The 72,089-nt window shown below is 41.1% G+C and overlaps 1 long non-coding RNA gene across 1 annotated transcript; it reads left to right on the top strand.

Moving 5' to 3' along the window:
- The first annotated feature begins 47,632 nt into the window (after positions 1-47,632).
- LOC121609732 lies at positions 47,633-50,160 on the top strand. Its single transcript, XR_006007008.1, has 3 exons — positions 47,633-47,700; positions 48,790-48,879; positions 49,136-50,160. It is a non-coding gene; the product is annotated as an uncharacterized LOC121609732 (long non-coding RNA).
- The last annotated feature ends 21,929 nt before the right edge of the window (positions 50,161-72,089 follow it).

Below are 72,089 nucleotides of genomic sequence, written 5' to 3'. Positions count from 1 at the left end.
CCGAAATTGGCTTACAACCACTACATTGTAACAACAACACAACAGATCCGACGAGAAACCAGTGCTTGCAAAAGGTTCCTAGGTGTGTGTTGAATTGTTGTGGATTAAAGCGATATGATGCGAATTTGCAACAATCAGCGTTAAGGGGTTAAATGTTACTCAGCATCATGAGATAACGATTTTATACCTTAAAGATCTAGAAATACAAAAACATAGTCCATACCTTCGTCAAACATATAATTTTTAATTGTTTTTGATTCTATCACAGATGGGTTCATTCAACTTTATGTTGTCTGTACAATATACATTAGAACAGTTATTTTCTTGTTTCAACTGTCAAAAGTTGTGGATGATACCAATAGAACTACTGTAGATTTTTTACCAACACATGAAACAAGAAAACGCAAGAAACATTGCAGTCTGCTGATTGGTCAGAGAGAATCGGAGCAATCAGAGTTGCCTCGCCGTCTGCGCTCCAATGTATGATTTCCCAACTAACCAGTTTTGCTCAGCCTTTTGTTTCATTTGTCTTGCTGTTTGCAGCCTCAAACAGCGCTCACCTCCTTGTTGTAATAAACCAACATATGCCGATAAAAAACAGCACAAAACGTCTGGAGGTAGAGCGGTCGTCCACTTATCAGAAGGTTGGTGGTTCGATCCCTCTGCAGTCTACGTGTCGAAGTATCCTTTAGCAAGATACCGAACCCCAAGTTGCATCGGTGTGTGAATGTGTTAATGCTCGTAATGAGCAGGTGGCTGCCATGTGTGAATGGGTGCTGTAAAGCGCTTTGAGTGGTCGGAAGAGAGTGCTATAAATATAAATAAATACAGTCCATGAGTAGATTTCTAAAGAAACCAGACAGGACTAATGTTAAGAATGTGTGTCTTTTACTGAAATTCATGCTATTGGGGGTGCTGCTTTTGATTGGGCCAAGCTCTACATCTCTTGGCATTTTTAAAAATGTCTTTCAATTCAAGCGCTTGGCCAGTTACCTTTAGGATTTTGATTGGTTCAGCTTACAGCAATCACCAGTCCTTCTAAAGAGATTCTTGAAATCACCATCCCTGTATGCAGTAGCTCTGTACACTGCTATTCTGTGCCTCTCTACAGGGTTCGGTGTCAGCACTGAGAGTATGCCTACAGTACGTCAACCGGTGTTCAACATGTTCATTTTGTGCGCATTTGTGTCACTTCTCCGTGAAAAAAACAGAGGAAGTAGTTAATGACTTGAAAAAAAAAAAGTTACAGAATGTAGTGAGCTGACATACATGCACTGTGAAACAGCAAAACGAGTAAAGGTCAAAATAATGTCTGCTGAATGTGACAAACTTAAAGAAATGATCTGACCATAAAGGCTTCAGCCCAGTCCTAAGATAAATATTAATTAACACATTATTAACACAGAATGCTGTACGGACGCTTGCTGAGAACCCCGGTGCATCTCTTTTGAACACGTTGGCTACCCCTGTAGCTTCATTTTTTAATGCGCCGGGCAAGTCACAGTCAAGTTAGCAATAATACAAATGCAATGTCTGGTTAGACTTTCAAAATAATAGTAATAATAAAGTATGCTGAAAATAAAAATAAACAAGTGGTTAACATTGTGAAATGATTGCACGTTTGTTAGGTTTAGGAAAAGAACATCAGTTACATATGTTATTATATGTTTTGATCAACTGACATGTTATATCTGGGCAAAGGCCTTTTATGCAGTTAACTGTTAATATGAGTGAGAACTTTATTAAAGTGTCAAAACTTATATATATATATATATATGTACATTTGAAGTGCTTTGAGAGCTATACATCAAAGCAAAACTGCACTGGAAAGTTTTCCCTCCTCTTTTTACAACGTACCTGCACTTTTACTGTATAGGCGACAGCACATTTCACGGCACGTACGTCACGTTGCCACCTCTGGCCTTGGGAGCACTGTGGATGTCACCTTATTCAGCGTGTCAGACTTGCCCTCACCTATGCTTCAAACAGAATACACTGTGCTCATTACACATAGTGTAAATTTAGAGAGGTAGCCTCATCTCTCAGGTACGTGTGTGTTAAGAGGTCTTAACTGGGCAAGTCATTTGATCAATGCAGGCTTTAAGGCTTATTCAGTTCATTGCAACGCCTGCTCCGTGCTCCTCTGCGACTCAAGAGATTAGGCTGGTGTGCACATACAGAACACTGCACCTACTATAAAGGAGCCCACTGTTCAGGCTCAGCACATACAGACCTTTCAGAGGCTCCCTACTCGAGCTTGCAGTGTGCAATTGAAGCAAAAAATAGCGCAGTGTGAAATATTATTCAGTCAAGATGAGAGAGAACGTATTGGTTGTCCTTTGCTACCACTGACAACTCCTCATCCCTGGAAATCCTTCCCGGCTCTGACAATTTCTGAGTGGTGAGCCGTGGTTGTCAATACACTGTCATTCGTGCCCACACCCTCTCCTTAAACCAGCGGCTTAAAATGGAACCTCAATATTTGCATTCCAATTAGCATAAATGTAAGAAAGTGGAACAAGTAGCTTTTGAAAGTCATCCAGCAAAGCGCATATTCAACCAGCAGTGAAAAAAGGAGAATAAAAAAAAAAAAAGAACGAGAAGGAGTGAGGGCGCAGGAAAGTGAGAGCAGGGGAGAGGAAGAGAAGGGGATAGAGAGCGTTCTGTATTATAATAGTGGGCTTGGGCTACATATTTTGAATCACTGGTGTATGTCTTTTATGAGCTTACGACTTCACACTGCGTGGAAAATCCGCCCTGCTGCCAGGGCTCTTCGGCATTCAGAATGTCACTTTTAATCACGTTCCCCTCTGAGATCTGATCCCGCTGATCAAAGACGCTCTGACTTTAAGTTAACACGTCAACAAAGACGGGGGTCTCGCGTGTTCTCGCCCGGCGTGCGGGCCACATGCGGGACGCTGGTGAAGTTGCTTCATTGTCTGCGTTTTGGGGCGAGGGAGGGCTCAGGCTCGGTGGCGGGGGGTGGCTTAAGGGGATGTTTGAATGGGTGAGCATGTGTGTTCCGGTGGGGGCTCCGTATGTGGCTGTGGAGGTGGTGCAGATCTGAAAGGTCTCGCTCCTCCCCAGGGATGGTGACAATTTCAGTTAAATGGCAGCTACTATGAGTTTTTATTTTGACACCTGACTTGAATGTAGTTTGAATCTGATTCTTTTGACAAAAACGTGTCTTAATGTGAGCCAAACTTTAGCAAAGATGAAAAGATACTTCTGTCCTTGTACATATTTCATTTGTATGTTCTCCTCTCATTCTTGTCATGACACACGCAGCGTCCATCTCTCTGCAATAATGCTCGCTCCTCTTTGAAATGCATTGTCATTCCCAAACTGGGTCTTTTAACAGCACCGTTCACTGAGCCCTGGAACTACATATCCCCTCCACGGGGAAGCAGGATCTCTCACAAGTATGTTTTGGTAGCTGACATCCTCGATTAATCCTGCACCAATAGCCTAAAAGCCACAAAAGATAGCCAAGTGGAAATAGCTTCAGTGTTCCAGTCATATCCTCATAGCCGGTGACGGTGTTACATCAATGCTAGCTTACGGTTGGCCTGCCTGTTCTCATGGTTTGCTCGAGCTTTCTGTTGCTGCTTCTTCTTTAAGAATATTTTTACCTTTTTCTGATTCCTGGCAGAGACAGAACAGTACTGTAATGCAATCTTAACAGACAAAGCTGCTGAATCACTGGCTTAAACAAAGAGACCGTGTTTTGGTTGGAGGGAATATTTCGCCTGTCAGGACGGTGCAGTGTGCGATCCCGCGGGTGCATGCAAGTCGTTGAACAAGGCCGCATTCCAACAGCAACCACTTCACTTGTCCTTTCATCCGTCTTTGACATCATCGTTTAGTTTTATTAACTGACTAAAATTATAATACCTTTTGTCTTAGTTCTTATCAGAGGCAGAAGGGGGTAATGGGGTGATAAATAGCTAAATTAATTAAAAACAAGGTAGGTAAAGAAAGATAGTTTGGGAAGTCTAGGATCTCCAAGTATATAATTCATTTAATGGGCGAGAGAGCAGCATTCAGTTCCCAAGGACACAGAGACTTAAAATATAAATTTATTACAAAACTTTAAATATGGCCAAGGTTGATGAGCACTAAAATTGTAAAACCCAACTTTAAAATACTAAAAAAGATGGGACGTAGGAAAAAACAGATATAATGGCTGTGTAGAATAAATACTTAAGAGCTAAAATGAATGAAAGTTTGGTCAGGTACAGCTTTCCACCCTGCCAGGTGTCCCTCTGTCTCGCTGTCAGACGGTCCCTCTCTCGGCTGGCTGGCGTCAGGTCGCGATCCAGCTCACTCTTTCTTCCCTTGACTTGCTGTGGTCAGCGTGCTCAGTGCCGTGTCACCCCCCCCCCCCCCCCCCCCCCCCCCCCCCCTCCGTCACCGGATTATCTTCTGTTTCCCAGAGGGACAATCCTCCACACCGGTCACACACTCGGCCCGTCGATGCCGTGCGTTCTGCAGGGATTGGCTCAAACACACTGCCTATCAATACAAAGTAACCTCATGCAGGTGTAGACGGTGACATTTATCAGTGTTATCCTGTAGCCCACGGGTTCAAAGGAGCACCCAAATACATGCCTGACTGAAAATACGAACGCAAACATAAAAGAAAAGATCTGCAATAAAAACAGGTATGGCAAAGAAGCTAAATCTAATTCTGACAGCAAAGAGACAGAAACACACCGGCACGCATTAATAATCTGCCCTAATATCTGCAAAGTGATATTCTTACTGTGAAATCTTCTTTTTATTCAGTTGGTCTTGTTATTTTCATGGAAGAAGGTGCCACAGCTGTTTTGTTTGCAGTTCGAATTGACGAAATGAAAACTAGACACTAACAGACATTTAAAGAGCTGATGTGCTTTGGATCTGCTGCAGTCGTGTACAAAGTTACTGTGACACAGTTTGTACAAATAAGTCACCGAATATTCCACAAAGCAATTGAATGTTTTGGGCTTGTGGCATATGGATATAACATCAAAACTAAGGTGCTGCTCTCCAATGCAGGCAACAGACAAGACATTGCATGAATGAGTGAATCTTGTGTTTTATTAAAGCTCAAAATAAATGTGAAAAAAATGAAATAATAATATTTGACAGGATATGGAAAAAAATAACACTTGAACTCGTGTGACTTGCTGCATTTCTCAGCTCAGTGTTCACTCATGTTGTGTTCTTTGCTGAACACAGGGTCTTTGTCTCATATAGACACAGTGCATGTTATTGTGAATGCGTGTGTGTGAAGTAGTTAACGATTAGCGCATTTGATGGATCCACAAACAACACTTGAAAAATGAAATAAATAAAATCCTGCCACTTTTGCTCGGCTGTGTACAAACGAGGTGTGAACGAAGATGTGCACTTTCGTTGATGCAATCTGGTAAAGAGCTTTTCACAATCCGTGGCAAGGACATGTTAAACACAGGCAAAGCTAAACCCAACACGATGTCTAATGTATGCTAAATGTGCACGTGTCACTGTGTCGGAGACGATTAAAAAACAGCCACCTGGAGAGCTGGCTGAACACATTAGCGGAGAGGAAAACAAATATGAAGCCGCTTCTCGTCTTTTCAGCCCCAGGACCTTAAGTATACCACTCATGGTAAGATGTGATGTACACTTTTACATGTTGGTAATTAGCAGACCCCAAGTAACACGGTGTACAACAGCATCATCGTCACATGCAGTACACGGGACAATATGAGGGAAATTGGAGTTTTAATTCAGCAAACATTTCTCAGAGGCAGAGCTGCACTGGAGGCGACTGTCTCATAGTTTGAGTTAAATCTCTCCGGGCAGAGCTAAAGAACCAGATTTTTCTGGTTTAGTAACTTTGGTTTAAGCCTGTGAAAAAAAAAAGGAAAAGAGAGAGGGAGCTAATAGGGAGTAGCCTTTGTCTAGAAAACCACAATCCATAATCAAGTCTTACCGAGTTATTTCAGGTTATTCAGTTCATTTACGTGACCTTTATTAGTTTGCGGTGCCTCTGCTTCATGCGATTGACCATGGTGTTTTTACAGTACCTCCACTGTGTTTGCAGTTAAACAGCAGATGGAAACTGATCGCAGCACCGCTGGATGACATTTGTTGTTATTTCATTTGCCAGTGTTGTCTGCTGGCATTTGTGCTGTGCACCCTTCTCCTTTAACCATGCCCACCCACCCCCCATCCCTCCATAATGACCTCCATCTAAGCTTTGGCTAGCAACCCTGCCTGTCCCTGGGGAGCTGACCCTGGAGGAGCCTCCTCTTTGCCAGGAAGCCCTGAGCAGCAGGGGACCGGGGGGAAATGCCACTCTGTAGACAGTGTACTGCATATATGATGGTGTCAATGTTCGTCCGATTGAGGGAGGAACATTTGAGTGCGTGTCGTGGAGGCAGGTGGCGGAGGTGGGCCGTGCTTCTTTGTCTGTGCTCACGAAAGCGCCTGCATGTGTGTATGCGTGCGTGCGTGCGTGTGCAAAGCGTGTACACTCGCTCAAGTTGGTCCTCAAGTGTGCCTTCAATTTTAATCTGTAAATGCATTATAGATGGCCCGGAAATGTGTGAGAATGTGCAGCTGCTCAAGAATCTGCGTCATTTCACTCAGCTGTGGCTTCCCAGAGGAAGAACGGGAACCTCGCAGAGTATATACCTGAATATCCAGCTCTCCCCTGGCACGGCATCTTCTGCACAATCAAGAAACCACACTTACTGCAGTCATTCGTTCAACTCATACTCACGAGTCGCCTCATTCTTCATCCGTAGACTCTCAAAGGAGATAGGAGCTCCTTTCAGACAAGCAAAATAGCCAAATAATACAGGCCAGTTTTGTACAGCAGAGTGTAAACTGATATCTCCCTGAATCAGACTGAAAAGCTAAAGAAAACTACACATTTCATTTCTGCTTGTGTTCTTTGATGATGCGGCTTTGTAACTGCCTTCAAAAATGTATGAAATCTTATCTAGGTTAAAATTAGGCAACTGAAACTGCTGGGTCAAGGTCAGCACTGATCATTGGTAGGAGACGGGATGCGTGCAGTGGTCTTCCAGCTTTCCAAAGAATGCATATTCACAACCCATGTTGTACACCTCAAGATATAGATACAGTGCCAATCTCATCAGAGCATCATGCAGGAGAGACGTTCATGTCCCGTCACAGAGTCGCAATTAAGCTTTGCTTTTTTTTATTAACCAGCCTTCCTCTAAACTTAATCATACCTTAGATGCCATGTACAGATATTATGCAGAGCAAGAATCGGGAAAAACGTTTGCATTGAATGCAAAAAAAACTTTGGCACTGAGCAAACTCCAGGGCCCGCGTTGTGCATGAAGGTGCTAAAAGTGTGCGTTCACTGAACGTGCTCATGTTTTGATGTGCGCTGAACGGATCGGACCAGTTTGTAACTACCCAACTTGAGGACATGAGCATCATTACCTCCTGCAAGAGTTAACACACCGTGTTTTACAGCATCCTGCATGCCGGCATGACTAGTACAACTGGCAATTCAGACGCAGCCATGAATATCTGAAGGAGTTTTATGAATAAATCAGTACAGATTCCAGTGGAAAAAAAAAAATCTCACATTTTTATGCAAACTGTTCCCGCCGGGTCTGAAAAACAAGTCTGAACGTCAGCCACATCGACTACGAATTTAAAACGACACATTGACTTGAAGCATCAGACCATTCTTTGGAAATATCTACGAGTAAATGATGATCACAAGAAATCACGAACAAAAAGGTAAGACCTCCACCCAAGTCAGACTCCAGTGGTGGAGGGAGAATTCATGTCCTTTAAGTACTACATCCTGAAGTACTGCTATCACATGTTGCAAGTACTCCACTACAGGTAAGATTCCTGCATTTAAGGCCTTACTTAAGTAAAAGTATGTATTAGGAAAGTGTGCTTCATCAAAAGTTTCAAAGGGAAAAGTGTGCAGTAAAATGGTCCTCGTCAGTGTTGTTGGATTGATATTCCTGCTGCATTAATGTGTATGCTGCATTTTACTGCTGTAGATGTTTATGATTGGGCACATGTTAACCACTTTATATAGACTTTATATGCATCACATTCTATAAGATCATCATAGGCTTGTAGCGTTGCTGTCATGTCAGAACCACATATCTCTATAAAGTTTTCATGCGCTCAGACAAACAGCTGTATTTTCAGCTGTGTGACGATAATCCAAAAGGGGAATTAAATAGTTTATTTAGCTTAACCCCTTGACGCCTGAATTTATTTAGAATTATATTAAAAAAATAATTCTTTGTGTTTTTGCTTTCAAATTGATCCTAAATTAAGAGGAGTTTGCTAATTTTTCTGTAGCACATACAATAGATGTAATTTAGGTAGGTTCACCATCTGGAATAGGGTTCAAACAAACAGTATATGTCCACTTTTTTCAATGCTTAAATGCAGTAAAAACATATTTTTGTGTATTCAAATTTCATTTATTTCATCAAACAGCCACAAAATTGGCTTACAACCATTACATTGTAACAACAACACAACAGATGTAGTTTTCACTTTGACCGGTCCTATGAGAAACCAGTGCTTGCAAAAGGTTCCTAGGTGTGTATTGAATATGCACAAACCGGCATTAGAGGAATGTATGCGCAATTCGGCTGCAATGTGGATTAAAGCGGTTTGATGCGAATTCGCGACAATCAGTGTTAAGGGGTTAGGAATTAGGAGACTTACGTGGCTTTTACTGGAAGTCTCATCTTGCACAACACCGTCTCGGCTTTTGCAGAATTGTCCAATGACGTCCTATACGAAACCTCCAAAAAACAGTCAGTAGGGGCATCAGACATATCTAGAAAAAAGACATTTGTGTTTCTAACCTTGCTGAACAAAATATTGTGACGTTCTCAGCACAAGGTCATTAATTAAAATAGTACATTGGAAAAATCTGCTTTTCTTTTTCCACGCTGACGTACCATTTAGCTTCGGCATCAAGTGGGAAAATGCCAGATCTCAGCTGGGCGCGTGGTGTATTTACAAACAAATGTTGATCTTTTCATTGTTAAAAACCTCTGCACATACATTTCTATGGTCCCTAAGCATGACCAAATGTAAAAGCACTTAGTGGGCTTAGTACAGCAGCATAGTACATGACATGCGTACATATACCACTGCATGAACATGCCATTATATCCTCCTGTTGTCCTGTAATACTCTATTCACACTGGTCAAAAAGCAGCAAGGTTGTTACTCTAAGTGCTAATGCACTTAAAAATGTTCTTACATGGAAGATTCTGAGGTCTCCTTTGAGATGAGAATAGCCCTTATTATTGCCAGGTTGATAGTGAAGAAACATATGCACAAATTCTAGCCCAGCTAATTATCAGCTCCCAGCATAATTAAGGCTTATAGATGAGTAAACATAATTAGTAGGCATTATGCAGACCTAATAGGGGGAGTGAACAGGTGAACATGTATTCAGTCCTTTGTTTATGAGCTAAGGGTATACTATAATGAGGCAGGAGAATAAAAGTTGATTAGTTATGACCTAAATGTGTCCTTCTATTGCTCTGATAGAGAATATGGTGCATTGTAGCTGCAGCTGATATGTTAATAACTAATCAAAATCTACATGTTTCATGAATGGCTGAGAGAGCTGCTGCTATGGCGGGATCAGAGCTGAGAATTCTCATACAGTACATGTCACCGCAGTCGATATACAGCACGTACTGCATGTTAGATGATATACAGTACATGACACGGAGTCAGTACACACACTACAGTACAGTGCCGCAGTTATCAGAATGTAACTAACAATGTGGTGCTTTATTGGTCTTTAGGGAAAAATCATTGATCATCCTGTAAGTATTGGTGCAGTAGCTTGTTTATGATGAGACATGGGTGGGCTGGGAATCATTTGAGGTTGTGTGGAGGACCTAATAATTGGGCGCATGTCATCACTGAATGAAATAGTACTCCCAACGGCAGGACCAATCCTGTCCTACATGACACGCTCTAAAATACTACAGGAGTAAATCTGGCGCAGTGTAAAAAACTGCTCTCTGTGAGGGTGTGTGTGTGTGTTGTGTTTGTGTAAATGGAGTTGAATGCCTGGAAACCACTATATAGAGAGAACATAATAACATCCCTCCCAAAGAAAGTTGGGTACTTTGAACACAAGGCCTAATTAAAGCAGTTTACCAGTTATCTTTAAATAATAGCGTTTGTGTCCTTGCTCATTTCCCTCAAGAGTATAAGATGCGGGGTTGTGGGCGGGGACGGAGGGGGGCTTAATTTGCCAAGAGGAATCCACTCCGCTTGGCGTGGCCTAATGAAACTGAGATCAAAAGATTAGTTAATATTCAGCCACATTTATTAAACACAATACTGATTGTGAGCAAACAGCAGTATTACACAGGATCCTTGTAGGGCACTGACTATAGCTGATAAGCTTCCATTAAAAGGTTGCAGTATCTCATAGGCACCAATCAGGGCCTTGCTGGGAACAGAATAATATTTATTCCCACTCTGTTTGAAATCTAATTCTGTCTTAACAAGTCAGCCAGAGCTCACTTAGAAGATGATACACTGCCATAGCATGAGTCTAATGGGCAAGTTCTGAGCCTCCCACCATGATTCGACAGGGGTTTGATCGTCACAGTGTGTAGAATCAATGGTGGAGGTTTGTTGTGAGCAGTTGAGTAGACCTTGCAGCACCACTGAAATAGAATGCCCTTTTCCACACATACTGTTGGAACTATTTCGGGAAGGACAATGCGAACATCCCAGGTCGATGCCGCACGACCAGAGATACAGTTCATCACTGTGGGGTTGATTTGCTTTGAAGGTCAAAGAATCCATCTGTTTTCTGGTCACATATTCAATAAAACAACTGTAGATTTTCTAGCCTAAGCAGCTTGAAAGAGCGCACAGCCATGCCCTGCACCAAATGCGTCATCACAATTTTCGTCGGGGGCTTCAAAACAGAAGACAGAGAGGGCTTTCAGGTGATGTAACACACCAAGGAGCTCAGCGATCAGGCAACAGTGGCTGCTAGCTGCTGGTTGCATTTTTAAGCCTAGAACTTCCCTCCAGTGGGAACATAATAGAGTATATGATGCTGACATGAGCTGATTCTGACAGCCTGGTCATTTAAAATTGATGCACTTGACTGATTTTATGTTTAGTTAATGTCTATTTGTTAGCAAGCAAATGTTCAAATTATGGTGACCCAGACGACCCACTTTGTTTGTCACTTTTCCCATGAAGACCACCCCACTCACACATGGGACTGAGAATCACTACAATATGATTAGTTAATAAATCTGTCAATTTTAACACCTTCTGCTGCAATGACGACGGTGCAGCTGTACAAGCTGTCTTGTCCTAATTTACACCAGTTGGTTCAGTCACAAGAAGCATCACTGAGGGATCTTTTATAGAAAGTACTGTTTCATTGAAGAATTACACTAAATACCACTTTGCACTGTATCCCAAAATTCAGCATCCCGAAATTTTGAATGAAATGTCTGTGAAGCCATTCACATCACGATCCCAGCACTCCTGGATCCAACTTATATATAATCTGCTTTATGAAACCATAAATGCTGACTTCAGTGGCCTCTGTGCTTACTTCCATATGACATGATGTAGTTTTTATTTAAATAAGTAAAGAAACAAAATACATACAGTTCAAAGAAATACATTTATATTTATGTCCTTTATGGGGGCTCACCTAACAAAAGAAATATTTCATTTCACCGCATTTTTTGCTTGCAGAGCAATGAGCTGCTGTGTCAATTAGGACTTAACCTAAATTTTTATTGTTAAATTCAGCTGTAAAACATACTGTAGCCTTTTCAAATCCAAATAGCCGACATAACAAATGCTGATTTGCTTTTATTTATCTGCTTTTTCTTAACAAATGTTTTACAGCAGCTAGATGTCACATGTCAACATCAATTTACTTTGCTGATACAGATACAGATGGCTAAAAACTGGCTAAAGTATGCAGGATGCATTACAATACGCATATATTCTCTCTCTCCGCATTATCAAGTATGAGCTTTACTGACAGCTTCTGACATTTGCTTTCTCACTTAGTTCCACCGCAGCAAAATCACATCACAAATCAATGTAAAAGTTTTGGCATTGAAACTCGGGCTAAGGTGATTTACTACCTACAACGGTCAAAATCTCCTGTATATTTTTCTTTTAAGCAGTTGTTAAGGACATTGCAAAGCCTTAGTTATACAGACAACAGACAGTGTATCAGATACATGTATATAATGTCACTGCACTGGAAACTCATCTCCCTGCTATAGAACGAGTCCCTGTGGGTGGTTTACCTCATCTACTCGCTCCCCCAACTCTAAATGTCACTCCCCAGTGCAACTGACCACTACGGCTGCCCTGTGTACATTATTTAAACCAGAACCCAATTTTTAATTCTGGCTCACTCTCTCCCATTCTTTGTCTTTGTCTTTGTCTTCCCTATCTCTCTCTTCAGTGTATCCTAGCAGGACACCTCTCCTCGGCATTATCAATCTCATTGCTTTATGTGGTTATTTCTCTCTTGTGCTGTATGTGGGGCAAGCTGTTCTAGAAGCCTGTTGTTTTCATTTCCATTTAGCCTTTTCTTCTCGAGTATCAGTCTTCACAGGCATGGTGTTTAAAGGGGCTCCACTGGGGGAAAAAACATGTGGCTTTAAAGGAGTCTTGCTGGAAGTCAGTGTAGAGCTAACCAAAGCCTGGCTGCTTTTGAAAAACACCAGTTCAATTGCCTTTTTTTTCCTCTGGATTTCATCTTAAAATAGAGAGAAGTCATACAAGGGAGTCAACACATTATGGATACTTCCCCATGTTGGCCTTTCATGCATGTCCAAAGTGTACAAAAGTAATTTTCCTAAAAAAAAAAGAAGAAAGAACAGAAATGAAGAAAAAAGAGACAAAGATCATAACTGGACTTTTACTCAAATCGCTGAACAACTGTAAGTGAATTGCCCTCCATTCATGTAGTGACGGCATGATTTAGTGCAGCCTGTGTGAAATTGTCTTTTTGCTGCCTTAACTGCAATTTAAGAGCAGGATTTATCAAAACTCTTTTTTACGCATTTAATTGTGTTGTATGCAAGTTATAATTTCAGATTTACTTATGTGAATATCTATAATATAGTACACATGTTTAGAAATAGCTCATATAAAAGTCAGCATTACTGTAAACCTGGCTATAGTTCAGAACTAAAGCTGTAGATGTAGATGCTGTAGCTGCAGGATTTATCAAAACTCTTTTTTACGCATTTAATTGTGTTGTATGCAAGTTATAATTTCAGATTTACTTATGTGAATATCTATAATATAGTACACATGTTTAGAAATAGCTCATATAAAAGTCAGCATTACTGTAAACCTGGCTATAGTTCAGAACTAAAGCTGTAGATGAATGCAGTATTTTTTTAAAATTTCATTTGGTACCTCAGCTGTCTGTCATGAGATTTATCCCAGCCCAGCTCACAGCTGCAGATGGGAGACCACTCAGATTCTGGAACTAAAGTACATTTATTTTACATAACTAGATAACTCAACCTCAAGACAAACTAATCACAAAAAGTCTTAACAGGCTGGAAGCCAGAGAGAGAGGGAGAGAAAAATTAAATCCACCATCTAATGGCTGAGGAGCAGCCAGCACAGGTGCTTGACGATGAACTGCCTGCTTCACTGCTAGAAAGGAAAAGGAACAGAGAACGCCCAAACAGTTAGTAAAAATGGGTGTCACAATCATTAAATGCTTCTTTAATGACACGTGACAGCACAAAATCTGTAAAAGGCAGCTTTTGTACGTGAACCTATTTGGTAAAGTGTATAAACCAATCTCTGACATGTCTTAAGCTTGATTGGAGCATTGTGCATCGTTTGGAGCGAGGTCTGTGAAGGCTACAAGGGACCAGCTCACCACGTCTACCCAGCAGGGCCACAGAAGACACGTTATTGCTATACAGTAGAAGGCCCTTTGTGATTTAATACTCACGAGTTTTGATCTGCCAAAGGCTGGAAGAAAATAATTGTGGGAAAATGATAATATGAAGAATATCTCGGAAAAGATAATTTGGACATTTTAAAATAAACTGCACATGATGAGGCTTCTTTTCTATATCTGGGGATCTTAGCCTCTTTCATTCACAACTTCTAAAGGTTACACTAAGAAATGCTGTTTCAACAACCTTGCCCGAAGCACTTTCACTAAAAAAAAAAAAACCTCAGGAAATGATGTTTTAAAATTAAAAAGAAAAAAAAAATAACTATTGATGAACGGATCCCATACCGAGAGTGTTCCTGTACCCCCTGTTGCTCAAATACACTTGAAACAATTATAAGGATGTATACTATTAATTCAGTAATCCATCCATGGAATTGAAAATAGATTTACAATATAGTAGAACTTCACAGTGAATCCTCTGTGGTTTGATTTGTTCAAATGAAGTAATTACAGTAATTATTTTGACTGTAGAGAGAAAGGATGAAATAGAAGAGGGAACTGGATGTGCCACTGACTGCTAACCTACCAGCAATGATCTACGTCATTTACTGTTAGGCACTCACCTAGCAGTCAAAGTCCCACCCACTACAGTATGAGTACTGTCAGGGACTGCTTCTGTCCCTCTTATATCTGTGGTTCGCTGTCTGCCCCACCCAGTTTTATCTTATCTTATCTTATCTTAAAGGATGGCATGACCTGGTCAGGTTGCACAGCTAGTGCTTTCATGGTGGGCTCCCTTAACCATATCAGCCCCCAGAGGACCAAACTTGATGATCAAGGAGATGGTTGAAGTCAAGTCAAATTTATTCACAATTCACACTGCCTCAAGTGGTCTGGGATCAGCACAGTTTAAGAAACTCTCTCACCCTATAACCTTAATTTGGATAAAGAAAGAATCTCTGAAAACAAGATGAAAACCTGCTTGTCACAGGATGTCTGTTGGTGAGTTGGAATTGGAGTTGTAAGAGTATATTTTTCTGTCTTTATTGACTATGCTAGTTTAACATAGTGCTATAAATAAAGGGCTGTATATGTTTCTATTGCCTCTTTTGTTGTTTTGATATGTGCATAGACAGTTTGGATATGTGTGTTGCTTTTGACATGACAGTAAAGTAATTTCACAGCAATGGCAGTTATTAGTTAAAAGAAGCTAAGAGTTGAAATACGTTGCTAGAAAACTAGAAAAGCTGGAAGCTGCACGTTAACACTGCACAAGTCGGAGGTTGAAATGAACTGACTGAAAATGCCGAAAGACGAGGAGCAGGAAGAAGAGAGAAGAGGGGGAGGAGGAGAAGAGAAGAGGAAGAAGAAGAGGAGGAGGATAAGAGAAAGGAGGAGGAGGTGGAAGAAGAGTACCCTCAATTATACCCTTTAATGGCACAGCCAGCAACTCATCCAATTTGAGATATTTTTTGTAATTTTAAATTTCACTGTCCTGTCTAGAAGCACATTAAGACAGTACTCTAACAAACATAAACCCCATCATACCCCCAATATACGACTGCAACAGTGACGATCCTCACACCCCTCCTGAAATGTTGTCAGGACAGGACAGGGTGAACGCTGGCAGGGAGTCGTCTCCATGCCAAAGACGTGGAGGATTTGAAACTTAAAGGCAAAAACACCACGAGCAGAGAGAGGCTGCAGCTGGCAGGTTGATGAACCGCTTCAGACCAGGGGCATGGTCTTCATTCACTCCAGCTTTCAAATGACATTGTCAGTTTGTCTTGCAAGCGGCCAAACGGTGCCTCCAGATGATTGAGATGACAAATGCTGTGTGTCGTGATCGAACCGCAGCGTGTTTTTGCTACATGTAAGTGAAAACATCACAGACGCGTAAGCCTAAGACATTTACGAATTTCACGGTGGCTTAGGAACAATTTTGCTGCTCTTGCTGAAGGATGATTTAAAGTGCATTCACGACTGCCGAACAGACGATGATTTACCGTAACGAAGACGCGCAGGATGCACCTTCAAAGAACACAACACTAGTGTCTGACTGAAAATTGCATTTTTACGGGGTAAATATGCCGCAAATAAATTTCACAAATATGCGCCTGTGTTCTTACATGCATGTGTTTACAGTATGTTTACGGCTTAGCCAGCGCCTCCACTGATGTGTGTCTTTGTTCCTCCAGTCCCAGAGTGGTTTCTTACATTATTCCACTCCTATCATGCAGAAATTGCCCGGACAGCCATTTGGCTCGTGTTTGCCATCCATTTGTAATCCAGATAGAGGGGCCATGACTGCTCGGGCCTCGGGACAGCAGCAAAATCAATTGGCTAGAAATGACATCTGCCAGAATCTGCCACTGGAGCGCTCGTAGGTACCATAAATGAAATCACAAGCCCTAATTGTGTGCTGATTTATTCACTTGTCTGAGTGCATCGCGAGTGGACCAGCTAGTAGCCCCAGAGCCCTGTCTGTGCGCTTGGTCATACATAACACATTTATTTATTTACCCACCCCTTCTGATTCACAGCATCACTGGGGGATATACTGTGCCCCCCCTCCCCAGCGCGCACCCTCATCCCCCATTCCCTCGCCTACCCTTCCACATTTGATTAATTCAGGTTTTTTCTTCCTCTCTTTCTGGGTGGCGTGTAAAATGAAATGGCTGTGGAGACAACTGTCACTTGGCTCAAGTAAGATAAATATGTCGATGCCTGAAGAAGTTGGAGCACGCTTGCGTGTTTGACTGCGTTCAGAATGCAGAGAGATTTTTTCCAGTGTTCTTTCGGTTGCCTTTTTGAGGAGAACTGTTGCAAGTTTTTCACCATTTGACTAATTGTGAGACAGACTTGAGGCTGCTTGGCGATGTCATTTGTGTGTGTGTGACATTTAGGTAAACAGCAGCATCACTGTGATACCATGGAAGAACCTGAAAGCACACAAGACATCATTTTCACCTAATATCCTCTCCACCTCCTCCGCTGACCCTTGATAAAAGGCCACCATTGCCCCCAATGTCATATGCCGCCAGACTCTTTTGGGGCAGTAGTCTGCTGAAACTTTAACCTAGCTCTAACACAGGCCTAAATAAAACATGAAACAATGCCTGGCAAAGTGTCTGTGAGGCAGTAGAGCATCAAAAATTGATACAGCCTCCGCAGGCCAGACCAAGAAATTTATCTAAGCCCGAGAGTTCATCTTGCTCTTCCTGTCACCTAGGCGACAGTCATGGGAGGCTACAAGCGAGCCTGAGATGATACCACAGGAAAGAGATAGACAAGGGAGTGAACCCTGTTTTTCATTATATCACGGCCATGGGAGAGAGGCAAATAGAGAGAGAGGGGCAGAGACTGAAAAGTAGTGAAATGGACTTAAAAGGAAGAGGAGAGGGAGCGATAAAGAGGCAGAGAAAGAGCAGGAGAGAGAACAGATCAAATGTGAAAGCAATTTTTGTGGAGGAAAAAAAGCAAATGACCTCTCAGAAATCAGGCAGCGGAGGATATTTGGCGTACGGGAGAGAGTCAAATTAGAGGGCTGCGTTTGTGTCGCCGAAATCTGCCTTTGATGAAGCCGTCTTTAAAAATATCAAACACGTCATCGTGGATCTTGCTTAAATGACACTTTCCAATATTTGTCCTACATTGCTGTTAGCGACATCACAATCTGCGAACATGGCAGTGCGGCGGCCAGTGGGGAGATGGTGCTACCGTATCATTTAACGCGGCGAACAGCCCTGCCTTTTCCAGCTCATTAGCCATCCCCTTCTTTGTCCCAGGCCATTTGATAGCAGCATTAATCTACGGCTCCACTAGGCTTCCTCTCCCTATTTACCGGTATTTCATGAAGATTACACCACTCAACCGTGTAAATGTATGCTTTCTCTTTTTTTTCCCACCTCCCCCTCCTAACGCAAGCCCCCGAACTCCACGGAGTACCTTGTATAAACTTCTGCGACATACGGCAGATTAAACAGTGCATTTTGTCAAACGCCCAGAGAGATGAGAGGCGAGAGTGAATGAAAGGCGATCAAAGCGTTTGCCAGCGAGCCCTGTCCCGCTTGTTCCTTTTCTCAGGATGTTGTGTGTGTGTGTGTTTACCACCAGCATGGATGGCACGCCGCCATAAACACCGGTGTCCTTTGATTAGCATCACCTGCCATTTGATTCCAGTTACTTACGTGTCGGTCAAAAATGGCATTAAATAGGAGGACCAAAAGGCCATGTCCTGTCAGGTACGGATGTCACGTTCGACATCTCCTCTCTGTGAATGCGTCTGTGATAGTGCGAAACTTGACAATATCACAGTCACACTATAAATATTTTAAGTGTGGATTGTGGGTCCTTTTTTTCTCACCACTTGAAATAACTGTTAGAAGAAGCTAAACAGAAACATTGCAATTGGCATATGTCTTAAACCTGAACTTACTTTATTCTACCCATCCAAAAATAGCAGAAATAAAGAGAAGTCTCACATATGGGAAGCTTTGGCATATGGAATCATATACCGCTCTTAAGGGTACGTAATCCTCAGGGAAGTGAGCAGCTCTTTGCACAGTGTCAGCCTGAGCCCACATCATAAAATACCACAACTACTTTGTCACAAACTTCTTAGATCCCAGTTTTTCTCTGGATAAAGCAGCGGCTCTGTGATCAGTCTGGCAGACTGTCTCTCATGGGGTATCTGACTTTTTTATGGGGGAAAAGACAGGAGACACAAACTCACTCTGCCTCGAGCTCGCCATTCATCTAGACATGAGAGACTTGGGCGTATTTGGCATTTAGAGAGTCAGTGGCATGTTTGAAGGTGAGTCCATTTGGACTGTATAATGAAACCTAAATCAGCTGTCTGACAACAAATGGAAATTCCATCTTTCCGCTGTGGCATTTGCTGCAATGTGCCTTTTTTCAGGCAACAGGAATTCTCTTGGAATAAGCGCAACTACTTAAGTTTAAAAAAAGCAGCTTGGCATCCTCGAGTGATGAAAAAAATTATATGAAGGAGACTGAAGTGAACCTGTTGACACCGGTAAGAATGTGTAACATTTCCAGTGTTTCCCTATAATAATTCCTCCATCAATCCACATCATGCATAGGGCTGTTTCTTTTAAATCTTGAAGCACAGTGGGATGGAAGAAAATACAGAGACCTTAATCCCTTTCTCAGTCCCAGCTGGCCGATATGAAGTTCAATTCCAGGTTATGATATTGGCCCAACATAAGACAGTGGCTGCTCTATCCCCATCTCCATTAGTTCTTTGTGACTTTAAGACCTGTGACTGTAAGACAGATATGAAACCAGATATATCTGCTTTAATACCTTTATTATCTACCAGTGATGGCACCAGTGTCCACCACATGGCTGCCATTCATTTTTCATCCTTGAGAATGAACTGCGTCTCGTTTCATGCCAGGAATGAGTCATCATTTATCATCTCAGCAAATTAAGTGCAGCACACGAGATCCAAATATGCCAAACATGGCCAAGTTGTGAGGGAGATAAGACTACACAGCTTTATATGTGTAGCCCCGTTAAGATCTGACGCCTTTGAAGAAAGACAGCTTCGCGAGGATGTGTGGGCGGTAGAGAACGGACAAATAAGATACATCACAGAGGTAAATGGTCCAACGCTTGTTTAACGAGTTATATCAGAGAGCCATCAAAGGCCTGTTGGTTCAGCTAACACGCTCGGCACTCGCGCTTATCAACGTGTCACTGCCAATTGTGAGGCTAACTATCTCCCTGCAAGCCCCCGCCGCACCCATCCCACTTCCCCTTAGCAACAGATGCTGCATTGAAACAACAATTACATGTGCTAGCGTCCTCATCAAATGTGAATGGTGGATGTCATCGCGGTGCCATCTACCCACACGCGCTCCGAGTCTTGTTTATGCACAAACGAATTCGCCTGTGCCTCCCTATGTCAGTCATCGCCCCATTCAAGATGAGAACATGCGACCTCTCGAGTGCCATCATGCAGTAGCCGTGGCTATAGCAGACAACAACAAGTCCGCGCAACTTTGATGAAAGCTCAGGAAGATGAAGAGATGGCTGTTGGATACAGTACGTCCCTTTTTCTCAATCCAAGATGCTGCCGAGAAATCTGAAAAACTTGACTGATTTCCACAAGGCTGATTGAGAGGGGTCTCCTACAGTGTGTATTCAGCAGAGCTATTTAGCATCATATTTATGTGAAAGCAATTACAGTGATAAAACCAACATATGAATAAGCTGCCCCCCAAACACCTCCACCCACTTTCTGGATAGAGAGAATAGAGGATGATTACAGCCATTAGGCAGAGCCTGAAGCACACGTGCCAATTCTGCCCACCAATTAGAGGAGATGTAACTTTTACACAAAATGTTTTTCTTTCGTTCTCCGCCGGTTTTGTTTTGGAGGAGGAAGTGGCTGTCAATAAGCATGGCCATGATAGTGTAGAAGCACTGCCAGTTCCAATAAAGCTGCAGAGGGATCACCACAATGAAAGGTGACCTTGGCATAATTGAGATTCATCACAGAGAAAGCCAGGCGGCTGAAGTGACAGGGAGGGGAGTGAATGAGGAAAAGAGAGGGGGGCTAAAAACACAACATAAATACTGCCTCCATTTTATGGGGGAACGGCCAACTGTTGGTCGGGCGGCAGGACCTGAATCTCAATGTCAGTGACTGTATTTATTTAGGCCAAGACAGCAGGCTTATAGGCTACTCTGATCCTCCTTGCTTGTATTCCATTTTTGCAAATGGACCGGGCGTGAAATGATAGAAAAAGCAGCGCCCTCCGTGCCGACACAGAGACAGAGAATGACTCAGAGTGGTCTGTGCGCTCTCTGAATGAGATAACAAACTGGCTGCATGTTGGGAAGCACATGTTTCGACCACAGAGAAGGACAATGACAGCTCTCCATCACGTTTTAACTTGTGTGAAGCAGCATGGCATTGAACAGCGCTGAAGGCACTCTGGAGAGATGCAAACACAGCAAGGGATGAATAGAGGTTAGAGGGGGGTGTTGGCATGTATGGGGATGGATTATAGTGTCCTTTCAGACCTGCACAATATGCATGTTTGTGTCTGGGCTGGAGCCTTCACATAGCAGCCACACAGCGCTCCTGGGCTGGGGGCTGGGATCCCCCAGACAACCAAGGTTTTCTATGGCCTACAACAATGGCCCACATTCTGGGTCCAAAACCCACCTGGCCTTGTCTGATAAATGGTTTTGAAAGAGGACTCACACTGCACCCAGTCCAGCATGTCGCCCCTGTGCCCAAACACTCCACTGTCCATTGCTATATTCTATTTGTGCTTGTGTGAGGATGATTTATCCAGCATTTATTTGACATCAGATACCATGCATGCCCGACTCTAGCTGTTTCTGCTTTGACCACTCGCTTGCTGTTGTTTATGAGAAACCTTAAGGGGGTACAGTGATGTAGTACTGCACATCTGTAAAATTGAGGAGCTCCCAAGAGACAGATTAAAAAAAGGTAAAAAATCAACCCCATTGAGGCTAAAATAGCCTGATCTATGGTTGGTAATATCGATCACGCTTCTGAAACACTAATGCCTACATTTCCCATAATGCAGCTGGATATTGTCTGTCATTAAACCTTCTTTGCCTCCTAAATGTTATTGTCTTTCAAGCCCCACACTTCCAGTTTGTTGCACAGGGGCAGAGTCTGGAGCGAATCCTAGATGAGTGTGTGCCCGTTTAAGTTTCAGCTCTTACATGTACATTGTGGCTGTCATCACAATTTCATTTTGGAAAACAGAACAGATCTACAGTATAACTGTGCTTTCAATCTTGTCTGACAACTGTATAACTGAGGCTCGTCAAGGGTCAAATATTACAGCATTGTACCAATATCTGCAGAGTTCAGAAGAATTTATGTACTATAAGCGGTCCATGTTTTTTAAGAAAAAAAAGTGTGCTGATGCTGCACAAACAACAAGTAGGTACTTGCATTTTCTATAATTAACCAGCTTTATAATCGTTTGAGGATTAAAAGGCCAACTAATGACCAAAAAAAATGGGATTTAGTAAAATCAAAAAGGATTAATTACTTCTCATACTTTGCAAGGTGACAGTAATTACTTTTATCCACTCAAACAAAAAAGGGAATAAAATAATTGGCAGACACTTAATTAAAGGTTACGGCTTTGACGTAATTGTGAAAGACAAGACAATTAAAAGTCCTATTATTCAATCAAGATACACATGGAGTAATTGGTGTGTTGCTCTCTGGAGGGCTGGCTCTGTGAAGGGTGGAGAGGGTTTGGTAAACATCGAGAGGACAGTGAGAAGGATGGACTGCTACATCCTCCTAACCCATTCAGACAAGGTTATTGCTAGGGTTCAAACTTCAGAAGGACCCAGGAGGGAACTCAGCCCCCTCTATAACAGATTATGGTGAGCCCCATAAGAATTGAGAATGTGAAAACCTCCCATTAATGTCAAGGTTATACCAGTGAGACGCCTCAAAAAGTCAATGGGCGTACTCCCAAGAGGCTCTCTGTGATTTGTTACCTGGACTTTTCAGACAGCGCTACCTCACACACATGGAGAATCTGGTGGAGATAAAAAGGCAGGGCTGGCGATCTCATGCAAAAGCGACACAGTCAGTTTGTAATGATATGATGCAGTGCACTTCAAACCAACTCACTGACCTACAGTTTAATATTAGCTTAATGTGATTTCATCTTTTCAGTTGTGACTGACTAGTTTAAAATGAAACATTAACATTGTCTTCAATCATATTTCGAGTATTTAAATCAGAAAAATGCCCCAGAAAACAATGTCTTATAGCACACGGTTATTATGTCTAATGGCCGTTTGCCACTTTTCCACTGAAACGCTGCAGACTGGGTGTTGACCGTGCTTTCAGGATAAGTGCCGCCCATGTGAAATACGCACACGCTCCTGTAAATAAAACAACCGGTAATGACAGGTTGCATGTAGGAACTATGTGCTTTTGAAGAAACATTAGCTTATGCTAGTATTACTCTAAGCAGAGGACTTCTACTATGAACTTTACCCTTACTCCACACATGGCTGTTTCATGTTCTCAGGAAAATGCTTTTATTAAGGTGGGGGCTGCCCTGGATACATGCACATGCGGGTGGGACCACTTAGGTGTATACACGTGTTGTGTTTAGAATCAACAACTGACGGATGTAGTTCAGTTTTTATGGTTAAATCTGAAGCTTGTGTGGAAATAATATTACAGCAGGATAAACAAAACTCTCTGAGCTCTGCAATGGTGTTTTATTGAATACGCTTCAGACACTGTAAATGTCCATCCTGTCTCTCCTCAGGGTCAGCAGCTGTCAGTGCTTTCTCTGCAGAGCAGAGGGATGCATATAAAGATACGTGTCATATTTCAAGTATTATTTCCAAGTTCAGGTTGGTCGCTGGTCTATGCGCGCGAGGACAGCGAGGTTCAGTTTGAACAAAATAAGAAAACACTAGATGCCAGGCAGCATCAAAGCCAGCAGAAATTCTGCATGAAATTCTGCATAAATTCACCTGTGGATTCTTCTGGATGCTTCTCCACTGAGCCTATAGTTTTTGGTTGGTTTTGGACTATTTAACGTGAAGAATTGTGCCATTTTACAAATTTGCTCTGGCCAGTTATGTTCAGCGGCTCCTCTAAACTTTAAGTTGTGGTGGAGGCACTCATCACGCCGTGTGTTATGCATACTGCAAACACAATGTAAAAGTTTCAGAGGGTTGGACCAGAGGCCAGTACAACGAAGCAGGATTTGTAGTTAGAGATGTAGCTTCATGTTAAACCCTGGGTTTTCAGGATTACGACGGTGGTTCAGTTCTTCTTTGCCTTGGTAACCAAACCTGCTGCAGAGATGCTTGAGATAACAGATCAACATGTATAAACTAATCAATCAATTCTTGGGGAAAATGGCATCACCATTTGGAGCTGTGTGCACAGATCTTTTCTTGGGAGGCGAGAGGGCCCGGAGAACGGCAAAGCCTTTAGGCTTGATGATTCTTGACATGAGGGATACAGCTTTTGTGTAGCCTACCGACATCCTCCCACAGCAGAGGCTCATTGAAGTGCTAAAGACTTGTACGTGTTGTACTCATAAGATATGAAAGGAAGCTAATTTACCGCTTTGAATTCCATTTTAATATTGATTTTTTTATTCCAAGCGGCTTTGCAACTGAGTGAATCAAGCTAAAATGTCATACATGCCATAGGAATACATCTAAGCAACACATTAATTTAACGGTACACACAAACGTAATTATAGTTAGGTCTACTCATGCCCTAATGATGGGGCAGTGATATTAAAAGCCTATTCAATTACGCATTCACACAGTATGTGATTCTTTGGCCAGATGTCCTTCCTGCATTGGCAGCTGCAACCGCGTTGCTTTTAGCCTGGATTATGTGTTTAACTACTTTGTATTTTTGTGATATTAGAGCTCACTCTTCATTTGTTAAATATGCTGCTCTGCTGCCAGTAGACTTGTCCATGTCTGCGACTGGTCCTATGCTGCAAATACGCCACCTTTTATGTGGATGCGCTCAACCTGGGTTGACTTACTGAGTTCAACCACCATTAAATTTCTCAGTTTCAACATTTAATGTGTTGTCTTTGTGCTATTTTCAATTAAATATGGGGTTTCAGTGTTTTGCAAATCAACACTCTGTTTCTAGTTACGTGCACAGTGTCCCAACTTTTTCAGAAATGGAGTGGTAGTTGTCTGAACACTTCACATTTCAGTATTTTCATGGTTGGTTATGTGAGGCAGCAGGGATAAGACCCAAACACAGATAGAGGAGTCATCAGGATAACTTCAGTGATGTATTGATGGCCTTGGCATGTACTGGTAGGCAGAGAACCACACAGGTAAAAGGCAGGTAAACATACAGATAACAGACCCTCAAACACAAAAGCACAGTGCAAGAAGCCAACAAAGCATCAATAAGACACTGGTTAAACAGGCTGGTTAAATATTTGCAGGATTGATTAGGAAAGTGGGAACAGGTGAGCAGGCGGGCGGGGAAGGGCTGATGACAGAAGTGGGAACAGGTGAGTAGATGAGTGGGGCAGCCAGGTGGTGGGAAAAGGAGGGAACCTGGTGGACAGGAAGAGAATGGCAGTGGTTCGAGGAAGCGGGAGTGAGACTGTCAGGAGGTGTGTTGATGAAAAAGAAACATATGGAATTAAATTAGCAGAACATTGGAAAGATGAGGCACATGAGTCCAAATGCAAGATTTGTTTTTCGCAGTTTTATAGATTTTGACCAATTTTACACTGATTTTTGTTCATACATGTACTTAAGTATCCATATAGCTTATTTTGATGAAATCCCTTGACCTTGCTGCTGCTTAATAATGATAATATTACCCAGACAGACGAAGCAGACAGAAAGACCTAAACTTGGACAACTGCCTTATTCAGTCTGAATCTCTTCCAACTCATAAGAAGTCTGACTCTCCACTCAAGTGCATGTAAGAGGCCATGACTTCTTGTCTGTGATATCTAGGTCAGACTTAATCAAACGTCAGATTCTCAACCCAAATGACTGATTCAGAGAGCAGCCATCACTCACGCCTGCCTCCTTATGGTCTGCTCTGACTCACTCTCAATCTCTCTCTGTCTCTCTGTCTCCATCTCCACTCTAATGGACAGTAGCCTGGACCTCTCCTCAGGTGTGCCAGCCAAGGTAATATTCCTCAGGTATCCTTTAATTACCTATCATTTAGTATTCATGGCCCAGGTATTCATCATCGCTTTGCTCATCGCTCACTGGCTGAGGGACGAGGATTTTCCTCAACAGTACGCACTTTCCAAATGGCACCACTCTCCCCGAGAAGAAAGGGGTGACGAAAATGAAAGATTTGCCTGGACACCAAGACAAGAGGAGGTTCAGCTGATGAATGACAACGAAGCTGACTTGACGCGGCATCTGAGAAGTTTTAAATAGGTCACAATAAGGCTTCACCGTGCCTGTTGAGAGGAATGCATTTCTTATCAAACGTGGCAGTGGTGCCTTGCGTTGTTTTTTCTCTACATGACGTCAATTAACAATGATTCCAAACATAATTGCACAGAGTCGAGCTGAATCCTATACTCTCTGAAGCCCCCAACCCAGAGCTATTCCTCTTTGACTGGCTATGCATCCATCAGGTTCTTAATTATGAAGCTGAATTTGTTCATTTATATTGTCAAAACCCCAGCCTCTCATAATTGGCTCATTGCTTGGTCATCTGTTCACCCCAGTTATTCCCTGTAAACAGAATGTAACTTTGTTTTTTGTCCAATCACACCAGATTCACACTTAATTCGCCAGATTACATGATCTCAGTGAACGTGCATTCTTCATCATAGAGAATTACATTTAACCAAATGATTGTTTTAACATTTTTTCTTTGCACTACTAGTAACCAAATAGTTAGTGTATGAGCTGTAATGGACTAAGATATGAATTCTAATTGTGCATCAAAAGAACAGCAAGCTGTATCCACGCGTCTTAATGCGGAAAATGTGAGAGTGTGAAATCCACATCTTCACTGACGTACCAGAAAGCCTTTGTTCAACTGGCTCTGCCTTGAAGGAACGAACAATCTAATCAAAGCTTGTTCCCCCTGAAGAATACTGTTAATGAGTTGCAGCATTCTCGACATTTTCATTCTGTCTTGTGGGTATATATTCTAATAATTCTTGATGTCTAATTACCACAAAAAAAGCTGTAAATGTTCCAAGGATGGACAGTGTCCATGTGTAGTAGGCATAAAGTGTAATGAAACTATCAGTGATATACATTATTTTGAAAGCTGGCATTTAATGGTGAAAACATTTTGTGATATTTCAGATGAAAATGATCCGAAGGGTCAACAATGACAGCAGTTCTGTAGCACCAAATGCTGTTGTTGTAGCAGCATTTTGCTCCCCTGATTGAACTATTTGACACCCACTGTCGCTCCTCTGCTACCCACATGCCAGTACACAACAGATGGAAATGAGGATGAAAATAATTATGCTAATGTTTTTTTTTTTTTTTTTTGTAGATGCATTTCTCCACTTTGCATTCCAGCAAATGTAGCTGTGTCCATTGTCAATGTGACAGCCAAAAAAGCTTGGAATGCTGCTCCCCGCTAGAATCAAACCCACAAAGTGCTGTTTACCACTGTGACACATTAACTATGCCACTTGGGATGAGTAGTCTACAATTTTTTTTCATTAAACTATTAAGCCATGATGAGAAGACATGATAATCCCCCTCCTCTTCAGTCTTCTGAGCCAGACATCTCTCTCCCAATCAGGAAATGTATTCCAAAAACACAGCATTTGGCGCAAGTCATATGTCAGAATGCAAAAGAGACGAGGGGAGAAAACTCACACCCAGTCAAGTAAAACAACATTCAAACATGTCTCTGCAATATATAGAAATGTCTAAATTGCATTCATTTTGTGGGTTCACAGGGGCCCTTTAGGTTACCCTTTAATGTGCGTTTAAAGTGTTTCCACCAAGATGAGCAGGAAGAGTGAGGACCAAGGTGCAAGCAGCACAATGGCTCAAAGCAGCAAGGAAAAGTAAAGACAACAACAACAATAAGAAAAGAACAGCAAATAAATAGTTCTGCAAGAAACTGAGATTAAATTAGAAACACATAATGTCCTGCATTCTCCCCCACTTTGTAATTTGATCCTCAATGCTGTGACACATTGTACAGCTTGCTATGTTCACGGTTACTGCTAAAGTCTAGACGTTGGAAATTGGAGGAGGGAAACACATCAGTCAAACGTACTGTTCAAACTACTAAGGTTAAAGCTCAACTTAAAACTTTCACACAAATCACTGACCCACAATCCTTTCTGTTATGCTGGGGACTGTGTGTACTACAAAGAGTCAGAGTCTTGAGAATTACCACACAATTCTGCACAATTCTGTGCAGCTTTTAGCCTTTTTCAGCTCTTTGTTTTGTTTTTCTGGCACACTTGAGTCTCACGGCTCTCACCAGCTCTTAACATAAATCCAGTGGCAGATGTTTCCAATTGTACAATGATGCAAAAATGTAACGTGGCTACTATAGATGCAGTTTTGCTGTGTTTGTGGGGTGCAAAATAATCAAAAGAAAAGTCTGTACTGAACTTACATTCAGCACATGACCAGAAACATGACTGAATGGGATGTTGCTCTGTAACTGTTGAATGTGTAATAGGGGACTGTATGCCAAAACAGTAGTAATACGCTGACATATTTCTATAAGTTTGTCTTTCTGGCCTCTAGTGGTCATCCATTGCTCACCCACAGCAAAATCAACCTATTCAAAAATTTCTCATACTGGTAATTAAATTGCAAGTGTTGGCTACACTTACTGGATTTTTTACATCTATACTTATATTTGAGAGATCAGATAACTATACATGGGTCATATTGTGTTTTTTTTCCCCACATTAACACACAGGAACAAATGTGAAAAGTTTTTTATAAAAGAATTGTGACCTGAACAGGAAGTCATCAGTGCCCTCTAGTGGAAGAACTAAGTCCTGCTGTCAGCATTTCAAAGCCACCTGGAACATATCTTTGGCATTTTTATGCTGCATTTTCATATTAGTTCTACGCAGACCTTCATACCATTCCTGTACATTTGCAATAATCTAGTGTGTGCTGATATACCAAGGTTGGGTTTGAAATGAATATGTGTTTTTTTTTTTTATTTCTGTACAGTCTAATCTTTTTATTCGTTGCACAGTTCACAGACAATGTCACCATTTGGAAACCTCATGCATAGGAACTAACATTTTACTGTTGTTTTCCTCATAAGCAGCATGTTCTTTACCCTTGTTATGACAGAGTTAAGTAAGAAAACCACAATGTGAAAATGTCAATTCAGCCAGGGCTCCGTAAAAAACATCTACATCTCCATGAGAAAAAAAAAGGCTTTCAACAGGCCACAGGCTACAGAGGGGAGAGAAATCCAAAGAAAAAGGACTACACTGTGAATCAAAAAGAAAAAACAAACAAACTCTATTTTCTATTCTTTACATGTTGAGGACCAGCACAGAAGAAGCAGCAACACGTTTCATCTGATGCTGCCTTCGTATGTGCAGTTTGCACAGCCATTTCATTGTGCGCAAGTGACCCTTGGTCCCATTTAGACTTATGGCTGTGACACTGCAAAACGCTAAATCTAAGCAAGATGAAATCTTAAATCAAGCCAACATATGCTTGTTTTTTGTTTGGCAAAATCTGTCCTCTGACCAGGCAGTTTTTTAATGTTGGAGAATCTCAATTGCTTTTTTGTTTTGTTTTTTTTTTTTGCTTTTTATTAGCTTAATAGCATAACTACTTACTGCGATTTTATTGTACCTCATAAAGGTAAGGTTAGTGTGATGGTAGATAACAGCTGCCTTGCAACATGCAAGACAAACTTGCTGGATGGATCTCTCTATGTTGGCATTCATCATAGGGAAAGAGAAAAAACGGCAAACAACAAAAAAAAGTCTTTTACGTCTGGTATTGTTAGGCACTCAATGCCTTGTCAAAAACAGAAAAGTCCGAGCAACTTACTAGAACAGCTGCAAACGAGGGGCAGTTGAGCTGTTAGTGTTGAAACACAAGGTGCCTGCCTCTGGCCAGAAGAGAGCAATTACCAAAACCTGCTGTCTCCCTGCCCGATCATGTTTCTCTCTGTGTTCTTTGCTTTACTTTGTGTGCTCACGTGAATAGGAATCTATCTGAAGCTATCTAAGACTATCTCTTCGCAGAATCTCATTTCAAAATGAAGATTATGTCCCTACTGTATGCTTTTAGTTCTTTACAGCATGGGACCAGCATGTCTTGACAATGAAACACTTAGTGCACCCACAGGGATTCAACAGAAACATGGAGTCACTGTGCTCTGATAAGCAAGGCTCATGGGAAAACCTTAAAGCCAATCAGGATGCTTCATGTTGTGACTGCTCCTCTGAAGTCATTAAGGAAGAGACCTTAAAGCATGTTCCAAAGAAAACTGAATTAGTCAAGTTCTTAGAAGCAAAATGCTACGTTTGTGACAGATCTTTGGGCAAACCCAAACCACCCAATAAACCCCACAACCAGAACCACCAAACCTCCCCAGATCAACGAAATGAAATGAAATTAATGAAAAGGCAACAAATTACCAGCTCGAATATGTTAAATTGATGACTGTGTTGCTTCCCTTTGTGTTTGCAGCATGCTTTAAAATTTGGCATTGCTGGATGTCAAATATTTAAATATGTTCTGTCTATTATCTTGTGCATTGAAATGTGCTGGATAATGATAAAGATCTGGCAAGTAAAACAGCTTTGGTTGATGTTATTTTCCATGTGCTATCTGCTTTTCCTTTCATAATGACAAAACAACATTTCAACACTTACAAGATATCACACCCATCCATCAAATTTGAGTAAATGAGGTTTAGGCTATCACACAACCACACACGGACCAATATTTTGTCAAATTTTCAGCAGAATATGCCAATTCTAGCTGTTTATCAAATGTTACCCCAAACTGCCTTTTTACCCAGCAACAGATGAATATAGAAGAAGCCATTTTCAGTGACTGTTTGGGTTGCACCCTCTTGCTCGGCGCCCCGCACCAGATGAGAGTCCCCACTGACAGAGATTACAGAAGCAAGATGAAGAAAAGCCTCAAGCTGTCTCCAGGCTTTGCACAGAACACAACAAGGGACATCATGCTGCATGCCACCTTGTTGTTTCCTTTGTGCTGTAAATGCTCGGTGCTGCGAGAACAGATGAGGAATGTACGCCTGTTAAAACTCTACAATGAACCTCTGTAGCTGGCTGTTTAGATTTGTTTTAATTATATTGCGGCTGGGGGCTGAGTTCAGAGAGATTCCTCCAGGGTTACTTCCTGTCAGCGTTAATACACGTCTGGGACACTGATGTTCACTTCCAGCAAGTTTCAGTGAGTATTTTTATATTTTCACACACAGTAGTAGTATAAGCATTGAGAAATGTAAATAAACAGATGCCATTTTTCCTCGCCTGCTTATGCGCACAATTTAGTTATCTTAAGCGCTTCTTCATTTCATAACTGTCAAAATATGAAAAAATACAATTCAACTTTGCATCAATTTAAATAATAATTACAACTGAGGCTGAACTTTTGTTTGCAGTGGGATCTTCAGAGCTACATGAAGACTGCACAGATTTTAGTGGTGACCCTTCCTGTTGTCACTCCCAGCGTGTCAAATATGGCAGCTTGGTCAGTTCAAAAGTCGCTGTGACACTGTCAGTGCCTCTCTAGCATCATTTCTGGAGGGGCCCCTCTACCATAATGTTTTGATGTGCCATTGAAGTCGAATTACATTGTATAAAAGTGAGAAAAGTACTCAAATGGAGCAGGTTTGGTGTTTGGTTGGATCAAACACAGGACTTGTGACATGAACCATGGAGTTCTCATGCTGTGTGAAACCAAAAGTCAGCGCTGGCCTACTTTTAGTTACGTAACCGACGTATCTGAAGTTACATAATGTAAAGTACAATCTGACCAAGTAGCTTCTTTGTCAAAACTGCGACGGTTCCACATTAACCACATGCTTATTATTGCACTCAGCAAGCTTTATTTTGAAAGTCTAACTGGACGTTGCTAACTTGACCACAGAGCAATACACGTAAAAAAAACTGGCGCAAGAGGGGTAGGTAGAGCATCACAGTTTGAAGCCTATGGGCCAACGACCAAGCAGCTGTATTTGATGACCTGAGAGTGAGAACATGTTGACAGAACACACTGAACAGCTTCTGAAACCAATTTATGTGTGGTAAGGGCTGAAAAAGATGCAGTGGAAACTTGCAGGAAAGGAAAGACAGTAAATCAGAATGTATAATAGCATTCTCCTGGGTGGTTCTCTCTCTCTCTCTCTCTCTGTTTTTTTTTTTTTTTTACTAATAATTCCACCGCCTTTTTGTAAAGCCCTTAATGTCAAATAAAAACTACATTATAAAATTGAATGAGGCATTTAATAGAGTCTGGAGCTGCAGGAGCACGCTGGCCCAACATGATTTCTGGGATGAATTCTAATAAGAAATAGATCCTCAGAATGCTTGCTGAGTGGGAGAAAGACGGGAAGAGGGCGGGAGGCAGCGAGGAAGAGAAAGTGACTTCAATAAGAATACGAGTTCACCGACAACATTAACTGTGCCGAGCCTGTTGTGCTCCTCTCCTGCATGTGAATGCCACATTTGCGCTTTCCTGCATCCTCCGTGCTTTGCTGAGAAATCCTGTGGAAATCCTGAATATTTGACCTTGTTTAAAATTTTAAAGCTTGTACGTGTCCAAACATACAATCAAATGATATAATAGGAATAATGCAAATGGAAGGACACAGGCTATTGGGGGGGGGTTGACTGGTGTCTGCATATCTTCACTTATGGAGCATGCATCTGAGGATTATTTACTGACTTCTTTGAGCAGTCACTCAATACTTATGGATATTCTTCACTCACTTCTGATTCAATATCAACTTGGCAAAAGTCCGCACTGCCACTACCGCTCATGTTTATCAGATCAATGGCACGCCCAGCAAAATTGATTGGGATAAGAATCGAAAGGAAGACTCTGTGCTCAAAATTCAATCAAAATCAAGAGCTACTTCAGCAGAGTCTCACTTAGGATTGATCTGCCAATATGAGGTGTGGACAGCAACACTGACGAGCAGGTACACTTCGGGCCTATGAGAGAACAAACATCGATATTGCATTCAGGATAACATAATGTGATCCACCGGTCGTGTTTAAAATTCTTGCGGCCATTTTGGTTTGCTTTGCTGCGGGGGAAGAACTCCTGAGGACCCCGGCAGACTTTTGAAGGGCATACTTGAATCATGCCTTTCCAAATAAAACATCCTTCCTGTTTTGTCTTTCCACTCTACGGTGCAGGCAGACTATTATCTATGACATATGTACAGTGACCGCAGCAGAGGAGTACACAGTGCCCTTCACTTGAGTTATAGTTGCCATCTAAATGTATAATATGTGACTTAAAGTGATGATTAGGCCTTGTTCCAACTTGTTTTTTTTTTTTTTTTCTGTAACTTGGTATACACACATGTCATTTTGCAGCAGCTAACAGCGGCCTACAGCAGGCCCCCACAGCCACCCTGGATTACTGTAAATTGCTGTGAAGATAAAGCTGTTGCCTGAGAGCCAGACAGGACAGTAATTCTCCACTCCACTCCTATTATGGGCTTTTCATTTCTTCCATTTACTTCATACTGACTGAATGGGACGAAACTCTTCATCATCCTTCCACTGCTACCATCCGCCTGCATACCTGCCCTGCCTGAAAATGGATGCCATCTGACAAATACCAAAGCTCAGTCAAGCTTTAAGGAAAAATAACAAAGCTGATTGAAACTTTATTATGTCTATTGTCTTCACCTACTGGAGCAAACAAAAGCTCTCCGCCAGCGTAAATGACCTCCTTGCACAAACCAAATTGGAGCATCACACCAAAATGTGAAACTAATCCTGAATTCATGAGATTAAAGAAGTTGTGCTCGGTGGCGTTAAAAGGAGAAATAATAATCTGGCAGCCACACTCCATTTCATTTCCTGGATGCTGACATGCAAATGAGGCTCATTTGTATAATCTTTCCAAATGAAAAACAGATAATCAAATACCATCAGAATCCATTAATATTCAATTAGGTGTCGCTTATGCAAAGTCATGCAGTTGGAGAAATTCAAAGGGCTGGCGAGTGGACCACTCTGGGAATAGAGGACAAATTGGCATACACAACATTTCCGAGCTTCTTGTGTCATGTGAAGTGACTGGGCGCCATGCTTTTACTGTCTATCACTGCATTAGTAATGCTCCCTCAAGCCTTTTTCACTGAATTGATATTTCTCCACCAACACATTGTACACTTCTATTTTCTGTTTATGTTTTTTTTATAAAGGAAGAAAAAAAAATTGTGCATAGCATGGACCAGAGCCATTCACCACAGCACTTATAGTCATTTATTGTATAAAAGAAGGTAGTTTGCATGAAGGTTTACAAGAAAATACATGAAACTCAATGACAGGCACCAGATCGTTTATCATTTATGCTGCATGATTAATCCCAATTAATTAACTGAAACAATTTTACAAATTGTTTCAAGCTGAGTTTAAAATGATGATCCATTTTGAGTTCTACAGGCAAGGATTTCCACATATTGATCCCATGAAAAGAAAAAAGTGTCTGTCCAAATGAGGATTTACAAAAGGTCACCTTACAGTTCCCCACAGACACACCCCTCGTTACTGAGCCAGAAACCCTGACAGGTACCATCAGGCCACTGAGAACATTGGGAACCTGCTTATTCAGGCATTTATTGGTGATCAAAACCAAATATATGTAGTTTCTAATGATCGTTATGATTGTACTGGATTAGTCCAGATTTCAGTTGCACAAGACGTATACAACATTTTAAGAGCCTTGATCACTGTAGAAACTACTTGCGACCACAAAGTTTCACAATATACATATACAACCATCCCATCCCCATATATTTAAAAATCTGCTCCATGACATGATTCTATTCAGTAACTTATATGAAAAGAGAAGTAGACCAAGGACAGCAACCTGTGGTTCTCCTAGTGAAACACAGGTTTCTATCCTCGGCCCACTCAGAAAGCTGAGTTCACGTTTTTAATGAAGACACACTGTTCTGTTTCTTTTGGACATTATAAAGTTAAATCTGATAATTTCATTTTAGAGACTTTATAAACGAGAATATCACATCTGGATGTGTCAGACACCCTTTTAAAATCCAAAAGAATATGCTTCCACCATTTTTCATTCAACTTTGGGACAATTTAGACAGAATACACAATAAACCTGCGCCCGTCATCATTTTCTGTGCCACATGCCAGTTTATGCGCTCTGTCTCATGCCTGCAATTTTACATAACTATCTTTGGGTTAAAACAGAGCCAACCCAGCCCAGATGTGGTGCTGACTTGACCCATGCAGTCCGCCTCATCGCAGCTCCCTCTGCTGAATACTAATGTACACCTGCTAATGGTTGCGCAGGCTAAATAGATGTCTTGTATCCATTCAGAGTCAGATTCTGTGGTCTCTCGTATCTGCTCTCTTTAACCCATCTTTTCCCTTCAGACATAATATTATAAGGCAGGGATAGTTTCACTTCAATCATGCAGACACTTTCTATGTACTGAGCACTGAGCTCAGAGCTGGAGATCGTGGCAAACACTTGGATGAATAGCAATGCTGCTTGTATGCTATGTTACCAATTTTGAACACGTATACATAACTGTGGGAATTAGTTCCAAGTCTCTCTCCCACATTTGCTCTATTTCTTCCTCTTGTCTCTTTTTCAAGTTAGAAATCCTCTTAAGAGAGGTTCTCCAAAATAACATTATCTTCAAACAAACATTTCACTTTTAATCATTGCATTTTTCTCCCTTATACAATTCACCGTGGTATTGCAGGCCCTTTTGAAGCTGTTCTTTTTCTGAGTGTCCACTGGGATTTGCTCCCCTGTGGCCTCTCTGCTTACACCAAAGCTTCTCTTTTCAAACCCAGCTTTGAGTAAAGAAGGAAAATGGGAAAAAAAAGAAACCTCATAGGGAAATAGGTGGTGAACTGATGAACAATTCACTGGTGCATACCTGACAGGAATAGCGATTTTTATCACCTTGTCTATTCTCAGTAACACAGAAATATGATTTCTCACTGGACACTCACATGTCAGTCAAGAAGTTAGGCAGATGATATTCACACAAATACACACACTTACCCACACTCAGTTCGTTACACACATTCGTGGATGCTGTGATGACCCAACAAAGGCGGGATATGGGAAAAGCCTTTCAAGTTGCCCATGTTCATCTATTGTTATCTCACAAACCCCAAGATTCTCCTTTTTTTCTCTCTTTTTTCAAAACAGTTATCACCTATGTTTATTTATCTCTGACGGGCTGTTTCTCATATTTCTTGGCTAGTCCTTTCGACAACTATTGAGAGAGGAGTAGACAAAGACTTATTAGTCCTTTCATCTGTTTTGAGTCACTAATTGTGGTTATGATTGAGTTATTTAAGCATCCTTTGTGTCTCTTTGCTGATGTTAACAACACAGCCTGCGCTCAGAGACCTGCAGCCCTTAATTCAGTCTTCAGAAACCTGAAAACGTAGCTGGAGTACTCCAATAGAAATCTGGATAATTTTACATGTTATCCAGGTTTCTGAAATGCCTCCCCAAATGAAAATAAACAATTTAATGAGGATCTGCATGGCAAAATGAAGGTGAAAAACTGACTCCAGTAATACAGAGCATTAACTGCATTGCCGCTCTTGCCTCCATTTACTGTCGTCCAGATAAAGAAGTGAAAACCAACAGAGTGGTAAATCCAGCAGCATGCAGGCAGATAGAAACCAAACTGGATTTATCCTCAACATCCTGATGTACTGCACTTTATACATGACGTGACAGGAAGTCACTGAGATGTTTGCACTGCATGCTTTTCCCAGATCTTTGAACCACATTTTATATTCTGCAAAGGGACCTTGACCATTAATTGTTTTAGTTAATTTGTTATGTTTTAAAGTTATAATGGTGAATCAGTTAGCAGAGGCTTGCCTAGTTCCACATCCAGCAGACATGGAACAACAGTAGCTTTCATTTGGAGCGGTGTTTGTGTCAACCTGGCGAATGTGAGTCCTGTATTCACTCTCCTTTTAGTTCTCCACCAAACTCCTCAGAAACATGTTTGGTTGTTAAGCGACTAAATGCTACTCTTTCTACACCACCTAGTCCTTAACTTTGTGGGCTGATGGAGTGGTGTTTGGCAGGTAGCGTACAGTATGTGTATCTGACATTTTTTGGTAAAATACAAGGTTTATTATAGCAGTAGGACTGAACCAAAACAGTAAAAGCGTGCAATGTAAAACCAAAACGAGCGAGCTGAGGGATGCTGAGATTCTCTGCAGAGCTGCAGAGGAACTGAACAGTTGGGAATTAATTGTGGGTTTGTTGCTTCGAGCAACACCTTTCATATTACACGTAGGGATTTGACTCATTGTTGATATATAATTATAAGATAGAGCATCTTTAGGATTATTTTGTCAACTACTGATACCAAGATCAAGAATGAATTTTGACACTCAAAGGTTTCTCTGTGTTCCACACAAGCCTCATATTTCCATTATAATTAAAACCAGAATAAGACTCAACTTGGATAGTGGTGTGCACAATAAACAGCACTCGCTGTTTATTGTGCTGTTAGCAGAAAAGAAAAAGTATATTACCATAGAACCTACGTTTATCTGTTTACTGTTGCTGTTATTATTGAATTGCTGGTTTGTAAAGTACCTAATTAAATTAGATTCTGAAGTATGTAGTTCTTTACAGGTTTAGGTAGATGGAAATTGACCGTGTTTCATTGATATTTAAACAAAAACTGTTGCGTTGGATGACGTTATTAGCTATTAAGCGGCCCCGCCTTATGTGACTTTATGAGAAGAGATTAGGCCAGGATGACTCACAGCTGAATATTCCATCAACACACTTGTTTGGTTTAAGAGGAAAGGAAACTGCAATCTGGAAATGAATTGACAGCCATGTAAAAGTCTAACCCATGACTGATGTATCAATTGAAGGAAACAGGAATATGTACAGCAATTATGCAATTTGACATCTCTATGTATAGTATGCAAACATGTTAAGTATGTCTATATTTGTTTCTCTCTGGCTTTGACCTGGAGGAAGATGAAAGGCCAACTAAACCGAACCTTTCGCGTACTATCACAATAAAACATAAACCTTTGCCCTCTTATGTAGCTCGTATCTATCACTCGTTGAAAATTTCAGATTATACACCTGAAACACTTTAAGTCGCTGAAGAAAAGGTGGAATGTTCATTCATTGCAATGTTTATTTGTACATTTACTAAAACACTCACAGCTTGATGTTAAGGTGAAAAACTGATTTAATTTAAAATACGGCCTGTTAGGGATCAAGTGAATTGAGAAGATGATTGAAGAACTAAGCTCTTTATACACGTGCACCATGCTAAATACACTTTATAAATACACCCAATTTATGACCTTCTAGTCTGCTTTGCTAAATGCAAATGTAGCTTTTGACTAAATAGTGTTGAAGTAATACTTGGAAATAAAAGTATTCACTTTTTTTGCAAGAATTGGATGAAATTCCAGGAAACAGCTAGCTAAAAACATCAAATCGTGGTTATATTTGGGCGCTATGTGGTAGGAAATAATCCAGCAGTAGGCAGATTTTTTTTTTACTGTTGGACGGAGCCAGGCTCGCTGTTTAACCCAGTTTCCAGTCTCTGTCCACTTTTTTTAAAATCATGCACATAGGTGTTATACCAAAGAGTACCGAATGAACGCATGAACACAACGCACAGACTTGTAAAGACACACGTGAAAGTCAGATCAATGTGTCATTGTGGTGACTGAACAGCGACAAACACACAACACAAGCTGAACAAAAGAGCAGGTAGCAAATCCTCAGTGAATGGTATCACCTGATAACGTCTGATTAAGAACATACCCCCGAACACTTGATATTGTTGTATGTCCAGGCCTATTTTCGCATTTTCTATTAAACAATAAGGCATTAATATGAGAACAAGTGCAATCTGCAGGCTAAAGCTGTATCCAGGAGGACACATAAAACAGTGACCTCCCACAGTGTTTGAAGTTATGATTTATGGATCGGCCGATACTATTCTTTGTTCTATTCAAAGCACTGACGGCTGATAAGGCCAAGCACAATGGGCAGATTAGAAGCACGATTGGACACATCCCCGAGACGTGTAGTGTTTAAAATCTCCTCACTGCCTGTAATTCTGCTCCTCTCTACCCCAACCCTGTAACAACAGACCCTTGATAATGTTATTGCTCATGGTTCATGACCAGGGAAGATAAGAGAAATAGGTTTCTTTAAGCCCTGCACAGGCTTAACCTATGACTCTACTTATAGCAAGCCCCAAAGACCCAGACAACCCTGTTAGCTTTAGTTTTGTACAATACCTCAATACAGTACGTGACAGGTTTTAATACTTCCACTATACTGTATTGTGTGTGCAGGAATCAAAACATTTACTGCATATGCAAATCCACATCCACAGTTTGAGAGGCTCTCCTCTCAAAATCCAATCCATGCAAGCCATTCAGCAGCATCATCAGCCACATGACTCAGCCTCGTGTGTAATGTGCAGCTTTAACATTTCTGGGTTTCCAAACCCCTAATAATAATGAATATTATCTAATTAATGTGACACAGGTAAAAGAGAGTTACAAAGAACAATTGAGAATTAATTCAACTAAAATGAAAGAATGATTAAGCAAACTTGGAATGGATCTGTACATCTGGCCTTTTTGTAATTGCAGTAGAATGTAAACTTACTGAGGCTTAAAACAGCGCTAATCAATATTTTTATATTAGCAGTGGATCAAATGACTATGTATCACGCGAAAGGTCTCGCTCCTATTGACAAATTCTCACAGAGAATATCACCCATCCCTGCTGTTCCTCTCAGCTCTATACAGCTTTTTGGCTCTATTTTGGATCTGTGTGCAACAAAAAAGCTCGTGAATTGACTGCACCCACCTGCCCAGTGCACTGAAGGGCTAACACTTGTTCTTTGTCTCTCAGATTTGAGTAGCCACACGTAAGCAGCAGAAATTACACTTGTGTTTAATTGTTACAACAGAAAGTTCAGAATCTAACTGAGAGATTTTAAGTTTATATGAAGCTAATAATGGCACCAAAACAAAGATGGTTTCCACATGCAGCTGTAGGTGAAATTACAGACAGTGCATCTTCACAAACTAAAGAGTCAGGATTCAGAATCTGACACGCCAACATTCACCACTGCACAGTGACATAACTCGCCCTAAAGATAAATGCAGCTTGCACATAAAGCGAACAGAGGGATGGGGGACTGACAACAGGTATACCATTGGGATTATAAAGTGGGAACCTCCCATCACAGATGTTTAACTGAATTCAGCCTTCAGCACCTCCAGCAGGATCAACCATACATCCAGTATCCGTGAAACACCCTCCCCCACACCTGTTCACAGTTCTATTAAACCCACAGACACCTCTGTTGTATTTACATGCTGCACCCATATTTAGACTTTAGAAATCTTTCCGTCGTCTCCTTTTCATTGTGAGCATTAGCTACCACGTGAACTGTGATCATTTAAACACACTTTGCTCAACAGTATAAGAACCATAACATGGCCATTGATATAAGATCACTCTTTCTAGAGTTGTATATACAAATGCAGTCTTTTGTCTTTACACTGTTCAAATTAATGTCCTTTCAGAGCATTATGTGTCCTACTTGTTGCCCAAATTATTGACATTTACCAAATATAACTGTTCTTCATGCTATTCAGCAATGAACGTGCATGCAAATGTAGGAACTCGTCTAATGGTGGAGGAGAACAGGGCTGCCTCTCAAAACTCCTCATCATGAATCATAGCAAATGAGAAATTTCCATTCAGTCCACAAGAGCAGAAAGAAATTATTAGAGCCTTCATTTTGAGAGGCCTCTGAAAATGGGTTGAACAATTGATAATGGTAATGCAGTCTTCAAACATGTGAGTGAGTTGCAGGCTCAAGGTTAAATATGATCAGTGGAATTGAATCTGACAAAGCTACATTACAATCCATCTTGGGATATTAAACATTTCAAATTTTCTGAATTAAAGACTAATAAGGCTGCTGAGATGAGCGTGAGATGGATGGTCTTGGTTAACAATCACAAAACTGATCTGATGAGAGTAAATGACATCTGAGTTGACATATGATATTGTTGAGGGGGAGAAATGAAGTCTTAAATTATTTTGCATTGTCTGAGATCGCGACTGCTGCTTTTCAGAGCATTTGCAGTGAAAACGGAGTATTTCTAGAGGTTTGGATTTACTAAACTGGCTGCTGTAATATTATGTGGTCACAGTGTGATATTTTTTAATGAACTGACCCTGTTATCTGCCGCCATTTGAAATGGTTATCAGGAGATTACACACCACGATGCTCTTAATCGTGTAGATTACATTAATTACCTGCTTTATGGCTGCTGGATGCTCTGTTCTCTTGGTAGCAGTATTACCATGATGCTGTGTACAAATATGAAAGAAAACAAATATCTTAAAAAAAAAACACACACACACCGTTGACCCCCACCCCAAGACAACGAATACCTAGCAAGCTTAAAGTATGAATGGGGCTGTAGTTAGAGCTAGACATTATATCGTGTGTAGCCATTAAGTGCATATTTAAGACATTTTAACTCGTCTTATCTTATTTTAAAATGAATCAGCTGGAAACATTTTGTCAACTTATAGCGTTTTAGCATTAGCATTAGCTTTCGAGAAGTAGGTACAGCTGCTACAATGTCTGTCAAAAGTCATTTCAGCATATTGTTTGATATCTGACTGAACTGTGGTCACTGTCAACATCATGTGCCATGCTGGAGTGGCTTCCCAGTAAAATATAATACAGTTTGGTGAAGTCACCTTCTTTCCTCATTTTGAAAAGGAACTTGTACAAAGTTGGCAACACAACAAAGTTTGACTACGAGTGTGTGAGTGTGTGTGTGTGTGTGTGTTTGTATGTTTCTGTGTGTGCTGGATGTTGGGGGAATAGCTGTTTATGAGGGGGATCTTGACGATTTATTCCAGACAGCTGCATCGTTGACAGGCCATCATTAGCAGAGTGATTCCTCAGGTTGTTTCATTCCCCGGTGGCCAAGACAAACTGCACAAGATCTTAATTGCTGGTATGAATAAAAGTTCATTTTCCAAGGGGTGGTATCATTATAAATGCAGTATAAAAGATTACTAGGAAGATGAATATGTCAAGTACTGTACTCTCACACTCCTGCAATAAAGAGGCTAATAAACCTGAGATGGGCCAGAGGGTTATTCAGGGACAATAGAGAAGATAAATGCTGTTTATCTCCAATTACAGTACAGTCTTATGACAGTCGAAGTTAAGAAGGGTGTAAGAAAAAGAGAAGCAGATGTAGAGAACGACAAAAAGAGACAAAGAACATTTCAAGCCTTGGAGAGAGCCTCTTTTGAAAGCCTGTCTTGGGATAAAAACTGTTTCCCACCTAATCTTCTTTGCAATTGTTTGAAAAATGTTTTGTGACAGATAAATGAGAGGTTGTCTGTGTTTTGGATGCTTGTAGAAGTCAGAAAGTAGCACTGAAAGCCATTCAGAACAGAGCTGCAGTCTGGAGGAAGCTGTGCGGTAAAATGCTACCCATTATTATTGTGGTCAAGGGACTGTGGAAGAGGAGGTATTAGGACTGGTCTCTGGGGATGGGCACTGGGAGTTTAGAGGCCTTAGTGTAATATAGCATGGGAATAATGATGAGCCATATATCCCTGATATCCACTTCACTAAATAGCTCTTTTGTTCAGTGAGGCATGACTGCACAGTTCCTGGTTCTCGAGACAAAAGCTCCACAGAATTCTTGGGTACGTTCAAGTGGCGCTGCGGAGTGAAAACATGACAATCGCGTTCTGTGATTTTAATGTGCTTTTTATGTGCACATATTTATAAATGTCAGTGTAGTCTACAAATTCAATTTGAGAGACAGACTATAGTGCTGGCTTGAGAGTGCTACGAGTTGGTCATTACGTTCCACATTGCTGCAGTTTACAGCTGCGTTCCGGTGCATCCTCTGTTTTGTTCTGGAGTTTCTAGTCACGAACCTGGCTTTATATGTTGTTTGAGCTGATGAGACCCAATTTAAAAATAAGTGGTCTTTTTTTATCTTAGCGCTTGCAAAGGTGAGATTTTCCCTGTGAGGCTGCATGATACTGTGAAACAACAAATGTACAACAATGCAGTGTCTTGAATGTACGGCAGTATTCTCCACAGCCATCGGAACAAGAACAACAGGACGGGTTTGGCTGGGATATGACTGTATGAGTCATATGACAATGAAGGAAGGCATAATGTCAAACTCTGACTTTGGGGAGCCCATGGCAGATCTTTGAGTAAGTCAGTACTTGGCAGCAAACCCTACCTATAGTCTCTCAGGCTTTGTACAATCCTTCCTCCTTCACGATGATTAGAAGACTCTTACTGCAGCTGTTGCACCCCTATCATAACCTACATAAGCATCTGACTGATGGAGAGTATACAGTTTAAAGGAAGTTCTGCCTGCATAGTTCATTTGCTCCAAACCAGTTGATGGAAACTGTCAGGCCGGGACTCAGAACAGGACTCAGACGCAAAGATGTTACTCACAGAGTTATTCAGGCAAACAAGCAACCTTTTCGCTTCGTGCCAAACAAATAGGCTATGAGACTTACACTATACAGGGATCACTAACGATAAACATCTAAGTATGAAAATAAACAAGAAAACAGAAAATGCTCTAAGTGAGGCTAACAAACAATTCTCTACAGCTATGGGCAAGGAAAACAAAAACGCTCCCGAAGGAGGAAGAACACTATGGCTATGAAATGTTTAACTAAGCAAGAAAACAAATAGAATAAGAAAACCTACCAAAACAAAATACACTCCTAGAAAACTGGGGTCCGTTTCACAAAGCAGGTTCAACAAACTCTGAGTGTAACCCTGAACTCTGAGTTGATCTACTCTGAGATAGGAAACTCTGAGTTTTCGATTCCACAACAGCAGATTTGAGTTAGTTTGATTAACTCAGAGTAGGTTCACCTCGAGTTAAGCGCGTGCACCGCAACTTTAAAAAGACAGCATCAATGGAACCCCGATTTAAGGATTCACCATGGCAACGGGGAAGCGGAAGGCTGCGTACTTCACGCCACTGGAAATTAGACATTTTAATGCGCTCATACTGCGAATATGAACACGTTTTTAGACGGAAGTCCAACACCGCTGCAGCTGCGAAGGAGAGGGAGACGGCGTGGGAGAACATTGCTGCTCGGGTCAATGCGTGAGTATAAATGTAGTCCTTTGAAATCACAATAATATTACAGGGCAAAACTGCTTGAATGGTTGCCTATTAATTTCTTTCATTTAGGTGCAATCCCGCGGGGGAGGAGCGCACTTGGCAGCAGCTTAAAATGAAATATAAAAACATGGTTGAAACAGGTAAGACCTATGCATGATGAGCATGAGGTAGCTACCTCATTTTGATCATGTTTTACATTGTAAAGTAAATATTAAGTGGCTCCCTTTCATTGTAAAATTGGTTATATTGTGTTCATATAATGTTTTGTTTTTTGTTAGCGAATGAAATAAAATTAAAAAATTAAAAAAGTGTTCTCATCTATATCATGTTATGTTAAATAATTAAGCCTATATTTAAACTAACACAGACTTTTACTCAGCTAACAGAAAGAAGGCAGATGCACGAAGAACGGGTGGTGGTCCAGCACCGATAATTGTCTGGAAAAGCAAGAACATCGTGGTCTGATAACTATCTCCCAACGAATATTTAATTTTCTGCGCAGTATCGCTGCACCTTCATCCACGGGATCATGATCAAAAGACGTTAACATGCCATGTTAACGAAAAAAGTCACCACCTACTGTGCCTAATGGACTTCCCACTGACTGATATTTTTAATGATTTTTTTTAATAGCAGACGGCAGAACTATGCCAAAACTCGTCTGCCGACTGAATGAATGAATGAGGAAGTGAAATACGGTGTGCGGTTGAAAGAGGGCGGAGACACAGAGAAACTCGAGGTTCCTTGAGTAAAACCTGGTCCCGACCAGGTTAGGTTCATAGAGTCTGTTACTGCGGTAACTGACTCGGAGTTTAACTTACCTCTGTCTGTGAAACAGGCTTGAGTTACCCCTCTTTCTCTGGTTTGACTTACCTTCCTATGTGAAACGGAAAACTCAGAGTTTCCCTCATTTCAGGGTTAACATACTCGGAGTTTTCAGTAAACCTGCTTTGTGAAACGGACCTCAGGAGGAACAAGATCCTAGTAGATAAAACAAGCAAACAGAAAATCACTCGTAATCGAGGCAAACAATACGCCTAAGCTATACTTATGAAAAGAAAATCAGAAAACGAGATTATCAAAGCTACAAACAATAAAACACTCACAAAGAGGAACAAGGCTTACGAGATCATTTTACATAAATATGGAATTCACTGCAGAGACACTAAGAAATATGTAAATGGATTGAGATTCAGGGACAATTATTTTTTATGTTCTGTTATCATTATTTTTATCATGTCTTTATTTTTTAGTAATTTTTTGTAGAAGCTAATTATAACTATTCCATATAATGGCTGTTTAATTTATAACAATGCATTATATTTCATAGTAAAATCTGTACATGAATTGTATGTAAATTCTTAATGTGAAAGGTAGTAAGCTAACTAAAGCTATCAGGTATAGAAAAAAAGTTTGATTCTCAAAGGTCCGTGTGTGTAAAAATGAATACAGCTGCCTGAAAGAAGTGAATAACCAGCCCTTAACAATGTTTAAACTGTAAAACCATTTTAAAAAGAACTGCAAATACACCTTTTTTTTTTTTTTTTTTTTTTTTTTTTACCTTTTATCCAACACTGTCACTGTCATGCTGTGTTTAATGTTGGAAATATAGAATTCAATACAGAGAAACTGAGAAATATCTAAATGAATTCAGATTCACAGACAATTTATTTTTAAGTTTTTGTTGTTTTTTTTATTATGTTTTTGTAATTTTTGTAATTTTATTTTTTGTAATTGGGGGAATGTTTTTTGGGGGGAAGCTGCGTTGGGCGGGTGGTAGTTGGGGGTGGGAATTTGGAATTTGGTTGGAAGGTCAGCTTGTAGGATGAGTGGGGGGGCAAATGGTCCCCCAGTTCATTTGAAGAACCGGAGGAATCTTTTTCTCAGAGAGAGCTTTTTGGGCTTTTTGTCCGCCGTTTTCATTTGCTCCTCTAGGTTGCCGATCCTGCTCATCACAGCATCCAATGCTGCCTCTCGGGCGGTCACCTCCTCCTCTGTGGTGTGTTCGATGTCGCTCATGGCCTCCAGGAAACGGGACATCTTCTGACACTGCAGCTGTTGGCTTTCCAGCTCACTTTGTGTCTGGGTCATTTTAGCCATCAGCCTGTTGTTCTCCTCTATCAGCTGGGCCAGACGCATGTCTTGTTCTTTCTGGCTCTCTTTTTGCCTCTGAAGAGCTTCCTCCAGCTGCTGTACTTTGCAGACAGCCTCAGCTTCAGTGGCGTTCTTCTCCTCCAGCTGAAGCTCCAGGTCCTTGATCTTCTTGACCATGTTCCGCTCAGCCTCATCCTGGAGAGCCTTGTCTGTTTGGAGCATCTTCTTTAACTGCTCCACCTCAGCTGCCAAAGCCTCATTCTGCCTCTTGAGCTCGGTGGTCTGCTCCGTCTCTCTGATGGCTTGCTGCTGGTGCTGTGGCTCAGGGACGGGGATCATGGCCTGCTGCGAGGAATCCTCAGCCACATCACAGGCCTTGGCCTGCGTTCCCTGCAGCTGCTGCTCCAGAGCTGCACCATCCTCTTCCTCCTTCTTGATATTGATCTCCTCCATGACTCTGGTACTGGGCTGCTGGTGCTGGGGCTCAGGGACGGGAATCGTGGCCTGCTGGGAGGAATCCTCAACCACATCACAGGCCTTGTCCTGCGTTCCCTGCAGCTGCTGCTCCAGAGCTGCACCATCCTCTTCCTCCTTCTTGGTGTTGATCTCCTCCATGACTCTGGTACTGGGCTGCTGTTGCTGGGGCTCAAGGACGTGAATCGTGCCCTGCTTGGTGGAATCCTTTACCCAGTCACAGCTCTTGACCATGTCAACGTGCTGTGGTTTGGCAGGTACAGGCTGGGGGGGGTGTTGGCCTGGTGGTGTCCAAAGCGTTTTCCTCTGGACTGGCCCCCTTGTGAATTCAGTGGCCTCACGAGGCCGCTGTGTAGCACCTGAACGTGTGACCACTTGCTGTGGTACACGATCAGGTCTAGCAGGCTGCTGTGTAGCTCTTGAGGGTGTAGCTCTCATCTTTGGAGCACCTGAGGGTGTAGCACACCTCTGTGGAACATCCTCAGGTTGCTTTTGATGATTGCCATACCTGGGCCCTGGGCCAGACGGCTCCCTGTTAAAGTTCCCCCTCCCTGCCTTGCCCGTTTTGGTGAGGTGGGTTTTATCCCCTCTCTCTGCCTCACCGGTCGCAGCCTTGACAGACTGCTGATGTTTCACAGTCTGTTGATGATTTTGCCAAGATATAGCAGCGCTGTTCTGTCTGCGGATCTCGGCAACCCTTTCAATCCAGGCATCTGAATTGAAGGGTATAAAGTTGATCTTCTCCATGTTCTTGCCTTTCATTTGCTTTCTCTCACTGGTTTGCTCCATTAGGACAATTTGTCGTTCGCTGTTCACTCTGTAAAAACCTGTTTTCCGTTGTGACTGCTCTGACTGAGAGTGAGAGGGTAGTCATACTCTATAGATAAGGTAAACTCCTGGAAATGTGACGTCAGGAACCAGATGTGCCTTGATGTGTGACGATGGTCGTTACTATGGAAACCACAGAAGCGATTTTGGAGGGTGGTAAATATAATCTATGCAAAACGTATAAAATTAACTTTATTGTAGTCTTTCAAGGAATTATAAAGTAATGGGTAAATTTTACACATACTACCTATTCGTTAACATGAACAACGATCACACGGAAAGCCGTGAGTCCTGTGCTCCAAACTGCGCATGCGTCAGACGGCGTGTTTGCGCGAGCGGGACAGGAAGTCTTCCTCTCACTTGGGCTGCTGTCGAACCGCAGAAGTGAAGGTGAGCTATTTACATGGGGCTATTGTTGTGTATAGTGCGAATGCAAATGGTAATTAATGAAAGGATGAAATATTCCACTTCGCCTGTATTCGGCGTGAGTCTGTGTTACGTGCCATTTCTTGAAACGAAAGTTTGAATGTGTCCCTGGCGGCACCATGGCTGCTTTAAAACCGGGAGCTGAAGGAGGAACAGAGCCGAGGAGCCACGCCAGTGTTGCTGTTACTTTTGTTGTTGACCGGTCAGCTGTTTGTTTGCTAGCTACGTCAACTTTTATGTGCTATGTACTAACATGTCCAGATCTTAGTTTATATCTGCATGACCGAAAGAGTATTGCATTTTGTGTTTCTCTACACACCGCATTGCAAGCTTAGCTACCAAACATGTAGGTAAAGTTAGTAGTTTGCTATCATCACATAGCTAACAGTAGCAAAGCAAGTTTGCTGCTGACTTGTTGCTACATGTTAGCACCAGCTGCGACATCAGAATCATTTCTGTGGAAAACTCACACGCGTTTCAATCCTGGAACATCCTCGGTGACTTTTGAACAAAGTAAGCCAGTAAGGCTGTTGTGTCACTCGGCAGCCTGTGGCCTAGGTACTGTGTTATAAGTCAAGCACTAGTAAAACAGTGTCCAGACGTGATACGCACGTTTATTGCTCACAGAAATGCTACATAACGTCCATAAAGCGAAGCCCACTGGCATCGATCAAGCAGTATTCATTGTTCATGAACAAGCAAATACTTGGTAACAGCACGGCACCTATGCTGCTGTATTGTCATATTCATTAGTCCCTGAAGTTTGTGCTTTTTGCCTTGTTTTTTCTGATGCTTTCAGTTACTGCGGACACACTCGTGTTATCTCCCACTAAATAAAACAGTAGACACAAGACATTTGACCACAATACAGAGCATGGCTGTGCTGTCAGATATGGCAATAAGAAAGTCACCTTCAGGGCACAAGGCAGTAACAGTAATGAGCAGTAAGTTTGTTAGCGTAAGCCCATCCTCGTCCTCTAGTTCTGAACAGCAAATGTTACAAGTTACTAATGTGTGTTTTATATTCTCCATGATAATGTTGTGTTTCATCAGAATGGCCCAGCGACCTCAACACCCAGCAGGTGTGAAGAAGCACCACCTGACTGCCATGTTCAGCATCATCGCTTCATTTTCACTCGACCAGTGAGTATTTTAAAGATTGTTCTAGCTGGCTGACTGCATTGATTTACACAACTCATAATTCTCAAGCAGATATTAAGGCCATGTCCACTAGCTAACAGCAATGTGATGTAAGTTTGAGGTAACTAAACCACTGTAGGCTAAATCTTTAAATGATACATTTCTTGTAATGTATAATTTGATGAATAGAAGGGAACTGTGCTGAAGTGTCTATGCTGTCAAAGTCAACAAAGCTTATGACTACATCCCCTCTCTCCAGGCCCACATGGTCTCCTAGAGGCTGGCTGCAGATTTAGAGCTGCCTCTCCAAAGCCTCTGTGACCAGATGACACGAGGAGACCGGTCCTTGTCCCATTGTGTCAGCACCAACGGAGGAGCTTCTACAGATGAAGTCAGGAGAGGTCTGGGTCGGTACATATAGTATACAGATAGTCAGGTGTGGCATCACAGAGTGAAAGACGGGCACACCACACAGGTTAACCAGGTTTCAGATATTGCAATTATATTAAAAGGTTTCTTGAATTGATTCAGAAAGTCTTTTATGTTTTGAAAATTACTATAAAGGCTTCTGCTATTTAAATGGATTATGGACATACTGTTCTCCAGGTTAATACTGCTGTTAAATTATTCCTGGGTATAATAGTTATAGTTATTGTTGATGTCGAAAAAAAAGTTGTTTTCAGGATCGATGTCATTTTCAACGTCTTGTCAGTGATGTTCAGTGTATTGAAAAGTATTTAGCTGTAGATCATCGTGGTCCGTAATATTTTGTAATAAATTATTGACTCCAGTATGTGTGTAAGTTGTTCCTGTTGACATAAGGAGTGGCTAGCATCTGCATACTTGGTTGATGATTACATGTGTCTAGGTTGTTTTGGCGTGCTGCTGCGTGGATGAATAATTAGTTTGTCATGTCGTATGTCATATTTCACTTGATACTTCTACTTCAGATGGTAATATTGTACATTTTAGTCTGTTACATTTATTTGAAATCTTTAGTTACTGCTTCATTTGCAGATAATGATTTTAAATATGATACATGTGAACAATTTAGAAAACAGAATAGAAGTCAATCAAGTTGAAATTGGCTCCACCTCAACCAGCTGCAACCAGATATTAAAATGCTTCCTATGTGTGAATGCATCAGAAATACGATACACATGATCAATATGCATTTAATTTCGCTTTCAAAGCGGCTGCTCTGCCCCTCTGTGTGTACTTTCACTCTTGATACTGAAGAACTGATATTGATAATAATATTTTTGATAATAAAGTGATATTTTGAATGCAGGAATTGTAACAGAGTAGTTTTTCAGACTGGCATTGCTTCTTTTACTCGAGTAAAGTGTATGAGTAGTTCGTCCACCACTGCCTCTAACACATGTTATTGTCAGCTATCTCACCTCAGTAGCTTTTGCTAAAGTTTACTCATTAACTTCACAGCTTTCCCTCCTTGGAAAGACACTGTAAGGTCCTATCTGTCACCTGACCCCAGATGATGGTGTAACTTTTATGAGTGCAAGAGAAATACTTATAATCAATTTGGGATTTTAAATTGTCACAGAAATATCTGGTGGCTAACAAATGGTAGCTCCAAATTCATGTGGTGTGCACGTTGTGATTTATGGTGATTAAGTAAGAAATTTATTTTGTAAGACTGACTTCCTCATTCCCGTCCACATTTAGCCTACACAGGTACCAGTCATGGTGTAGCACAGCGCTACAAAGAGATTTACTTTGGGATGAGGAACGTAAAAATAATTTGCTAGATTTAACACACACTGACCAGTGGAAAAGGAGGATTTTCTGCAGTTTGTCCTTTAGCATTATTTGTGTAGTGGGGTCACTGTAGCCTGGAGTCTACAGTTTCCTGAAAGAAGTGAATTACCACCACTTCTCCGTCTCTGTGATGGCGAGCTGCTGGTGCTGGGGCTCAGGGACAGGAATCGTGGCCTGCTGCGAGGAATCCTCAGCCACATCACAGGCCTTGTCCTGCGTTCCCTGCAGCTGCTGCTCCAGAGCTGCGACATCCTCTCCCTTCTTCAAGATGTAGATCTTCTTCATGACTGGTACTGGGCTGCTGCAGCTCAGCCACACTACAACACACCACTGCTGCTTCCACTCACTCCTTGCCACACAAACCAGTGTTTCTCTGTGAGTGTGCCAATCAGGTCAGTCATCCGATTGACCAATCAGAATTGAGTATTTAAGCGTGCCGTGTTCTAAATAAGGGTATCCAGTAAAGGTTACGTTTTTTTTTTTTTTTTGGCAGATTCACTTCATCTGTCTTCTTCATGGCAGAAATAAGGCTCCATAATAATTTGTCTACATGGTTTCGATGTAATGTATCAACATAAAGGTACAAGATAAGTAAGACATGGCCAGGATTTTAATTCAAAAACATCAACAGAATCTATATGTCTGTGTTATGTTGCAGAGATATTTACTGAAGTTAGCATGCTAACCAGCTAGCTGCTGCCTGTTCTGTCTTGTAATACCAATTCGTACCTCAAGAGGTGATAAGCGGGGAGATGTATGCTCGTTTGCTGTTTCACAAACACTCTAAACTTTTCTTAGTCTACTAATGGAGCAAATTAACTCACAAAATGTCAAAAAGAAACAAATGTGCTTCATTCAAACTTGACAGAGAAAATGAAACTCACCCAAACCATCTTGTGTTTCCACTGGTACAACAATCACAAACCCAAGTTTGGTTCTCCGAGTTAGATGTGAAAATATTCCGGCTCTAGAAGCTCCTACTACACGTTATGATGATTGACCTTCCTCTGCTCCCCCCTGTACTGGCCCGCTGGTTGGAGATGCTGTCAATCACCTTGACACAGCTTTCCTGGCCTCCGGCGGTCTCGGAGGCTGTGTTTGGTCCCGATCTGGCCACGGTCACTGGGAGGCTGCTGAGCCCGGTTCCACTGGTCGCAGTGTCGACACAACTATTCGAGCATTCAGTCGGGGCGGACTCCGCTCAGCTCTTAGGGCCACTAGAGCAACTAACTGAGCTAACCAGCTAACGGCAGCTAGTAGCCTCAGCCAAAGATATCAGCAAAGAGTGTCGTAAAGAGGTGACCTTCACATGTGGCCAGCTCTTACACTCTGTATCTTTAACCTTCGTTGAAACTGCAGAATGGTCGCCATCTCAGGGCCGTGACAAAGCTGTGGACATGGTCAGTCATTTTGCTCGCAGTTTTCCCGTCTCTGTTTGAAATCATGTCATCACTCCAAAAAGCAGCGGCCATTTCAGCAGTAAAATAATAACCTGTCATTTAAATGCATATAAAGTGAAAATAGAAAGGTTTTAGTTTATTTATTTGATTTCTGCATGACTGTCCCTCATCACATCTGTCCTGTCCCACTTGATGGATTCAGCAGTACTTTGACAATTAATGGGATGTGACAAGCTCAGGCTTATCGTCTCTTATAAGCTTATGGGCTTATAAAGGGGTATAGTTTTACATTTTGGGCAATGTGTTTGATTGCTTTCTTGCCAAGTCAGGTGTACCTGTCTGCTGAATATGAAGCTACAGCCAGCAGCCAGTCAGCTGAGCTTTAAAACTGGAAACATGGCCTGGTTCTTGTTAAAGGTAACAGAAGCCTCCCGCCGGGGTTTATTTTCCATTGGAACCTGCTCACTATACATTATCTCTTTCATGATTCACACAATAAACACACTGTACTCATCTGCAGTACACGTTTTCATTCCTTTGTGTAGATGATTGTTGTGATCGTTGATCTTACATTCATGTCTGCATCAATTCCAAATTCCACACTGGTGAAGGATAGTTTCAGCTCAACAGGCAAAGAACAATCAACCCTTTCTCTTTCAGTGAAAAGCAAATTTATTCTGATCATTGCTTAATTGCAAAATTGCTCTTTTTTAACATTAACATCTGAATGAAAGCAGGCTACGTACAGTAAGACAAATGGGCCACAAATGTGCATAACAACATAATGCATTTCAGACAATGACTCCCACATTGAATTCCAGTTAAATTTGTAAATGTTTCAATAGTTGAGACACTGTGGTTAGAAAATGCACTGAGAGTCATTTCTAAAGCTTGCAAACGAGAAAAAAACTCATACAGTCCATTAAAGGAGCAGCAGCTTATCATGTCCTGCTACAGTGAATAAAAGTACAATGATGAGTTGCTTCAGCAAAATTTTCTCAGACATACGTTTCCAGAAACGTTGGGACACTGTGTCAAATATAATCATTGTCATATTTTGTTTCTATTTAGGTTTTACACAGCGCCCCAACTCTTTTTGAAACAGGTTTGTAGTAAAAATGTAACTTATTTAAGTGGAGTTGCATGGCGTTTTCCATGTATTCACACAATGCATTTTTAATTTTTATAAATAATAATTATTCACACGAATGAATATTGGTAATTTAAATCTGTCATCTGTCATTGCAAGTGTAGAAATTGTGGTTATTAACATCAGTTTACAAACATGCAACATTAACAAACAGAGCTAAAAATGTTTCCCTTTCTAGGTTTTGTTTTGTCTCCTTGAAAATGTTTTCACTTTTCCAAAATCGTGCTTATATGTATGAATGAGGTTCCTCAGATATGGATGAATGTATTTGTTCTTTGAGTTTTAAAATGCTTCATGATGATAATGTATGAGATACAAAAAAAGGGCAATACAATATTCATTCAAGGTAGTTATGTTATTTTTTAGATGGAATGATTTCCAAGTGTCGATGCCATCTGTGATTAAAAAATCACTGAACTCCTTTTTGGGCTTCTAATGCTGAGTGTGGCTGCTAGAAAAGCAATGATGAAGAAATGGCTTAAGCCAGACACCCCATCTATGAGGACTGGTATGATAGAATTTATGAAATCTTCGCGATGGAAATAATCACCTTCTCCATGAGGCTTCAGGAAGCTCAGTTTGAGGAAATTTTGGAGAAGTGGAAAAAGTATATTTCCCTGAAATACCACTTTTGTTCAAATTTGTCTAATCATCTCTTTTTTTATTTATTCATTTCAAATGACAAACAAGCCCATGTTTGATTTTTGTGTTCTGTAATTATACTGTAAAAAGCTGAAAAGATGGTTCACTCTATAAAGGTTTTGAACTAAAGAATATTGTGTGAATTGCGTCTCTGTGATTATATGATTTCAAATAAAGATAAAGAGGGAAATAGAAAAAACCTCAGTGTGCCTTTTCCATTATTATTTTGTATTAGAGTAAGCCACTTTGTTAATCAAATATTTCATCTACACAAACTAACTTATTTATATAAAATGTAGACTTAATTAAGGTACCAGTGTTCAATTATATATTCAAACCCAATATTTCAGAAGAAAACCAATTTTGTGCAAACTACTTTGGCCTCGAACCTACAAGTCGAAATTATGCCAACTCCATTAGTTTAGTTTTAGTTTTGTTAGCATAAAAATATATTGTTTAAAAAGGCAAATGTGAAGGAGAAGGAATGCCGGAGGGCTTGTGGGTAAATTATTATTCCTGCTGTTCACAAAAGCCACGTTCAATTCACAGTTCTTAACTGCTGCTGATATGTGTTGCCTTGGATGTGGCCCATATCCAATATTGATGGGATTGAGGCAAAGCTAATGCAGATCAACAGTAACAAAAGTTGACACATCTGCACAGTTTGGTTACAGTACAGTATGTGCCTTCCAGTTTTTACTGAATTGTGCCATCTCCCTAACTAGCAATCAAGTTAGGCATTTGGCATTATTTCCATTGCTGGGTCTCATTGTCCTTCATGGCAGTCAGTTTTCCTCTAGGATTAATAAAGTGTACCTCATCTCTTGCCAACACTGGCTCAGCAAAGCTACCGAAATTCTGACAGTTGTCTCAGGTGAATGATTTTACCTTCATTTGTTGTGAGGACATGTAATGAAGGTCCTTTTCATCACTGGTATTTTTTGGAGCTAATATTTTGCAGCATGCTTTCTATATAGTATAGCTAAAATAAATAAGGCACCAACGGGAAGGGCTGAATGTTTTTGTGTCGAAATGAGTTTTGTAGATAGCTGTCCTAGCAGCTACTAAAGACAAGCATGTACGCTTTGTTTGGCTACCTCATCATAATGTGCTCATGTTCAGGTTTTCAGTGATTTTGCATGATTCGGATTATGCAGATGATTTGACATTAGTGTGGGACAGATGTTTTTTTAATGTATTTTTTTTTGGGGTTTTGATGTCAGGTGAGGGCAGATTTCCATATGCTGTGGCAGGGGTTGAGTTTGTTGCCAGTGGCATGTTGACTGTGGTCCACAGTATTTTATGTGGAGAAGTATGACTGTTATTGTTGGTGTGGTTGCGATCAAATAGTCGCTTGGGGTTTTTGCTTGGAAAGGTTCTTAACTGAGAGAAATGAGCCAGAAGGAGTGGCAGCCATGATGAGAGCTGTTTCTCTAAATGCATTGGAGAGGTGCTTCAGTGCTTCCTTTCACATCTCCTTCAGCATAGATACACTGGACCATCCTTTACAAAAGGAGAGAGAGCATGTCGTCCCACAATTCACTGTGGCAGCAACATTTAAAGCAATGCAGCACTCAGCCGTTCAATAAAACAAACGTTCAACATGTCACATTACACATCCACAGCCTGTGTCAGCCATGACAACTTCCTAGCACAAACAAGTCAGCATTTCAAGGTGTTTACTGAGCTGTGTGGTCGTTCCATAGCTGTTCTATGCATAGGCAGTTAATCAAATCATAATCACAATATTAAACAGAGATATGATATTCTTACTTTGGTTGATTTCAACATGGAGAATGATGATGTATACATTTGTAGGCCTAACATGTTATGCCTTCCAGCACATTTTCATACAATCATACTAATATGAGAATGTTTTACAGGACAGCACACAGCAACACCAACAAGCTGTCTGTCAAAGCAGCTACAGCAACACACAGTGAAGAACACAGAACTAATGCATGAGAACTGCAAGGAGGAGGATGAGATGATGTGACCCAAGACTAGTTCATCGTAGTTTGTAACAACGCAGGGCAGTGAGGATGCAGATGTTCCATAGAGGAGACGAGCGAAGCCTAAACGTGGATCTCTCTGTCGACATTTCTGCCCATATCCCCATGCTCCCTCCCTCTCGTCTCTCTCTCTTGGCATCACATTTTTGAATTTCAATTCTAACCTTGGTAATGATGTAGTACCTTTCACTGGAACGTCCACGTTTATATTGCCTGCATGAAGCGTCCTGTGCGTCAAGAACGCACAGGGCGAAGTATCTAAGACGTGTTTTCAGCAGTTGCTTGTAGCTGTCTTCGGAACGTTGTAGTTTCACCGCGGCCTTTGGTGCCCTCAGCTGTGGTGAAATAGCTTTTTCTGTCAGCAACATGCAAAAATCAACCGCAATTACTGAATGAAAACATGAAGACAACTTACATTAGGTTTATGCACAAACAGAAGGAAATACTCCAGACTTTTCTCCTCTGCTCTGCCTCTGTTCTGCATGCAATGAGTGCAGACACTGACAGTCACAACAGCTCTGCAGGCAGGCGTTCTCACAGTCCAGGCAAACAAGAGCGTAAGCCGAGCAGCCGAACAGGGCACTTAACGCTTTCCTTATCATATTTATAATACAAGGACTAACGAGGCAAACACAATGATACAAGAACAATGATGTTTCTTAATTTCCGTGTCTTCTGCAGCAGCTGGTGATCTTGCTGACTTTTTGCCGGGGACTTGCTACTTTCTACGACTCCAGTCTTTTGGCACAATATCATGCATGTTGCCCCAAAGTACATAGTCAAGAGACCTTTCACAAGATTCCTTCTAACTGTTTTCATCCAATTCACAGAGCTAACATTAGCTTAATAAAGAAGCTAGCTACAGCCGCTGAAATATGTCACTGACAGTTGCCATGTCAATCACCAAGCATAAATGAGATCTGCCTTTGTTTGCCTTTTCTGAAATCAAGACTCCATCGTTTCAAAAATAGGTCCTAGATTAAACTTCAAGAGGTAAATCTGCCACTGCCAACTTCATGTGTGCCATGCTCTCTTTTCATCTTCCAGCTGCCACAATTCAAAAGCCCTGTTGAACTATTCACAAACAAACGAAGCAAATCATTTCAAACAGCATGAATCATGATGATGTGAAATGAGATTTATTTGGTCATTTCAAAGTAAATATCTTATATTTACAACAATATATCTACTACAGTGAAGAAAAGCATATTCTTACATTTAATTCTTAAAATCATTATATATAGAAAAAATCTATAAAACAGAGGTCCTCATGCACCCAAAATTTTGGACCCAATCCATAGTGGACCTGTGGCAAACCTCCCTGAAACTGATGTAAACTGATTTAAAGAGAAAGAGACCCAATTTGTAAAGGATAGAAGAACATTCAGACTCTGTGTTTGGCTTTACTTCACAGTAAAAAACAGAAAGAAAGAAAGATAACAATATATATGTATATCATCTAGTGATGAATTTGTTTGCAGTACTTTCAGTAATAATGGTAGTATAACAAAAACTACAAATACTTGCCTTTGTAAACCTCTGGATGGTTAATTCACTAATTAATTAATCACTTGCGACTACTTTTTAAGCTCAGTGCTTGATCTCAGGTGACCTCCGGTAACTCAGATAACCGTATCAACATTATCAGCTCACATCTTCTCTCATCTGGACTCCAATGGCAGAACAGCAGGAGAGCAATGTTCAGAGACTCCTCAGTAAAAAAAACAAAAAAAACAACCTGAAACAATAAAAGTGAAAGTTGAAAGGTGAGTTTAAAAAGTGTCCCACCATGCCCAGAGTGAAGTTTACCCTTGACACTTGATTTCCACAAACAAACTCAAGACCTGTGACAATAAAACAGGACCAGTCTTGGTGAGACTGAATATGATTTGGCCTGACTCAGGTTCCAGTTTACAGGGGTTCACTGAGTGCAGCCTGAACGGTCACAGTGTACAGTGACCAGCTGTACTGGGAGTGTGTAATGTATATTAATGCAATAGCTACATGATAATCCCTGCGACATGAAGCTCTCTGACAGACCTTGAATTACAGTGACTACACATCGTGAGAGCCCTGGAAGCGGCATAGTTGCACGCCAGAAGGTCAGTGGATGAATAATTAGATCTCATTAGCATGTTGAATGTCTACTGAGGTAGAAACACTTTGTTATCAACTTATGGAACGCAATCTTTAACATTACTGGCCAGACTGGTAGAAGGAAACATGCAGTTTGGTAGCTTTTTTACTGTACATTTCAGGTAAATAATGGTAATGTATGCATGTTCATTGCAATGATGCAAAACCGATATTGATCAAAGTTTACAATGATGTAACTGCAATATGACAATGGACAGGAAAATTTAGCCAACTAAATTCTGTAAAAATGCAAAAATCTCCAATGAAAAACTTATCTGCAATACTGTCATTATTCAAAGGAAGAAAATGTAACACATGATACTACGCATTTGATATCTGGACAATGGCAATATAAAATGACAATCCTCCAGATTTTTATTTCACAGTGTGCAATGACAAAATTAGTTACACCAGACCAGCACAAACTTTTTCTTCTATGTTAATAGTGAACTGTACAGTGTATGTGTGTGTTTTTCAGTTATTCATCAAAAGACCTGCAGGTGCATAACCATCATGCCTTGGAGTGCACACACGCATGCATGCACACACACATACAGTTGCTTTGCATAACTTAAGGACTATGAGAGAGCCTTGCAGCACAGTGCAAGTGCATTGACCTGTCAATATACAGATGCAATGCAGGTCACAGTTACCATTTTCCCACACTGAAGTTAACATATGCAGAATTATCTTTTTTTTATATATACAATATGTTATTCTGGGACAAAATATCAGTTTACTTCAGTGTTCTGTGTGGATTCTGTCAAGAAGGGGTCCTTGATACAAGCAGGCGATTGACCTTGGGTGGTTTGGAAAAAAGCCAGTCTGAAGTTTAGACAACGAATCCCAGGGGCTTGCTGATAAAATATTGATGGCAAACATGTCAAAACTTGTACTGTGGAGATTTTTGTGAGATAGACAAATGAGCAGATTTGCTTGACATTGCATCATAGACACGACATTTTTTGATATTATCAAATAAGTCAAAAGAAATGGTGTGGAGGGAGTCAGACGACGTGACCATAATGTCAAGTCTCTTTGAGAGAAAAAATTGTTTGAGGTTTTGTTAATATATAATAAAGACTAGATCTTTTGAAAGAGCTAATAATCTTTGCTATTCTACTGAAGAACCAGAGGCGGAGCTGCTGTATGATGTTTTCCAGTTCTCACCCAGGGGTGTCCTAAATGTTAAATGTGTGTTATCCCATGACTGAAGCTGTAGATCCATGCCGGCAACATTTTAAAGAAACTCTTGAGTGCTTTTATGTCATACATCATTATTCACAGTGAAGTGCGCTCAGGTAATAGAGTAGTCCCACCCTTGCTCTCACTCTCATTCTCTCTCTGTCTCGCTTTCTCACCCCCCCTCCCCCCAATTCCCAGCTCAGGAGGAATGTGCCGTGATTGATGAAAAATCACTCCAAACTGCTTTAGAGAACTTTCCATTCACGACAAGGAAATTGGTCTTTTCTCCTCTGCATACTCCATCTTGGACCAAACAGGGCAGCTCTGCCCACTTCACTGCTGAGCCTGACAATAAAATGATGATTAATATTGCCCTACATCAGCATCCAATTACAATATCCCTTTGACTTTGATGCTATAGACACCTAGCAGAATGAAATAGATGTGTTTTGATTTTTGATGGTTAACTATGACAACAGTCCTGCGGATGAAGTTGGATAATTTGTTCATTTATCAATCTGTCACATATCGACTCTTTTGAGAATGTCATGCTATAATAGCTCTTGAGAGTTTCTTGTATCTCAGCAAATTTTCCTGATAGCTAAGACATGAGTAATTATCCCATGAATACTGATAGGCATTAATGTCAGTGGGCCAGCACCCAACATGGTCTGTATGTGCCCACAGGCTATCCCAAGACTTCCTGAGTCCTGAGGCGGTACATACCTTTGAAAATAAATCTATGAATTAAAGGTCTTCATGGTTCCAGAATTTTGGACCCAATCCAGAATGGACCTGTGGCAACCTACCTGCAACTGATGTGTACAGATTACATGTAAAAAGAAATAAAACAATTAATAATGCATCCAAGGATTTTCAGATGTACAAAACAAGCTATTTGTCTGCACTGAACAGCGATAATTCTGAAATATCACAGGGTTGTTGGTTTGGTTTTATTTTTAAATAAACAAAAAACAAAGAGCCCCCTGCTTTACTATCTTGCCTTTGGCTGATGTTCGATTTGAGCATCAAGGAATTGTCTGCAGGCATCTCTTCTTTGCTGCTACCTTCACCAGTAAGGTAGAGCACTATGTATGTAGCCTGAGAGGGAAAAAAAACATCGTCCAAGCACATGCCACTTTTCATTAAACGCTTTGAGCTTAAGGTAACTCAGATGAACGTGTTAACATTATCAGCGCAGACCTTCTCTCATCTGGACTTCGGTGGCAGGGCAGTGAGAGAACAATGCTCAGAGAGACTTCAGTAAGAAAACCAACCTGAAACAATGAAAGTAGAGGTTGAGGTGAACTTTAAAAAAAAAGAGAGGAGGACATGTCTCCCCATTTAGGATGTACACCATCATATCCTGGGGTCCGTTTCACAAAGCAGGTTCAACAAACTCTGAGTGTAACCCTGAACTCTGAGTTGATCTACTCTGAGATAGGAAACTCAGAGTTTTCGATTCCACAACAGCAGATTTGAGTTAGTTTGATTAACTCAGAGTAGGTTCACCTCGAGTTAAGCGCGTGCACCGCAACTTTAAAAAGACAGCATCAATGGAACCCCGATTTGAGGAGTCACCATGGCAACGGGGAAGCGGAAGGCTGCTTACTTCACGCCACTGAAATTAGACATTTTAATGCGCTCATACTGCGAGTATGAACACGTTTTTAGACGGAAGTCAGGTCGGGACCAGGTTTTACTCAAGGAACCTCGAGTTTCTCTGTGTCTCTGCCCTCTTTCAACCACACACCGCATTCATTTCCTCGTTCATTCATTCAGTCGGCAGACGAGTTTTGGCATAGTTCTGCCGTCTGTTATTAAAAAAAAAATAATTAAAAATATCAGTCAGTGGAAGTCCATTAGGCACAGTAGGTGGTGACTTTTTCGTTAACATGGCATGTTAACGTCTTTTGATCATGATCCCGTGGATGAAGGTGCAGTGATACTGCGCAGAGAATTAAATATTCGTCGGGAGATAGTTATCAGACCACGATGTTCTTGCTTTTCCAGACAGTTGTCGGTGTTAGGCCACCCGTTCTTCGTGCATCTGCCTTCTTTCTGTTAGCTGAGTAAAAGTCTGTTAGTTTAAATATAGGCTTAATTATTTAACATAACATGATATAGATGAGAACACTGTTTTTCATTTTTAAATTTTATTTCATTCGTTAACAAAAAACAAAACATAATATGAACACAATATAACCAATTTTACAATGAAAGGGAGCCACTTAATATTTACTTTACAATGTAAAACATGATCAAAATGAGGTAGCTACCTCCATGAGATCATGCAGAGGTCTTACCTGTTTGAACAATGTTTTTATATTTCATTTTAAGCTGCTGCCAAGTGCGCTTCTCCCCCGCGGGATTGCACCTAAATGAAAGAAATTAATAGGCAACCATTCAAGCAGTTTTGCCCTGTAATATTATTGTGATTTCAAAGGACTACATTTATACTCACGCATTGACCCGAGCAGCAATGTTCTCCCACGCTTTCTCCCTCTCCTTCGCAGCTGCAGCGGTGTTGGTCTTCCGTCTAAAAACATGTTCATATTTGCTGTTTGAGCACATTAAAATGTCTAATTTCCAGTGGCGTGAAGTAGGCAGCCTTCCGCTTCCCCGTTGCCATGGTGAATCCTTAAATCGGGGTTCCATTGATGCTGTCTTTTTAAAGTTGCGGTGCACGCGCTTAACTCCAGGTGAACCTACTCTGAGTTAATCAAACTAACTCAAATCTGCTGTTGTGGAATCGAAAACTCTGAGTTTCCTATCTCAGAATAGATCAACTCAGAGTTCAGGGTTACACTCAGAGTTTGTTGAACCTGCTTTGTGAAACGGACCCCAGGTTAGGTTCATAGAGTCAGTTACTGCGGTAGCTGAATCAGAGTTTAACTTACCTCTGTATGTGAAACAGGCTTGAGTTACCCCTCTTGCTCTGGTTTGACTTACCTTCCTATGTGAAACAGAAAACTCAGAGTTTCCCTCATTTCAGGGTTAACATACTCGGAGTTTTCAGTAAGCCTGCTTTGTGAAACGGACCTCAGGTCATCAGAACTGATAATAAGTACACTTGGAACACGAGTATCATACATTTCCACACACAAACTCAGGAAACTAGCCTTGACATTCTTTCTTTTTTTAAGTTTTAAGTATGAGTGGAGTTCTGGTTCATTTTTGAGTACTAAGTACTCTTTCTAAAATCGCAATGGTGCAGCAGCAATTCACATATCACAAAACACACTAAGCTGACCTGAGGTGGGTAAGAAAAATACTATTTTAAAAAGATGTACCTAGAAACCACTGTACTAGAATAATAACAAAAAATAGAATGGGAAATAGATTAGAATTAAGATAAGATAGAGCTTTCATAGTGCAAATTAAAGTTGAATGTGCAAAGTCCCTCAGAAGATAAGTCTTGTGTGCATGCACAGAGGAGAGTCATTGTGCACCATTATTTCAGTGGGTAGGAATTACTTTCTGTAGCAGTCCTTACTACAGCGGACTTGAAGAAGCCTCCAACTGAAGACACACTGCTGTGTGATTAGTAGGTCATGCATAGGATGTGACATGTTGTCCATTTTGTTGAGCAGTTTGTGCAACATCCACCTCTCAAGAACCAAGTCTAGGGGCTCCAGAGCACTCCCCAGCACAGAACCAGCCTTCTTTATCAGTTTATTCAGTTTCTTAGTGTCTCTGGTTCTGATGCTGCTGCTTCAACAGATGGCTGCAAAGAAAATTACACTTGCAACAACAACCTGGTAAAAGATCTGCAACTTCTTGCTGCACACATTAAAGGACCTAAGCTTCGTCAAGAAATAGTCTACTCTGTCCCTTCCTGTAGACAGCCTCAGTGTTACACTTACTCCAGTCCGCTGTCAAGTGAACTCCCAGGAATTTGTAGCTCCACAACCATCTTCTTTGTCTTAGTCACATTGAGGAGGTGGTTGTTCTGACACCAAGTCACAAAGTGGTCCACCAGTTCCCTGTCTCCTCTCCACCTCTGACACCCCACAACTGCAGAGTCATTGGCTATTATTCTGTAGATGACACAAAAGTGAATTATTCTGAAGTCTGAGGTGTACGGTGTAAAGAGGAAAGGTGCTGTCCCCTGTGGTGTTCCTGTGCTGTTGACCACCCTCTGACAATTTACTGGTGTGCAAAGAGAATAGGATATGAGCTGGGGCTGAGCCAAGTAGAGAGACCAGTGAATGGGTAGCAGGGTTGAGCAGGTCCAGAGCGGAATGCAGGATGTTAATGGGCTGAACAGGAGTCCAAAACAGGGGGAGCAAGGGGCACGAGATGAAGGGGTTCGTGTTGTTGCAGGAAACAGGCATCAAGTGAATGTAAACTAGTAAATGTTGGAAAGGGATAGGATGCAACTGGTGATGCTCTGCTAGTACAGTAAGCCCTCTCAACTGGTGCCACCTGGCATCCGGCCGAGTCCAGTCCAGTCGTGCAGCGTGGAGTGAGGGAGGGATCCAGAATTTGTTTGTGGGGTACCAATCAGCACTCCTCAAGCCTGTATCCCTCCCAACCCAGCAAATGCAGCAAGTTGTGGGCCTGGTGGAAAGATTAGGAAGGATGGTCATCTCGCATCTGGGTGGTGGGGAGTTGCAGTTGGAGGGGACAAGTAACGAGCACAGCAGTGTAATCCGGGAAACATGAAAAATTTTAATGAATCTTGAGAGGCCAGGAGTTTCAGATGCACAGAAGGGGATTGATAATGCTTTCAATTTCAAAAGTACAAATCAGGGGATGGTCTTTGGAAGCGAGCCATAACTTTTGGCCAATCGTGTAAGCCAGGGCAAGGGCACAACAATGGATGGCCTGGGACAGGTACTGGGTGGAAGACCAAATAAGGGTAGCTTGACACGCTGTGACAGCACCTCCTCCGGCAGCTGCAGCTCATGAGGCTCCGTGCTGCCCCAGCAAGAGTTGACTGCTAGCGCGCACCTGGTCCAACCTGCCCGTTGAGCCACCTTACAAATAAGGTGGTGTCAGTCACAATGATGCAGGGAACGTGTCTGCAGCTAAGCAAAGGAAACACAGACATGATACACCAGCCTGGATGGCAGAGTTGGCTGAGCTTCTGGGAAAGAAAGCGATCTCCCTCCAGGAGAGAAGACTGAGTGGCTTTGTTCCTGTTTTTTTCTCACACCATAGAAAACAGGTGGGATGAAGCAGATTTTAGACCTGTCCCTGTTCAACAGCTTGATTATGAAATGGCCTTTCTGCATGCATCTTCCAATACAATCGAACGTGTTGGGGTGCATGTATCCCAGCGATTGGTTCACTTCCATTGACCACAGAGATATGTATTTCCACGTCCCTGTCATTCCCAGACTCAGAAAACTCCTGCGTGTCTCCTTCCAAAAAGTACAATACTAGTATAATCAACTACCATTCGGGTATTCTCTGGCTCCACAAACTTTCTCCAAGAGGGTTTTCATCAGAGTTTTGTACTACTTAGTCAACGACTTTACCCTGATGGCATACATTACCCATTGGAGGTCCCTCTCACATCCCCTGTCACCATGCGTGGCTGGTATATGGTTTCTCTCATGTTAGCCAACCTTCAGACACTTGAAGAAAATGGTTTGGTTCCATCCATGATTAAAGCCTATGGTGCAGGCCTGCCATGAAGGCTGTGGAGAGAGATTTTTGTACATCCTTTGGCAAAGTATTTTTTACAGGTAGTTAGATGACAGAAACTTGTAGCTGGCCCAAGTCGCTCTCTAGATGTTATGCATCATAACAGTACTCCTGTTAGCCCTGATGTCGGCCATGAGAGTGAGTGGCCTATGTATGCTGTCTGTATCGCAGTTGTGTCTCGATCTAGAGTCCTCACAAACTCCTTTCCGTCCAGGATTATTTTCCTCGAGGGGTTCTCGGGCCTTCACAGAAACAAGGCAGAAAAAGCATCTCACAGACTCTGCCCAGTGTGCGCTTTGTCTCAGTATCTTTTGTGCAACATTAAGCAGACACAGCACATTTGTTCATTACAGAGGGCACTCACAAGGTGTTGCTCTGTCAAAGCAGTGTCTGTCTCACTGGCTGTGCGATTCCATCACACAAGCCTAGAGTGCAGCGGGAGTGTAGCCTCCACATTCCATGAGAGCCTTATCCTCATCCTTGGCCCTCCTTAGAGGGACGATTCTTACAGTTATCTGCCCATCGGCATCTTCATGCCCTTTCATCCGTTTCTATCTGAGCAATGTCTCTGAGTGCTCCCTGACTCATTCATTTTTAACGGCAGATAATGTATTGTCAGATATGACACTTTTATGCACAAATGTGCCAAACAGTGCGTCTTTAATCCCGTCATCTCAGATTAGTTGGCTGCATGGGGGCCATTATGGTATGCAATCAATGTACCATCCTTCTGCAGCGGCAGTACTACGTGGAGGGAGTGTAATTTCATTTGGCCCCTTTTTTTCCAAACATGGCTGAGATAGTGTTATCCATGGCACAGCCATTGCCTGACTTTTTTTTTACCCTTTGCATTTACAGGGTTGTGAAGTTGTGTATGTTTTTTTTGCTTGCAGGCCTTGGTATCACAGTGGGAGCTAACTACATCAGATTTGCACTTATCCCGTCTTTTAGAGGGGGCTAAGTCATAGGCCCCCTGCTCCACCAACACTGGCCAAAGACAATATTGGCTTTTTGGAGCAGAGCTCGGGTCCTGATGGTTCCATATTGTGTATATGAGAACCTGAAAGACAGTGGCTGGAAAGAAAATCTGCACATACATGCAAGGAAAAACCTAATAGTGACAACTATTAGAGGGCTGTGCCTATACTTAGGGATGCATGATAACTGTTTTTTAAAACCAATACCGATAACCAATAACACACACATATACCTAACATCATGACATCAATACTACAAACAAAACCAAAAACAGTTTTGACTCTTTAAGAGTCCCCAGCAAAGAGATATTTATTTTTCCAATGAAAAACTAATGGCAAGCCTCTCAAACATTTTCTTACAGCTATCAAACAAACCTATTTAATATCTCACATCAATTTAAATAAGGTGCATTACTTACTGATATAACAAATAAAGGCCCCTTGAACTGATGCAAATACATGAATCAGGATTACAAACTGAAAAAGTGCATTCCGGAAGTTTACAAAAAATAAATATACATAGAAAATTAATGCACTGGCACAAGTTAGATTAGATTAGATTTTTTAAAATGTAAGATGCTGAACACCGAAATCAGCTGCTGCGGGACTTTTATCCATCAGTACAAAATAACAGCGGTAAACCAAACTCTGTCTCCAGCTACGTCTCTCTCAGGTCCGGGTGACGTCCCGTCACTTCTACACATTTGACATGATTTCGCTGAATATCAGATATATATAATATATAATATAAAGAAATAACTTATCCTGCCTGCCGGCCTGCACACAGTGAGAGGCGTGTTTACTTCCAGACCCGCTGCACAGTGAGAGTGGTGACAGACGAGAGTAGGCTCATTTTAAATCAATAAAATATGTTTTAATCACTATTTTATGTCACATTATTGAATGCTTTGGTAGTAAGCCGTGTTCTAAGCGGGATAACGTATAGTGAGCAGGTTCCTATGGAGAAATCTATTTAAACAAACTGAAAAAGGGCAGTCCATAGTAAGTCAAGCACCATCATGTCCATGATTAAATCTTCAATAACCTTAGCCCGTGGTTCATCTTTGGCAAATTTCTTGGGTTTTTCGAAAGCCTCGCCGACGTGTGTCAGTCCCGGTGGCTTCTTTGCGGCTGGCTTGCTAACGTTAGCGTCTTTAGCAGGCGTCCTCATACGCTTTCCAAAACTCTGTTAAAGCGTGGTTATATTTCAGGTGGCTGACCAGGTTTGAAGTATTAAAGCTCGTGCAATTTTTCCCTCCTCGTGGAACTTGCTTGGAACATTTGTTGCAAATCAGTGAACTGTCTTCTTCGGAAACTTTGAAGTCTGAACTCTGTATTCGTAAGCACGCTGTGCCGTATGCTGCATTCAAGGTGTAACATACATTCCCTCGTTCCCTCGTTTGGTAGTTGTTCTTTCGGCCGGTCTTTTTAAGTTCATGTTTCTATTTTTTTGTGTGTAACATGTGAAAAAATGCTGCAAATATTAATTCAAGTCAGCAACTAACAAAATTATGACCGAGTTATCGAGTTGTTTTCTGGCATGAGGGGGTATTCTTGATTTTTCCCAGTGACAGAGCTTTTCTGATTATGCCAACGTCACATGAACGCAGCATTCACTGCAGGCCACTCCCATAGTGGGAGCGAGGCACTGCCGTGCTGACAAAAATATGTGTTATTGGGGCTATTCGTCATGATATCAGACTTATCGGAATGACGTCATAATTTCCTGTTATTGCCCGATAACTATCGTGCACACCTACCTATACTCATAGAATCTGAAGTTGCAATACATAGCTAACCATTTACTGGATTGATGGTGCAAATCACTGGTATGGTCCTTTAAGCATTTTCATCTGCTTCACTGCTGAACCATGAATTAATGTTTTTTAGGAAAGAACCCACCCACAAAGCAGGGTGAGAAAAAACACCTACGGTTGACCCGTTGTTCAAAAGTTTCACCATTCTAAATAAATCTGGCTAATGTGAGCTCATCATCACAGAATTCTTCCCTGAGGTTTTTCTGTCTGTCTTGTTCCCAGACCTATGTGTCATACACAGTATGGCAACCGCAGGAATTTCTCTTCAGGGAAGATTTCCCTGATGGTGCATGAGGAGAGGAATAAAAAGAAATCATGTTAAAAGCTACTCTTAATTGCCCATAAATCAAAGAAAACAACAATTTCAAATGCAGCAGGTCTACTATACTTGTTGTAGCCTTCTCAGTTGGAGCAAAAGCACTGCATCTTGTCAATTTGTTTTCAGGAAGCCTTTGGGAGACCCAGCGTTTTCTCCCTAAAGATCTGGCATGGCCCTGAGCTGGTTTTATGATATGAGATATATTTCACCAGTCAATCGATGTGGTACAACCCATCTGGGAAGCTGGGCCTGCGCTCTGCTTGTCTTCTATGCCTGCCTCCTCCTCTTTCTTGTACATTTCCAGGGAATAGCCATGATGAGAACAGTGAAAGGGGGAATTTGTCAATGTATCAAATATGTTGAGAGGCATCTGAGAGTGAAGTGCAATTACACAGACGCAGAGAGGGGGAAAACATGTTTCAGAAGTTGCAGTGGGAGAGAAGAGAGCGAGGGACTTTTTTTTCGCCTGCACAACTTTTTATTCTTTATGACAGAGTAAAAAAGTACGGTGCCATTATTTCTTAGCTTCTAAATACATTATGCAATTTCACCCACTGCTTACTTGTTATGTTTGTTTTGTTTATGCAATATGCAAACCACCAGGTTATTTATGGCACAATGTAAGTGATATTGTGTAGGATCCTCATTAGAGTTGTTTCATTAGCAGGTATAAGTTATCTTCAAAATACTTTTTAGTATAATTGCTCATGGCCGCCATAGTAAGAACTAGCACATTTCTTATGTACATGCACATTCAGTGTTCAGGTGCAAGGTGTAATCCCCAAAAGTTAGAGGTCACTTCACATCTCTGCTTTCAAACATTTGTTTTTTTCACCTGATGGCCTGCCCAATCACCCTCCTCAGGAGCTATAATCTGGTCAAAGTCACCGAGTTTAAAGGGGGACGGAGTTATGAAAACATCTCAGATCCGGCATGTGACAGTTTGTTTTGAAACATGTATAGTAGTTACCAGGAACATCCAATGGGAAGTGACACTTGCCTGCAGCGCTCTCCGGGCTCCCTACACCGTCCGCATCAATCCAAAAACACAGCCACTCTCCAGAGATTACTGGCAGGAGCAGCAACAGAGGCAAACAAATAGACCAAAGAGATTCTGTCCTTGAAACAAGTCACGTCTCCTTTGATCATTATTACTGTGCGGACATGCTTATTTTTTGAGCTGTATGTTCAAAGATTTTAGCTTAATTGTTTCAGTGCATAGCATCAGGTATGAATTTATTCCCAATTTACCTGAATTCTACGGTGGCCCCAGGAGCTCAGCGTGTTGCAACTTATGGCAACACATGCAATTATACAAAACAAAAGGAAATGAAGCAAACACCTTCATACGTGCAGCGTTTGGAAATAAATAAAACATGGGCAAAATGAGAAACACTATGACCAATTTGACAACATGAATGCAGCAAAACCCAAATGTGAGCTGCAAATATAGAGAATAGTGAAATACAGAAGAAAGATGAAGTGCATAGGCACCTGAGCAATGGAGCAAGTGGAGCAAATGCATGCCTATTATTCATTTACAGTTAACAAAGTTATGTTTTTGCTACCATACTTTTTCTCTTTTGAAAGCTAAACTTGTCATCATACAGTCCCCAAAATCAAATAATTATATTTAAGATTATATTTAAGCAGCCATCAATGATCATCTTCTATTCTCAGACAAGTCAAGAAAAGAACAGAAAAACAAGAAAAACAAGTCATTAAAAAAATAACTGTAACAGTTTACGCCACAACATAATTAGTTAAGGAGTTAAGGCGTAATCCTTTATAATAATACACCAGTACGATACTTACCAATACATATTTGTAGATACAGAGGAACAAGATGTGAACATGTTATGGAATAAGGGGGTAACAATTTAGGATCTTACAAAGAAGTAAAAAAAAAAAAAGATTTAATTTTTTAGTACTGGGTGCATATTCCAACATTACAGGGATATACATTTATATTATATTATATTGTTTATTGCCTCATCATTTATTTCATATTTTTAAACTACTTAATTTATTGGTCATTCTTGTGTTTTTTGTCTTTTTTCCTACGCATGTACATTGAGTGCAATGTTTAAATTGGAGTCAAATTCACAGTGCACAAATACTTTGCTAATAAAGCGGATTCAGATCGGATTGAACTGAGCAGTAATGAGAGAATTCATACAGTAGCTATATTTTAACCACAGTACATTTCAGGGAAGATGGAGTGATGAATTCTATAGTACTTAATAGAGCTGATTTCAAAATAACTTTATTATGTTCATGGTCAAATCTGACGTGTGTTTGAATGTGTAAACAAGCATTGAAAAGAAATACAAATTATCAGCCAGTAAAATGTTGTAAGATGTAAGTTATTATTCATGCATAACCATAATGTACTTACTTTGTTATTTTTTCTGTCCCTTGCCACATACATTATACAAATCATTTAAAGTTTAAAATAGGCATAATTTATCTATGTAGTTTGTGATAAATAAGTGAACTGATCCAATAAGGAAGTAACCAGAGTTATTGTAATTTTTTTTTAACGAACAGGTTCCTATGCTATTATTGCAGGGCACATTATGACTTTAAACTTATTTTTTTTTATATATATGAACAATCAAACTAACAACTAAATAGCTATATTTAACAAGGAGGAAACTAACAGTGCCTTAGATTACAGCTCGTATGCAGTCCTGTAGTTACCGTGCATATACTTTGTACTACATATATATACACAAACACACACACACACACACACACACACACACACTCACGTCCTCAGAAAATAACGCTTTGTGTCATGATCGCTTTTTATGCCTAGTATTAATCTCAGAATTAACACAGAAGTAAAATCCCTGGGTGTCATCATGTTTGTTGTTTATATCATTCAGATCTGGCCTATATGATCTGAGTTCTCTGGTGTGCCTCCTGGAGTATCCTCCACTAATCCATAGTGACATAAAATGTGAACAATTCTGTACCCCACGCAGCTGGTGAACTACACAAATTGCTACGAAAGGAATTAATTTCTTGAAATGGTGAGGTGTAAATGCAAAATACATCTAACCTTGGTCTAGTATCTATCACCCTTATAAAAAAGCTAATAAATTTAACAGAAGTAAATATTACTTGCTTAAAATAACTGACTTACTCCTAAGTTAAACCTGGAAACGCATTACCTTGCTCTTTACATTTAAGTCCTTTTTCAATCCATGATCTGCCTCTGGACATCTGTGCACATCTGTGCAGCATTTCTGTATCTGGTTTGGTTGTGTTGTGGTTCATTACACTGCATGCAGTTTCATCAAATCATTTTTTTTGTCTCTTTGCATGTATTTTCTTCAGTTGCAGTCTGTGTTGAGTCACCTTAGAATTCAGTTGGAAGCAGACTTTCTGGTAGACTGATGATCAAAGTGTGAAAACGTGTTTTGGAAACAAAACAGCTTACTTTGCATCTTGTTTGACTCACAAATTAAGACGCTGAATTTTGACAATCTTTTAGTGCTGTTTCTCATGATGATATTTGTCACTGAATGGCAGAACCTTTGTCTGAGAACTGGAGACTTGTGTTGAAACCTCACAGTCATCAGCAATTTGTCACAGAAATGATAAGCAGGAGTGAACAAAAGTGAGCAGTCTTATTCCTTTATTCTGACTTTCTATGTGCCTCCTTTTTTTTGCCTTTTCATTGAACCAGACAGATACAGAAACATATATAATCCACTGGTGTGATGGCCAATCTGTGTGCCAGATGTTCTCTCAAATCCATCATGGTTATGTGAGTTTCCAAGTCAAATGTTGTGCCGTGGTGTCCTACTTTCAGCCCCTCATAACTCGCCTCCATCATCCAAACTCTGGCTTCTTTATTACCATCAGTCTGTGATAAGCGCCGCCGTAATGGTTCAGAAATCAGCCTCGTAATTCAGTTGGTTCCTATAATCACTCTGCGCAGCTAATGTAGAACACGCCAAAACAGTCGATAATGATCTTATCCATCCTAGATGTCTTGATGCCGGGGAAAGAGCAGCGCAGTATTGAAGGGTTTCCACATCACGCTCATTATGTTACGTATTGTCCCAGCTCATCTAAAAGTATGATTATCCTCTTTGCCCTTGTGTTGTGGAAACCATACAAATTATCT

The sequence above is a fragment of the Chelmon rostratus genome, chromosome 1 (assembly GCF_017976325.1).
Source record: "Chelmon rostratus isolate fCheRos1 chromosome 1, fCheRos1.pri, whole genome shotgun sequence".
NCBI classification, from domain to species: domain Eukaryota; kingdom Metazoa; phylum Chordata; class Actinopteri; order Chaetodontiformes; family Chaetodontidae; genus Chelmon; species Chelmon rostratus.
The sequence above is the reverse complement of the archived record's forward strand: the minus strand, read 5'-3'. Positions and strand labels throughout refer to the sequence as shown.